The 51245-nt window shown below is 40.2% G+C and overlaps 4 protein-coding genes across 7 annotated transcripts; 1 reads left to right on the forward strand and 3 right to left on the reverse strand.

Annotated features, from left to right (window-relative positions):
- Positions 1–13304: 13304 nt before the first annotated feature.
- Positions 13305–17161, reverse strand: LOC115684248 (uncharacterized). Of its 2 annotated transcripts, none has more exons than XM_030608987.2 (2): positions 16976–17161; positions 13305–15104 (listed from the first exon to the last, which is right to left on the reverse strand). In XM_030608987.2, the coding sequence occupies exon 2, from the start codon at positions 14963–14965 to the stop codon at positions 13859–13861; it is 1107 nt and encodes a 368-aa protein (XP_030464847.1). In that variant the 5' UTR covers positions 14966–15104; positions 16976–17161; the 3' UTR covers positions 13305–13858. The 2 variants fall into 2 exon arrangements, with proteins under 2 accessions (XP_030464847.1, XP_056162483.1); XM_056306508.1 differs by lacking the exon at positions 16976–17161 and adding an exon at positions 15436–15550.
- A 7007-nt stretch (positions 17162–24168) lies between these two features.
- LOC115684224 (auxin-responsive protein IAA10-like) lies at positions 24169–26070 on the reverse strand. Its single transcript, XM_030608945.2, has 4 exons — positions 25526–26070; positions 25311–25429; positions 25098–25179; positions 24169–24381 (listed from the first exon to the last, which is right to left on the reverse strand). Exons 1-4 carry the CDS (start codon positions 25900–25902, stop codon positions 24330–24332), a joined length of 630 nt encoding a protein of 209 aa, XP_030464805.2. The 5' UTR covers positions 25903–26070; the 3' UTR covers positions 24169–24329.
- An 11985-nt stretch (positions 26071–38055) lies between these two features.
- On the forward strand, positions 38056–39627 carry LOC115684228 (transcription factor MYB82). 2 transcript variants are annotated; one of them, XM_056306523.1, is made up of 3 exons: positions 38056–38518; positions 38717–38850; positions 38984–39627. In XM_056306523.1, exons 1-3 carry the CDS (start codon positions 38480–38482, stop codon positions 39384–39386), a joined length of 576 nt encoding a protein of 191 aa, XP_056162498.1. In that variant the 5' UTR covers positions 38056–38479; the 3' UTR covers positions 39387–39627. The 2 variants fall into 2 exon arrangements, with proteins under 2 accessions (XP_056162498.1, XP_030464810.1); XM_030608950.2 differs by having other exon boundaries at positions 38092–38518; positions 38721–38850.
- A 1463-nt stretch (positions 39628–41090) lies between these two features.
- LOC115684227 (uncharacterized) lies at positions 41091–50701 on the reverse strand. Of its 2 annotated transcripts, XM_056306476.1 has the most exons (16): positions 50515–50701; positions 50179–50352; positions 50012–50063; positions 49810–49917; positions 48948–49032; positions 47578–47632; positions 46996–47225; positions 46830–46929; positions 46182–46241; positions 45909–46007; positions 45666–45776; positions 43836–43907; positions 43628–43744; positions 42603–42752; positions 42107–42207; positions 41091–41565 (listed from the first exon to the last, which is right to left on the reverse strand). In XM_056306476.1, exons 1-16 carry the CDS (start codon positions 50581–50583, stop codon positions 41238–41240), a joined length of 1911 nt encoding a protein of 636 aa, XP_056162451.1. In that variant the 5' UTR covers positions 50584–50701; the 3' UTR covers positions 41091–41237. The 2 variants fall into 2 exon arrangements, with proteins under 2 accessions (XP_056162451.1, XP_030464809.1); XM_030608949.2 differs by having other exon boundaries at positions 46830–47225; positions 50515–50700.
- Positions 50702–51245: the final 544 nt, after the last annotated feature.

A 51245-nucleotide genomic window follows, 5' to 3' on the forward strand; every position in this document is an offset into this window, starting at 1 on the left:
GCGCGTGTCGGCCACGCCCCCCACTCGAGGCCCCCCGATAAATAGATAAATAGACGAATAAATAAAATAAATAAAAACAGACGTGTGATGGACGTTTTATTAAATGGATAAAGTTAGGGGAGGGGGGGAAAGGAAGGGACTGAACAGTAGTGAGCAGTCAGTCATGCAAAACGTGAGAAAGTCTGACCCCCCGCGCGCGCGAGTTCCCGTCCGCCGGCGGGCCCCGCCACCCCGACCCGCGATTTATCGCGCGGCGAGACGGGCGGGTCCCGTCTCGTCTCGTCTCGTCTCGTATCGTCAAGCGCGAGGAGCCCGCGAGCGAGAGGAGGAGACAGGCTCACGTCAATTCGCCGTGACGCAAGACATTTTTAAACGGTTCTAATCAGGGAGTGGGGTTTTGGTCTTACATTAGAAGAGCGGCGATCGGGTGCGGCCGCGCCCACCGTGAGCGCGGCGGGGACCGCCAATCGGAGCGCCTCTCGGGCCCGGATGGCCACGTGGGCGAATCGGGGTTGACTTTGGGGATGGGTTCTCCACGTAGGCACGTCCCTGTCGGTTTCGCACCATTTCATTGAATTTCTCCGTTTTTGCGTGTAAGGAAGTTTTTGTTGCCGAAGTAATGTAAGAAGTGACAAATCCCCAATAAATGAACCCGCCGGATAAAAATTCAATTTGCCACTTTGAAAATTATAATCGATATTTCTAACGCTATTTTTGATTAGGTACGATGAAATAATGTCGGCACGCATTTTGACCGAGATTCCACGGCCTTTACTATATATGACTCGTTTGTTTCGTTACCCGATATTCCAAGGTACCTGCCGAACATCGAAATAGGAAATTTTTTTTTTACTATTTTCAATGTATCGTCTCTTTGGTGTTATAGGTGATTAGCTCGGTGAAAATTAGAACGTTTTTCTTTATAGAGCAAGTGGCGGCACTCGTTAAAAAGTCCCTTTTTTTGGTCATGACCCGTTAAAAAGTCTCATTTGCCGAAAACTTGAATTTTATATACATTTTCAGGTGTTTTTTATGTTAAAAAAAAGATATGAGTCGGAGAGTCGAAAGATTTTTTTTTGTTAAGAAAAAATATTTAAAAGAGAGTAAGGGATGATTCGGATAGACTGCTATTGTCTTTGCACAAAATAAGTTTAACAACCTTAGTAGAAACGTCATCGTGGTAAGTTACCGTCCAATACCGACGTCACATTCTATGAGCTCGTGTCGATTTGAGCATTCCGATGTCCTTATTCTATGTAGTCTTCGATATGCATGCGTCGAAGATCATATCGATATATGACAGACTTAATTGCACATAAAAGCTAAGAGGTCCGAAATATTTTTATCGGACCGTGAACATTGTCATCCTAGATCTTCAACTGAAGCACATTTGTGGGGGATAGAATGGCTAGAAAGTCGTGATTCTTCTCTTGAATTAACTTAAAATTCACAAATCCACATTTGAAAGATTCGCATTTGCCCTAAGATTTATGTTATGTTGCTTTGGGGGGATAAGGTAGGAAAAAGTTGACTTTAGATATCTATGATTAGCCTTTGACCATTTTTCTTACCAAACCAAAAACGGCCTCGATGGCATGATGATGTCAGCACGATGCCAAAATATATCTATATATAATGATCCTAAAGTTTGAGAATTCTAGAGAAGTATCTGAAAGATGTGTTTATTTAATTGTGTCATTGGTAATTTTGGTAGGGAAAAAAAAAGGAAATGTCTTTATAAATAACCATAACGACAATAGTTTCGGTAATAAAAGTGTGAAATTGAAAGTAAAGAGACTGATTGTCGATTAGGGCAGCAATATACTATCGATATATTGTTGGCTCATTTTCTAACAGCTTAATTGTTTTTTTTTGGGAGGAAATGGCTACGGGAAAGCGTTATGTATATCGTTGACTTATATTTTACCAGTTTTAATTTTCAAAAAACGGTTTGGATTAACAACAAAATAAAAACTCAAATTACGCCCACCGCAACACAAATACACGAAGGTTCATTCCACTTACCAAAAAAAAAAAACACAAATACACGATATTTTTTTGTGCCTCTACAAACCCTAAGCTTCTTCATTGTGATACAAATTAATCAAACTTTTTTTGTGTCGTAAAAAAATCCAAACTTATATAGATATGACAAATTATACACCATTGATGGATCTGAAATAGATGTTATATATGTTATTCATGTATAAGTTTGGGTTTTTTCGTAGCACAAAAAAAAAGTCGAGGGTATTGGTGCCACGGTAGGCAAGTTTAGGGTTTTTGATGGCACTAAAAAAGTTGGGGGTATTTTTATCACAATGGGATAGTTCGAAGTTTTTCGTGGTATTTGCCCTAACGGTGACAATTCTTAGAATCGTACCCGCAGTTTTCCATCATTTTTAGTCTTATTTTTCCGACCTTACAAACGGCATAGATGTTCATAGAAGGCTGGCTAATACGTACACGCTAATGCACGTGTACTTAACACGACTCGACCTTCGATTTTGGTGAACCCCACTCGAGACACACACCTCCGGTCCACGAGAATTATACTTCTGTTTTTTGTACCCGCACGTAACGATATTCGGAGTCCATCACAGCCGTCCATCCCGCGACCCTCGCGATACGGGCGGTCACGATTGGGACACGGTCTATTCGAACTCGGATCCTATAAGAAATTCCCTTTTGCGCTGACACTGTATACGCGTAGGAGACACTTGCATGTGGTAAAAGATGTCGCCTTTTTCACTTTCCCTCCTCTCTTTTTCCTTCTTTCAGCAGGCACAATTTCTCCTTTCGCTCGCTCTTTTGCAAGTTGTTATCAACGTACCGCACGAAATTTCATGTGGCAAAACCCTTTATTCTTTTCTTTCTCATGCCCAATAAGAAAGCTGAACCTTTTTGCGCCAGCTAGATCCTGTCCTATATGATCTTTACTTATTACAATTTCTAGAACTTTATCGTTCCTTCTATGGTAGCCCTAGAGATGGTGTTTGGTCTCCGCTCTAGCTAAATATAGTTAGTGTTAACGTTATTAAAAATCCCGAACTGATATCGCATGTCAAATATATCCTAAACTAATTTTCGTACCACAAAATATTTCAGAATGGTACCTCATGACATATTTACCCCAAATTAATTCTGGTTTCACAACAAAAAAAAATTCAATTTGGTCAAACCCAAATCTACCATATATAAGATGGATCTGACATGGAGAATGACAGATCTGGCATGAAAAGTCCACGTATACTGACATATATGCATTTTAATGGTAAATTATTTGGATCGTGGGTATTGATTTGGAATTTTTGTGTGAGATGAAAATTAGTTTGAAATAAATGTATCAATGGTGCCGATTAAAGATTTTTAATAAAGCTTATAATTGCAACTGTGTAGTAAATCTATAATTACGATAATTTACAATATACCAGAGATATTCTAGCCATTTTGGGTACTTAAATAGTCCATCTATACTCTTACCCTAATTCATTGTGAATCACAAAAAATTTATATTTTCTCACCACATACTTCAGCTCCCATTAAATTGCTGGTATAACGTTAATTCAAAGAGATTAGCTTAGGATAGTTTAAAATGGGCATAAACCAATATTTAATTGATGGGCTGAGTTGTTATATAGGTTAGTTATATTCAGCAAATGAATCATAAATGAGTTTAGAATGGTAAAATCGAAAATAATATGCGTGTTAAGTGAATTCACAATTTACTTATACTCAATCCATCTCTATGACTTCCTCTCGTGCTCGCTCACTCTATGCTCACATTTTAGTTTGAGTATGAGTTTTCCTAATTGGGTTAAATATAAAAGTATTTAGCAACACGAGTCTGGTCGGGTATGTGTTGGGTATGAGTTGGGTTGGGCATATGTCACAAAATTTAATTTGTATGAAAATTGGTCAAAACATGTTAAATGGTCAATTTGGATCAGACCCTTTTCAACCCAACCCACTCATTTGATAGGTCTAGCTTTGTATGAGCTATAACGATATGCAGAATGCTTATGAATGGAAAACGCATTTCACTCTGCAATTCTTGATGATTTTATTTTTGCTATCAATTTTCTAAATTACCTTTTAATTATTTACCCGGATCGTAATTCATTCCACATTTACATATCAATTATTTTTCTCTTACTGAAAAAGCCGTCATAAGATCGTGACACGTGTAAATGAATGGGTGATTATTTATAATGAAAATGGCACGACCTAATCCCTTGGATTACGAAAAAAAGATTCCACCAACTATTTGCTTCTTATCCAAAAGCTAATTAAGAGCAATTTCTTTACTAATTCCACTTTAAACATATAAACTTATGCATATACAAAATTATAGAAGATTTATTTCACAATTCGCACTAAAATAAAATCTTTTCTCTTCTATCTTCTATGTTCGAAGACATAAGTTCCAGCATAGGCACCCCCATTCACATTAGTTGAGTGCTCGTTAGATTCAGGTTCTAAATAGGTTCGAAATCGATATCAAACGGGGTCGGACGAATCCAAAGTAGCATATATATGAGTTCCATTAAAAAAGTTCAAACACCCTTTCTCTCGAAACGCAAGGCAATGTGAAACCAAATTCCGCTGTTTTAAACACGACAAGCGTACCATCCCCGCTTTGGAAACTCGCCAAGACATACCCGGTGCACCATATCACGCTTTTCTTCACGATTCTTTCACGTTCGGTCGTGATAAACAGTCGTGGCATCCGTAAATATTTCCACGCTCAATCATAACCGACACGTCGTAACGCTACGCGCCGTGCTCCGTGGTGCGGCGGCGGGGTGGCCCCTTTGGTTTCGGGACTTCGGTGCATTCGTCGTCGGCGACTACTGACCTTTCCTCTACATATAAAAGATACAAACAAGACGACAAAAAAAAGGGAAAGGAAAGGAAAGAAAAGAAAAGAAAAGGAGGAAAATTTTGGGCAGGAGAAAGTGACGTGGGGGCTGGTGGGCGAGTGCAGAATCCGAGGTGAGCGAGCGAGCGAGATGAGATGAGATGAGATGAACATGAGATGAGATGGATCCCTTTCCAACGGGGACATCTGCACTACGACAAAAAAGTTATAATTTAAAAGTAATAATTGCCTTTTGTTTCATTCATTCTTGTAATTAAAACGGAAATAGAAAGGAGGAAATATAATAATGATAATAAAAAGATGGGGGAAAATCCCGTTCAAGCAAACAGATGTCGCGATCAGAAAGGGAAGGGGGGCGCGTTTTCTTGGATGCTTCACTGGCAAAAACCATTCCACGCCATAACAACATCGCTACCTCTCTTCTTTCCGTCCGTCCTTCCTTCCTTCAGCCCAATCTTGTCATCTACTTTGGGGATACGTCCACACAGTTAAGTTCCACCCACAACGGAACACATTCGTGCCTCGTCGTTTCCTTTGAAAGCGACGCGCCAAGAAAGGCTTAAAAAAAAAAAAGGGTAAAGGGGGGGTTGGAGGTGGAGAGTATATACGTTTGCCTCCAAGGTTTTAGGGTTGTGACGAGGTGTGCCGACGTTTCGGTTTTCGCGGTTTTCGCCTCTTGAATTTTGGGAACATGGGTGGTGATGTGTCCCCGATGTCGGGCTCCGGCCGGGTTTCGGGATGGAGCCCCGAGCACGTGATGGCCCGTGACCGATTATTGAGGGGAGATTTCGTTTTATATGGGTATGTGCGAATAGAAAAAGTAGAAGGATAATTTGGAAGTATGTTGTATGTGTGACTAAAGTTTTGAGGAGAATTTGTCTGAAGCTTATGCCAGATGCACATCTGTACATAGTGGGGGCGTACATTGGTTCCAGTCCAACTCAGAAACCGAATTAGACTAGACCGAATTGATCGGTTTTGGGTGGTTCTCGGGGGGATTGATTCTTGATTCCACATAAGGACCGGACCAAACTAGAACGATAAATCGGCCCATATCTCTTTGTTCTTTTATTTTTTTTTTAAATTCTGAGGCAAAACAAACTTTAATTTCTAAATTAGGTTCAATTCTCATCCCTCCTTTTTCCCACTCTCTCGATCTCATCTCATACCATCACGCTCATGCTCTCACTCTTTGTCCACTCCTCCCTCTCTTGCGCATCCTGCCAGCCACCAGCCCACCGCCGCAGTCTCGCCGGTCCGTTGCCATCCACCACCACAAGGTGCCACGCTCGAGGTATGTTTGTCTCTCTCTCATTCGGCTATTGACTCGCTATTTCTCCTTTGCGTCTTTTTCGCGCTCTCAATCGTCCCTGTTTCTTGCAACCAACACCATGGTCTCGCGTCTCGTTGTCTTGTCACCATCCGCCGCCCCAACTTCGTGCTCAAGGTACTACTCTTGTTTTGCATTCTTTGTGGGTTTGCCTCACCATACTACTCCTATTCTCGTTCTAAGGTCTCGATTACGAGACTATTCATTCTTTGGAAGTATTATAAACCACACAAAAAAAAAGTAATCAATTGGTTCGGAGACCAACTCTGAAAGCGAATCGGACCAGTTTCAAGACTAGGTGGGTTGGTTCCTGGTTTCAAAGGGTAGGAATCAATCCTACCCGGTCCGATTTCAGGTTTCAAGGTGGGAATTGACCTACCCTATAACCGATCACCTCCAATACGTAGTTCGGAAACATATTTTGGAGTAGTTCCTATTTTTCCCTTCCATATTTTAGATGATATGCGATCAATTTGGCCTCCTCCATAACTAAACACATGTGATTGCGCGATCAAATACGTCACAAAAATTTGGCCAAAATCAATGCTAGCGGGCACATTACCACCGATTTTAACAAAGGGGGCGAACTGCAAAAACAAAAACATCGATAGGTGACTTGCCACAATCCCAAAAATTGGAGGGCAACATATGATTCTCCCAAAGAAGGACACGAGGTCTAATGAAGAGGCCAAGGAGGGCTTGGTGCGATGAAGCTGATTGATGATCTCATGAAGCACCATTCGAATTCAAAAGTAGAGTGTCATATTGCAACATGGTAGACACTTTTTTTTCTTTTATCTATCATATTTCTAACTCTCTTCATTCTCTGACTTTTGCTTTACCACTTACAGAGCACTGGAGTCGAACCCTGTACCTGTGATACTAACGTCCCCACCCCCTCAATACCTTTATGTGCAAGGCCGCATGCCTATTGATAAAAAAAAAGAAATAAAAGTGATTCAACTGTCATTTTCTTTGTTTTGTTAGAATACTTATCCGTTAGTCATGGTCCTAATCAGCTACTCAAATTAAAGTATCAAGAAATCCAAGTTGGCTTTTTATTCATACTATAAGGGAAACTCAAATCACAACTTGTCCGCTCGATCTAACTTTGAACGAGCTGCTCGATTCGGGTATGACCACATTGTTGTATGTTGAGAGGCTGGCACCGACCAAAATCTTGAAACTTTTTGAAACGAGTGGCAACTTTTCTAACCTTTAAAGTGGGGCACCACGTATATTGGTTACATTCACATACGCTTCTCCAATTACTTAGAGTTAAAGAAAATAAGAAAAAAGAAAGCTAACAATTTTTCTTGTTGAGTTATGTGGGCCCATCGTCCAATATTAGATCGATCCGTCAGAAACGTAAAGGTATGTAAATTTGAGAAAATTCCTCAATCAATTCTAAATCACGTCAGCAATTTTCGGTGAAAAATTTGATCGGAAGAGTTCCATTAGAATTTCGCGCAAAAGTTTAGAACCAAATTGGAAAAATTGTAAAATTTATGATTAAATTTGGCATTCGTACAATAAGTTTAGGATAGATCCGTCAAAATAGGTCATAAACTCATTTCTTAACTCATATTTGATAGATTGAGTTATTATATGGTTAGTTACTTAGTAAATGGGTCACAAATGGGTTTAGAATGGTAAAACAAAAAATAATATGAGTGTTAAATGGGTTTATAACTTATTTAGACACAACCCACATTTATAACTCTTTCTTTACTCTCTCTCGCGCTCACTCGATTTTGCGTTCGCTCACTCCGCACCGTGAGTATGAATTTTTTTAGATTTGACTAAATATGGAAGTGTTCTAACAATATGGGCCAGGTCGGGTATGGGTCAATCGATTTCTATTGCATGAAAAATTGATCAAAACGGGTTAAATGGGTCAATTTGGATCGGACCATTTTCGACCCGACCAATCCATTTTTTTTTTTCGTCAGAAATATAAACTGCTCATTAATAACTTGTAAATAAAGAACCCACAAGCGGGGTCTCAAAACAGAGCAAATCTCTAAGGACCTGCGGAGGGCGGGTCAACCAATTTTCGGTGAGTGCCTTTTTTATGTGGGTTTTAGCTACCCAGTCAGCTACACTATTTTTAGCCCTATTACAAAAAATAAGCTTAATATTAGAAAAGCTGGAAATCAGGTCACGGGCTTCACTTATCAGTACGTGCTGTTCCCACGGCAGTTTTTCTACAGAATTGACACTTCTCACTAAACCTAGACAATCAGACTCCAGAATAAGTCTTTCCCCTGCACGTGGAGAGAGGAATTTCAGCGTTTCCACAATAGCTTCGCTTTCTGCTTGTTCGGCGGAGGCGGCGAGGACGCTCTTGGCGAAACCATCAATCAGAATTCCAGAAGAGTTGCGGCACACGCAGGCAATTGATCCTTCAAACGATCCAGGTTCGTGCAAATCAATCCATTTGAGGGGTCTAATTTAGGACTAATCGGACAGTTTCCCACTTGCAAATTGAGTTTATAAGGCAAAGGGAAGTGGAAAGCTCAAATGCTCCAGCTTTCGGTCGACAAATAATTGGAAGACACACAAGTCTCTTTCCGGAAAACTCAAGGCCCTTCGAAGTCAATAAGGAAAAGATGCACGAAAACGACAACATGGATTCGTTGAACCGAGGGCTACAACTCAGACAAAGACAAAGAAATGTCTCGTCTTCAAATTTACGAGGTTGGCCGTAATTGAAATTTAAAAAAATTCGCAAAAAAAAAATAGGAAAAGAAAAAAGGAAAAAGAAAAAGAGAAAGGAAATTAAAAAGGAAAATGAGGTATCCATAATTGACTTCTCCAAGTGCAATGCAAATGTGGGTGAGAGGCCAGGCGCCATCGCTATCGGGGTCGTCCTTTCGTGTTGAATAGCTTTAGGAAGGTGCCGGGGGGGAAGCGTGAAATGACGGTTTGAGCCCTTGGGGTTGACCGGAACCGCTCGCAAAGCACGGCACATTCTTTAGGCGCGACTGGTGTCGCGACGAATCAATCTCTCCATTCTACGTCAACCTCTCTCTCTCTTTCTCTCTCTTTTCTTCCCCTCTTTTCAAATCGATTTTTTTATCATGGTGATCTTTGATGATTCTCGTTCGCATTTTACCTTCAGCCCATCGAACATTCAAAGGGCACGAGACCCATTTGATTTTTGATCCTTCTAGAAGACCGCCCGTGCCTTTCGTTTCCCTTCGCGACGATCGGCGACTGGCCGGTTCCTTATTGAACGTGACAATCGCTCGTCTGTCGTTTGTGCCCCCGCCCGACAGTTTGTAGAGTCGGGGTGGGCACGTGGCGCTCGGGAGTGGGGTCCGAGATAATTAGCGACAGGCGGGGCTGGAAATCTATCGGTAGACGGGCAGTTATGTCGGAACGTGGGTTCATTGCGCCTTGGATCGACTTGCTCCGATACCACTTTTCGACCCCCGCGTGGGTAGGGGGAGAACGTAGGTGATAGAATAGTTAAATATTAAACTGCGTATTTGTCTAATAGTTTAAGTTTTTAAAATAGTTGGCAGTAATTCTATAAAATCTCACAGCGAGTACGAGAGAAATCGGAACTTGACGTTCTCCCTTACAAAGGAAGAAGCAGAACAAAGAGTCCGTTTGTTTCTCGGAAAATGAATGATTTTGAAATTTCTTTTCCTTAAAAACGATTGCTTATATTGCTTGAATAATTAATTAATAAAAAATGTTTTGATTGTCGATAACAATTTATGTCTAAACATTGTCCTTAACGATGAAAATATTTTTCGTTCATTCATTTTTATAAGTGATACGAGCGATCATTTTTAGGAAAATATTTTTCAAAAATTATTAATTTTTCGCAAAACAGACGAAACTTAAGTGAAAAAATGCATATTCGTCGATACCATATGTAAAGTCAAATGGAAACTAACAAGGCAAAGCACTCAATTCTTAATTTTCTTTCCCCTAATTACTTAACTTTTGTCGCGACCGACCTCCGATCCTTAAATTTTGTATAATTAATTTTGGGCAATTAAAAAGTAGGTGTCAACAACTTTGATTACTCCTTTTGTTTCTATGTGCAAATTTCCCTTCTCACCCAAAGTCTCACCACTTTAATAATAATTGTATCTTGACCAAATGCAATTTTTTTCCTACATCTCTCGTTCCATGGCATTATCTATTGGTGTTTATTTCATGCAAGAAAGTCAGTCCGTACCTTTTCTTCTTTCTACTTTTGGGGTTTTTAATTGAAGATCTTGTGGAATTTTTGGGTCCGGGAGATGGTCAAATTCGGCCATTTAGCATCTGTGTCCTTTCTAGCGTCTCTGGAGGAGCTGACTGAGCAATTTTGGTTAGGCCACTTTTGATAGAGTTTTTCCGTCAAACACTCTTTAATAGCTGTATGGCTTCTAAACTTGGGATAACTAGACTCGTCAAACGGGTGGATTGGGTCCGATCGAGAATGATTCGACCCAAATTGATCAATCTCCACACAATACGAATCTAGTGGCTCATACCCGACTGATATCCGACCCGACTCATATTGCTAGAATGCTTCCATATTTAGCATAATTAAATTAAGGTGAGAGTGCGGAGCAAGCACAAGATAGGGTGAGGGTGAGGGCGAGAGAGAGAGTGAAGAGAGAGTTGTAGAGGTGAGTTGAGTCTATAAGTAAATTGTAGACTCATTTAATACCCATATTATTATTGGGTTTTACCATTTTGAACCCATTATTAAATATAATTAACTCATGTAAGAACTTCAGCCTATCAAATATGAGTTAATAAATGTATCTGTATCCCATTTTGACAAGTCCTGCAAAAACTGGCTCACTTAATTTTAACTAACTGCAGTTTTAAAACATGTATTATCGAACATATAATAGAGCTACACTTCACATCATACAACAGTACAATTGCAATTACGGTTCGATTAAACTATAATACGGACAAGCTTTAAGTCTTAGATGCACTTGATTTCGAGTTCAAATCACCACACCTCTCCCTCACAGAGCAAACCGCAACCATCAGGCATAACCTTATGCAATAACAAGGAAAGACAGTTTTGCGTGCATTGAGAGCTATTGGTTGAAAGAACATCGTTTTTTTTAGACTACCTTTTCGAAAGAACATTGTTTTCTTTTTTCTCCCGAGGGCAAGAATCCCAATTTATTCTCTCAAATAACTTATTTTGTCGATATCTTCATTGTCATTGTCGATACCTAAATTTTGGTTACCTCATTACATCACACATCACATACAAAATTAGGAATCGACCCTGACGTGTAAACAAATATATCAGTAACATGGTTCGCATTTACATTTTCATTTAATAACGGCAAGTCCACATAAATTGCATTTAAGTTTGTCCGGTCATAAATTGCCTTGGGATTAGCCCAGAGTGCTGCAAGGGATTAAGGAGGGATGCCCTAATCTCATTTGAATTTCAAGATCGATCCCCTCGGCCACAAAGGGACATGGCCGGAGAACGGAATGCAGATGGAGGCCATACATGCAGCAGAGTTCGATCAGGCAGGAGAGCAAGAGAGCCCCACGTCCAACGAAAGGAAAGCTGCGTGCGAGACTCAAAGATGGGAAGGCAGAGATACTGTCTCCGTTCGTTCTACAGTAACGTATGAAACCGCCAAGGCATGAGAGAGAAGATTTGGCCAAGGAAGAAGAGGATGATCTGGTGCACGTGTGCTGAGATGAAGAAGGAAACAAAAGGGACGAATTCATGGGGACTTTCCCATTATTGCATGGAGACGTTCATAGAGAATCCTCGCGCGGAGGAGCCAAGAAAGGAAAGGGAACGCTCGGCAGGCGTAAACATGGGGAGAAGATCTGGCGAAAAATCTTCACAAATCAAGAGGGAATCGTGGCTAATAGGAATAAAAGTATATTTCCTTGCCTTTCGAACTCAAGACCAACGCCTCTTTCGTGAAGCCCTCTCTCTCCCTCTTCGGCATTCTCGCGGAAGTCCATGGCGTCCCCCGAGCAGCATCACCACCGTCCGTCCGCCGCCACCACTGCCCGTGAACGCCGTCATTCGGCAAGCTTCCAGTGCCTTCGGCTCTACCACCCGGCGTTCGTTCTTGGTGAAGAACACGGACCAAAGCATCGACGAGCGCACATATTTTCACGTGCCCCCACGTTCTCTATTCACAGGAGAATTGGTGCATGTACGAGACAGAAAGGACTCAGGCACCATTCAAGCACCTTTCCAACATTCTCCTGGTAAGAATTAGTTGATATTGCCTGGCCGTTTCAAGCGGCTGTAGTTTCTCGGTTATTTGCTCACTGGTTTCCGACTGATAACATCATCTGTCCCCAAGTCTAGATCTCGATTCGTCGCTGCGATCCGCGTTGGAATTGGTTATCATTTGGTCTTGCGATTAGCATTTACTCTAAATCCTTTGATCACGTGAACGTGGCCTCTAAACCGAGTGCTCATAGTCCTTGAACTGAAGTAGGTCCGAATAGCCGTCTTAATCTGTGATCGCAATGTTCCGCATTAACCCTTTTGGATATGATCGATTTGGTTTGCTATGCCTATGCCAGAATTTGATTGCACACATGTGATGAGTACTCTTTAAGTATCAATTTTCGACATGATGTGGCTAAATTATGCTGCACATGTTTGGTAAGGTCCCATGCACAGGGTGGGTCCCCAACCTAGTTAAGAGATAGCACAGCTTGAAACTTATTCATCTCAATCATCATATCAATCTTGGAGCACGCAACGGTGATAATTGAAATTTGGCCATTTCCTCTCCTCTGATGTCTCTGTCATTCATCTAACATGATAGAAAAGGGAAAGAAGAAAAAGAAGAGAAACATGATATAAAGGGAGAACAAAGACACCTCCTTTCTATGGATGTGACTAGAGATTGTATGTAGCTAAGGATGGAGCTTAAGCTTATCTCATCTTCTTATGTCAGAATCCATGCATGTAAAAGCAAAAGCTAAGATGCTTACTCTAAGAAGAAGAGTAGACACTAAGCCACCTGCTCCTAACATCACCGGTGTGCACTTCAGACCTTGACTAGTTCTGATAGAGACACAGCACATCATCAGAAGTTAAGGCAGCTTGAATCCGATACTATTTCAGACTGACAAAAAACCGGATACTTTAACCTTGGATATCGACAACAATTGAAACATTTGATCCAGATGAGGGCACCAGTGTGCTGCTGCCATGGATGAAATCCCTGGCAAGATGGCACCTATCATGAAACTTTCAGAGGCCCTTTCTATTAGCTAAACATTTCTTTTGAAGACATGACATATGGAATGCTTTCAGCTGTTTCGCTTCTTGACGAATTGTGGGTATCACTCGATCTAAATTGGCCATCAACATTCCTGTCTATTGAGAAACAAGTCTTAAACTCAAGCTGAACTCGACCTGAACTCACTACAAAAGGGAAATGCTAGGGACAGTCTGCATTGCTCCGTATTCGTTGGACCAACAGTGGGTTCCGTGGCAATTGATGGACCAGATCGACAGCCATGTCACTGTGCGACTGTCCATAGCACTTCTCTTGCTATCAATGCTAAAAATCTACACAGTCTATATCCTCGCAGGAAAATCTCGAGCCAGTCCAATTTAAATATGAAATCGACATTGCTCATGCATTGACGACGTTGCTAAATCAGCTTGAAAGATTTCAGTCTGGACTTCTTTCACATCCCCCAGGAAGAAGGAACTTGAATTTTTCTGCATTCGCTATAACATATGCGGGAAGGTGAACTGCAGAAGCTGAATGGGGGATTGGACCCAACTTCTTGATCAACTCCTGGAACGTGTACTCTTCAGGAAGCATGTCGAAAAGATCCTCTCCATGACAAATGAGCCTTTGAATCCTCGGATTGCTCAGATAATCTTTCCTTTTGACTCGGTCTGCATGGCTATAAGCAGTCATCTTAAAAATAAACTCTCGGATTCTCCGGAAGCAAAAGCTGCAATGCCATCCTGCATCAGAAAATATAAGATCGGTTTGGCGTGAGTGCCGATATTGGGTCTTTGCGCCATAAATATGAGCAGTGGCTCGCCAACTGCTGTAGTCCACTGGGAACTCAAAAGAATACATGTAATGCCTTAGTTCCAGATGCATTACAGGTGGGATCCCATCACACCACTGCAACAGTTTCAAAGTATGTGGGCTCGGAATCTCATCAGTGTCAGACATTATCAATAAGTCACCATATGAAATTCCAGACCGGCGAAGTAAACCATTCATAGCCACCCGTTGCTCGGACTCGAGCTTAAATGGGTCGTCATGTGATCCACGATTTGCAACTCGACCAGAAATTGTATCATGGACAATCTTCCCTTCAGCAAAAGCATATTGAGCACGGTTTGAAGCGAAAAAAAGAGGCTTTGGAATGCCTGTGAATGTGGTACCAGACTCAAGGATCACAAATTTAGTGACATAGGGGTAGAGCTCACGCCACCTTATTTCGAGCATATCTAGCTCATTGCTGAAAATTACAGCATCATACACCCGCCGAGGCTGGGGGAGAATGGACCAGCCATGAAGGCGACACAGATGCTCCATCGACACATTCTCTGCATAGTAGTGAGGTATGCGTTGGAAAGGGGGTGGTGGATGGTCCCAAAGTGGACGGAGAAAGTATGATATTTTCTGGCCATAAGTGAATACCCCAAGTAGACAGATGGGAACAATGATCAGAAGAAGGATAAAGAGGATCTTCGGTGGTGCTCGTCTAGACGTGAGGCGTTGGGGTCGTGTGGCCATTCTTCGAAGGGTCATGAAAAGAATCTAACAGTAACATCTTCAGTACGATCAATTACGATACTTGGGCAGTGCAGGAGACCGGGGAATGAGTCGAGTTAACTCCCCTGGGCCGGAAAAATAACAGACGAAGCTCCATGGGAAGGTACTAGATAACCTGAAAAAATTTGTTTAGTCAATATTTAAATGGCCAGAACGTACATTTTACTCTGAACATGACAAACGAAAAAAGAACTGGAGCTGGGAGATCAGGTTTCCAAACACCAGGATAAGGCAAGCTACATCGACAACAGCAATTCCATAAATATATTTTGGATTGAGGAATTAAGGGTGGACTATTTGGACATTGAAAATCAAGTTATTTCAGACCCATTAGAGTATGAGATCTTGTTTTAGGGCTCACTGGATCATAAAATTAATAGAAAACATGCCAGTTTGTGCCCTAAAATATTTTTGCCATCACTTTAGCTCTTGATCTTGAGACTTACCTAGCCAATTTGTGATCTTACATAAAGTCTGATAATTTAACAGCAAGACAAGCTCATCAAAGACCAAAAATGGTGCAGAAGAGAGGCATCTACCGATTAAAGTGAAAATTCACAAATTGTCAGTCTCAAACAACACTGATTCATGGTCAGTCAACTTATGATGAAAAATCCCAATTAAGCCTTTACAAAATGTAGGAGTTTTATCTGCTTATAATCAGTGTTAATTGTCAGGCGAACAACTTAGAATGTTGGACTTTTGGAGCATGATAACCAAAGAAACATCCCTGAGTTATGGAATCTTCTTATCCAACTTTCAGTCCAAACCAATTCACTAGGTTTGGGGAATCAACTTTTCTCTCCACTAGACAAACGCACACCCTTGACGTGATCATCATATGCTTAGATAACTATTCAGTGGACGTGAAAGTCAATTAGTCCTAAAACTAGCAAGGGCCCACGAAGCAGTTTATGGCTAAGCTTAGTTGCTCATCCGCTCAAACGAAAAAACATCAATCGGACCTCTCATTGACTAAGAGCTCATTCTTGTAGTCCCCAGATTGCCGCTCGGGCCAGCCTAATTGGGACATACTCCGTGCAGTTTTGGATGAGGAGTTCAAGGAGTACATGACATTCCTCAAGAAATCTTCAAGGTTTGGGATAGACCACACTGTTGATTTTAGGCCACCCAGTTTCTCTCCAAATAAATCACACAACGACGAAAGCTCTTGTAGAATGCTGTCTTGATATGCTTCTTCTTTTAGTAAGCATGAACAAGAAGCATGAAACCCGAGTTGTATCGAAGCTAGCATGCACCTCAAACAGGGTAATCCCATTAGGAATGATCACAATCAATTTACCCATCAACCAAGCACTCCTAACGTAACACAAAATAGAACCCAAATCAGAACACGTGAATGAAGGGGAAAAAGGAAGAAGCGGTCAAATAACAGCTGTATTTGGCATTACTCTGAGATGGGTACCATCTCGGAGGCTTTCAGAAATCCACCAACTGCAACAGGAGCCAATTGCAGCCATAAATGGTGACATTCTCAATGCTGCGGAAAAAGCTTAATTCTCAAGGAACACCAATCTAAGCGAGAGCTTCCAGGGGAAACAAAAGCTTCGAAAAATAAAAAATAGCAGTTCACTGAAAAGAAATTCACATACAGACCTGCCCTGCATCTGAGGATCATCAAAACATTAACCAGAACCATCCAAGAACGTCGAAACTGGGTCCAAGCCCATCTTTATACACGGGAAAATCAAGACGAGCAAAAAAAGAAACAGCAGCGACGACAACAAAACCAATCGCAATCGGCAATCAATGCGCCCGAGCTCCTTCCACAAAGAGTCGAATGACCAACGACCAAGAACCCACGAACCCACGAACGACACAAAACCCATCATGCATGCACCAACAATCATTCTTCCGGAGCAAAAAGAACAAAACATTCGATCCCCAGAAAGAAAAAAAACAGAAGACAACAGAAATTACCAAAAAAAAAAAGCAACGAAGAAGAAGAAGAAGGACAGAACTCACCAATTCATGGCTGCGAGCTCCGACCGAAGCCCTGCGGAGACGAGAACCGCGCGCCCATAATCTCTCCATCGTGGACATGTCGATGCCGATCAGCACAAGGCCATTGGCGATATCTACAACCCAAAAGCGTACGTATATATCTACGTAGAGGTAGGTATACGTCAGAAAGAGAAAGAGAGAGAGAGAGAGAGAGAGTGGGAGGGAGGGAGGGAGGATGTGGTGGAGGGGATGCGAGGGTCACGTGAGCCACGTGCGTGGGAGCTCGTGGGGTCGCGTGCGGCCATATCCCCATCCCGCACCGCGCGCCACGCAACGAGGGCCGTCCCTTTCGGAGACTCCGAGGCGGGGAGACCGGACCTGCCGAGGGACCGGGCCCACGTGTCGGCGCGCCATTGGCCAGCCTCACCAGCCTCACCAGCCTCACTGTGGAACGGGATGTAGGGGGAAACGATCGATGGCTCGTCGGCGCCTTTTGTCCACGTGCTCTTGTCTCGGGGCGTTGACCCATTCTTCTTCTTCTTTTGGGTGAAGGCCGGCGTCTTCTTCCGTAAAATGAATTTTCATTTTGTTTTTTTTTTCCTTATTTTGTTTTTTTTTATTTTCCACCTATATTTTGAGAAATTAATTTTTTTTTTGACCACTTTCGAGTTCTCTTCAGTTTTTGTCTCCACGTGAATTTTTCCAAAGGGGTCTTTGGCCGTTTGGAATTTGGAACCTCGGAGTGATGTTTTTCCGTGACTTGTGGAATGATGACTTGACGCTGCGGAAGAAGAACAAAGCCTGTCGGTCCGAGGTACAGCAAAAGCAAGGAAAAGCGCTAGAAAAACCCTAAATAGTGGCAGTTTAGTCGTAAATATTGGCCTAATTCCAAAAAAAAGCACCAACTTTAGGTTGGGTGATAATTTTGGCCCGAACATTTTTTTGTCCCATTAAAAAGCACCAACTTTAGGTTGAAGGACAATTCTGGGCCGAACTTTTTGTTGTCCAGTAAAAAAACACTAACTTTAGGTCAAGTGACAATTCTGGCCCGATTTTTTTTTGTCTCATAAAAAATCACCAACTTTCACCATGATCCCAAATTTGGCCCCCTGTTGACTTTTTGTCTAAAGTCACCATTGTTTGAGAAAAAAGGTTACGGTGGTGAGCTTGACGAATCTCGTCCATAGCGTCTGTCGACAGGCGGTGGTCAGCTTCATATTACGTTTGGCCAGAGAGATTCAATCCGGAGATATTTTTGACTTGCCGGTGAAGTGAAGGAGACGAACAGTTTCACCGTTATTCTTCAAATTGTGGCTCAGAGAATAAGACAATAAATATTGCTTTAAATCCAGTCAGCAAATCACGTGGATTTATTGCTAAGGTGGAATAGTTAAGTTAGATAATTAATGGTTCTAAGTTAATGGGAGCCAGATTTGAAATTTAAATGAAAGTTGGTGCATTTTTACTAGACAAAAAAAAGTTGAGGCCAGAATTGTCACTGAACCTAAAGTTGGTGCTTTTTTACAGGACAAAAAAAAGTTCGGGCCAAAATTATCCCTTTACCTAAAGTTGGTGTTTTTTTACTGGACAAAAAAAAGTTCGGACAAGAATTGTCCCTCGACCTAAAGTTGGTGCTTTTTTTTTTAATTAACCCCCTAAATATTTTGATAGTGTCAATTTAGCCCTTTTGACCTAATGCCTGTTGGTTGGCCTTGTCAAGCCTCGCCCTGGCCCAGGCAATGGTCAGCGAAGCCAGGCATCCCCCGGGCGAGCGCCAACGCTTGCCACAGGAGGTAGAGGAGGAAAAAGAGAAGAAAAAAAAAGAATAAAATTCGAAAATCAGTAAAAAAGTCCACGTCTATGCTGGCCGGCATCCATGTTAGCAACGTTTGGCCAAAATTAGCGGGGCTGAATTAACTCTAGGTCAAAAGGATTATCATTGAGTTGGCACCATTAAAAGGTCTAAGACTGAATTGGTACCAATGCAATACGTTTAGGACTTTTCTGATACTTTTCCGTAAAAGCATACATTAGTTCTCTTTTTATTTTTTTGTTTTGCTTGAATTTATGCGTCGATATTTGGATTTCATGAAAATTTGCATGTGTCGTAAAGTTTTAAGTAAAATGTGCAAGAAAAGAAAGTTTTGAGTAAAAAAGATTAGGGTTAATACCACGAAAAATCCCAAATCGGTACGTCTATGATAATTTTACCTTGAACTATTTTTTTACCACAAAAAACCCCAAACTGGTATACTTTGACAAATTTACCCCCAACTATTTTTTTAACCACAAAAAATCCCAAATTGGTACACTTGTGATAATTTTACTCTAAACTAATTTTTGACCACAAAAAACCACAAGCCGGTACACCTATGACTATTTTACCCCGAACTAATTTTTTGACTACTAAAAACCCCAAATTGGTACATTTGTGACAAATTTACCTTCCGTTAATGTTCGTTAAATTGGATTAATATTACGAAAAATCACAAATTGGTAAACATGTGACAAACAGAGGGGTAAAACCCAAAATCGGTACACCTGTCAATTACCACGTGTCATTAAACTTAACAATTTGATAGTAAAATTTAACGGAAACTAATTGAGGGTAAATTTGTCACAGATGTACCAGTTTAGGATTTTTGGTGATCAAAAAATTAATTCGGAGGTAAAATTGTCACAGGTGTACAAGTGTAGGGTTTTTGATGGTCAAAAAAAATAAATTCAAGGTAAAATTGTCACAAGTGTACCAATTTTGAGTTTTTTTTTGTGGTAAAAAAAAATAGTTTGGGCTAAGATTAGATTTTTTTTGAGACTGATATGATCACTTACTTACCAAAAAAAAATAGTTTGGGCTAAATTTGTCACATATGTACCAGTTTGGAGTTTTTCGTGATATTAACCCAAAAGATTTAAAGTAAGTCAATCGAGACAGACTCGGTAGAGTGCAAATCAAGGTCAATGTCTCTGCACATGAAGCGCAAATGCGACATACAAAAACGATGTGGTAAATTCTTCGGTCACATCGGTTTATAATTTTGGCACACACTAATCAATATCGTATTACTATTTGCGAACCGATATCTTTTAAGATCAAGAATACTTATACTTTAAGATCGCTGATCTTGCAAAATTTCTCGGTCGGTCTTTGTACGGTGCATCGGCGCACCATAATATGTGCTAAGCACACTTTGTGATGCTGAACGATATTTCCCGGAAAATTATCGAGACTGAACAACACAACACATTTCGCCATGTTTCACTGAGCTGTAAATTTTCGCTTTTCCAAAATAAATCCTTCGTCTTCTGCAATGTTCCCCTTATTATCTTGGAAAATTTAAACCGTTGACAAAAAAGTTGTTCATAAAAATCAATGATTAAGCATTTCCAAAGAATCAAAGAATCAAATAATCACCGGGCGATAGGGGTGTGCAACCGAATCGGGTTTACCCAGAAACTGGACTAGACTACCTGAAAAACAGATTTAGGAACCAGCTCCTGTTTGAACTGATTCGGGAACCGGTTTCATTATTTGGGAACCTATTGAAATTGGTCCGGTTCCCGGTTTCAAGTGAAAACCCACTCGAACTGGTTTTGGAACCGATTTTTAGCTTGTTAAAAAAAAAAAGTTGTAGATCGTACTATTACTATATGTTGGATTGTTGCTTTTGGTGGATAAAATTTTTTATTGCTATCTTAGGAATTGTTGCTTTTGGCGGATAGTGTTCATCTTTTACTTTGAATCGTTTCATTCCTACTCATATTATTTTGTTGGAAAAAATGAAATCGGAAATAAGAACAAAAGAAAAAAGGGTTCTCGGGTAAACCCTGAAACCGGATCGGAAAAATCGGATAGGCTCCAAAACAGGTTTCAAGACAAACATGGTAGGTTCCAGTAGAGGTGAGTAAGATGGACTGCCCGAACCGGGACCGGACTAGACCAGACCAACTGATTTGGTCAAGTTCTAGGGAATATCGGTCCGGTTCCCGGTTTCTAAAAGCGGAACCGGTTTCCGGGCGGTTTGGTTCCCGATTCTAGGATGGGAACCAGACCGATCGGACTGGACAGATAAATATATATTTCTAATTTATATATATTTATTTACTTTTTAAAGTTTGAAAAAAATAGAAAACTTAATCTAATTTCCCCAATTCCCTTTCGCCTTTACCAATAAGTGATTGGTCCCATTGGAACCGGACCGGACCACCGGTCGGGTCCTATCCACAGTCTCGAGACTAGCCGGTCCGGTCACTTGTCCTAGAAACTGGGAATCGGTCCTCCCGATTTAGTTCCCGGTTCTTGGGTCAGACCGGACCGGACCGGACTCGGAACCGATTACCCCTAGTTTCCAAGTTCCAAAATTTGGGAACCGGTTATAACATGGGAGGTTCTAAGTTTCAGATCTAAAACCTACCCATCCTGAAACCGATTACCCTTATCGGGCGAGAAAGACGAATCATTATAGTACGAGAAAAAAAAAACATTAAAAAGCTAAAAGAAGAAATAGAGATAGTTAGTAGGCCCATTTCTTTTTCCATACAGCTCATTTAATTTTCCTATTTTTTGTGCGCTTCTTCCTTGTCTTATTGTTTGACTCCTCTTGCCTTATAACATAATTTAAAAAAGTTGGCTGATAAGAGTCTGCATCAGAGGTACCAAAAGACTAACGTATGTAGTGGTTACACCGACTTCTCCTACCACATGGCCCTCATTATTTTTGTTTTTATTTTTGACTTTTTCGGCGTCGTCGTGCCGGTTTTCTTTTTTGGTCGAAATCAATTTTATTTGTTTCTCAAAGATAAACATCGGAGCTCACTACGGGAGCTCAAAGCAAAGCAAATCTCAAGGGGCTTGTGGTGGGCCGTCTAACCAATTTTGTAGAAATGGCTTTTTTTCTTTTTTTACTTTGGGCTGTAGCTATCCATTCCGCTACTTTATTTGGCCTCTCTATTGCAACGGGTCAAGTTTAAGTTTAAAACCGGAGTAACTGATCACGGCACTCAGAGATAAGTACATGTATTTCCCACGAAAGTTGATTTGCACATTTCAAGGTCCTTTTTAAATTTAGGCTATCATGGCGGAATAACCATACGAAATTGAGCACAATTTTGTAAAGAAATAGCTCACTCATTTCTTGAAAGGAGATGGGAAATACTCTCAATATCATTTAATTGAATAGTTGACCCGGTTCTTTGTTGTTTGAAAAAAACCTCCACTTCAATGGATATTTTTTCACTAAAAACAAATATGGGATAACACATTCAGTCTTTAAGTAAGATTTTGAATAGCCATGGTGAATTCAAGTTAATTATGTTTGGGTTTCAGCTTGAAAGAGTTTAAAGGTGATGAAAAAGTGATGCTTTTAAAACTTTCAATGGAGGCAAGAGACCTTGAAAGAGGTTTTGGTGAAAGCAGATACCATTTGCTGATGTGCTGCGAAATGCTCACTACAAGATAACTTTTAAAAAAAGAAGAACAAATTTGAGAAGAAACAACAGAGAAGTGTAGATGCATCCGACCAACGAGACTCTCCACCACCAGGGGGGGGGGGGGGGGGTTGTGCAACCTCGGCAAGGCGGAGCAAGGGGCAGGTCCACAAATGGCCATTGCACATCTACACAGTTGTCAAAGGGTAATTATCAAAAAAGTCTTAAACTTATTGCATGTACGGCAATTCAGTTATAAACATTTCATTTTAATCAATTTAGTCATCAACCTTTTGATAATTTGTCAATGTCGTTTGTCCGGTCAATTTTGGCCGGAAATCGCTGATGTAGACATGTGCTGTCCTATGTGGCATGGTTAGCACTGATGTAGATAATTTTTTTAAATTTTTTTGAAATCTTTTTATTAATTTTTAAAAAAATTTATTTTCTTTTCTTTTCCTTTTTTCAATGTGGCCGCGTCGGCCACAAAGCCCTTGCTGGCCACTAGCGAGGGTCGCAGCCCTTGCCAAGCCTAGCCTAAATCTGGGCGAGGCGATCGCGATCACGAGCAAGGTTGCTTTGCCTAGATTTGGACGAGGCTAGCCTCACCGATTGCAGGAGAGGTTGCCTTGGCCCACGACCATGATGGTCTCGCCCAGATTTAGGCAAGGCTGGGTGAGGGCCGCAACCCTTGCTCATTGGTCGGCGAGTTCCAGTGATCCTCATTGGCTACAGTGAAAAAAAAAAAGAAAAAAAGAAAAGAGAAGAAAATAAAAAATAAAAAGTAAAAAAAAATGGAAAAAATATTAAAAATTAGAAGAATTGTCCACATTAATGATGACCGTGTCACGTAAGACGGTCGACAAGAGTTTGCATAAGCGATGTCCGGCCAAAATTGGCAAAATAGACTATTTTGGCAAACTATTAACATGTTTACGATTAAATTGAAATGTGTAAAACTGAATTGATACAAATGCAATATATTTAGGATTTTTTTGATAATTTTTTGTTGGCTATAACCCGGGGCTTAAATCCCGTCATTTTCTCTCAATCTTGAATTACAAATCAAACAACTTTTTGTTTCACAGACCAAAAAAATAACTTTTTATTTTTATTTACAGAACTTACAATTGTCAATACTTAAAATTTAGTATTTGAATTTCCAGCGCTTATTTTTCGATTTTATCAAATGAAAAATGTTTTTGAAAGCTATAATTATCATCGTACAAAAACCATATTAGTCTTTCAAAAACCTAGTATTATATATGGAATGAAAGGATGAAATATTCAATTAAAATAGGCCAAATAATAACATGATACTGTCATTTTTAAAATTATATTCATGCATCATCGGATATCATGGAATTTACTTGACTGCTCATGCTTACTTGTCAAACCTGTGACTCATATTGCCACGTCATTGTGCATATTATGGTATAAAATAGAAACACATTTGACACACGGAGTCATGTCGAGCGCAAAAGATCTAACTTTTTCACCTCATTACGTTTCCGAAAAAGAACCCTCGTATTGAGAAATTTAGAAAATTATTTTGATGATTACATTTAGAGATTCAATTGAAAAGTAAGTTACTGAAAGGGTGTCTTGAGGTTGCTAACCCCTCCCCATGGGTAACGGACCTCTCGGGATTGCCATCTTTGCTTTCCTCACGAATTGACTAGCACTCTCACGCGTGTGCTACATCTCCGATCATCCTTTGCCACTAAAAATGATTAACGGCAACTCTATCGCATCGAGATTCTCAGGCAAAGGTGGCGCAATTCAAATGTCACGAAATTCTAATATAATCTTTGTTGCATCTAATTAGAGGGCAAGCAGACAACAAGATCTGTGTTGTTTTATACATTGCTCGATAAGCTCTCTCCTCTCATGGACAAGCTATACATGTTTCAAAACTCTGCTCCTCTTCCAACCGCTGCAATCTCAGTCAACCACTCATCCTTAGCAGCTTCAATCGCTGTGCAGACCGCACAAAAGACCTGCAAAATGGAAGAAAACCATCCACAAAATCAGTACATTCATCGTTGAGCAGACTCTGTCCAAATCGTGCATCAGCTTCCAATTCCATACTGATCGGTGCCTAACAACATGGGTCTTTTTTAGCAGGATTGAGGATGATGATGATGATGATGAATCTAGTTCGCTAAATCGATTTCGTTACCTACTCTTACACAGTGGGGGCCATGGCCAGAGGCTTCTGTTAGACTTAGGATTCTACGAAATTTCCCAAATTTGGTGTTTCGTCCGCCTTTAATGTGGTCAATTTGATGTGAACTTTGTGGGGCCCGACGGTTGAATCGGGCCTAAATAGGCAAATGCCGAAATCCCACCAAAAAGAAAAGTGAAATGCTTCTTCTGGTTAGGTTGCTTGTCTACATGCCCATCTTGATGAGTTACCTTAACGTGTTAGGTCGGTCGCCTTTACACGAGCCGAAAAGACCGTCACCTAGATTTTGCTCGGAATGATGAATGAGCCACATGGGCATACCAGAGACTAGATCAGATCAAAAGGAAGAGCTAGACCCTGCGTCGAGCTGAACTTGTCGTTCGAGCCGAGGCCGTTTTCAATTTCCCGAACCCGCTGTTTACGGGTCGTAGACCGGAGGCCCGGATCAGCTGTCGGGTCGATGATCAGGTCTAGCGTTCATAGTTACGAGATTACTGAGTGCAAGGTAACACGAGACACATGACGCACCTCCAAGTCACGTTTTCGGCGAGCACCCAATCTCCGTCCCTGTCCTGGTAAGCGAGCTTCAGGTTTTCGGATTCTTCATAGCCTGTTCCAACGAGAGCCCAGCAAAATTGAGGAATGTTTTCGGCTTTTGGTTGTTTCGTCTTCTTTGAATTTTTGTGGTATAACTCGTGAAGAGAAATGTAAATGTTTGAATAGAGATGTCGTGAAGCTTACACAAGCCAAACATGTTGATGAGGGTGTACATGAGGGAGGGAAGAGAGCGATGGAGGCTGAGATCGATCTTCCTCCCGATCCCTACGCCTTCCATTGTCACCTTCAAGTACGTGGACTCCCTGCAACATCGCCAAGAACCATTTTTCAACATCAATTTGCATTCTTCGATCGTCATTTGCTTCTAGATGACAGAGAGATAGAGTGAGAGAACGTACTTATTGCCTGAAAAGTGGCGATGGCGCCCGCCGTCGTCGTCGTCTCCGACCTCGTCGTCGTTTCGAGTCCCGAACAGGAGCGAGAGTGTTCGGGGCACGCTCCTCTCGCAATTCCCTTGCTCATCGTACTCGCACTCCTCCTCGCTTCTGTTGCAGTACCCCGGCTCGAGGCTCGGCCCGGGGTCGAACCGGTTCGATCCCACGGCCTCCACCATGGCCTCGTCGTCATCGTCGCAGCCGCCGTGACCGAACCCGTTCACGTTGAGGTCCAGGTCAAGCCCGTGACGATGTCGACGCTGCTGCTGGTGGTGCTGCTGCTGCGCTCGATCGTAGCCGCCGCCGCCGCTGGGGAGGGCAAGACCCAGTTGGAGCTCCATAACACCATCCAACAGCAGCAGCAACAACCAAACAAAGAGAACTCCAAAATAAAATAAGCAAAGATCTCTCTCTGGGCGTCTTGTGAGCCTCTTTCTTTCTCGTTTCTTGGGGCGATTGGCAACTGTGTTTGGGGACGATGTGGTTGGCGTGTTTGGCGTTTATATAGAGAAGGATAGAGAGAGGGGAGAGGAGTGAATGAAGGAGGGGAGGGGGGGGGGGGCGGGGAAGTGTTTGGCAGCGAGGGGGAGGGACAGCAGATTTGAGAATAGAGTCCCGGTCTGGGCGGGTCGCCCGACAAGGTGTTGAAACAAGGTTTGATCTGTCCGCTTCGCTGCTCCACTTTTTGCCGACCCGCTTTCCTCTCCTTCTCTCTCTCCCTTCTCTCTCTCTCTCTCTCTCTCTCTCTATATCAAACACACGTTGGTTCATGAAACACATGTCCCGAACAATAAGTACACACTTCGCCTCAGATTCTGTTCATAAGCTGCTGCTGCTGCCGCCGCTGCTGCAGCGAGTCCTTGCTTGCTTGCATGCTCACTTCCTTCTGAGCGTCGAACACATCGAGGGAAGAATAGGATTATGTTTCTGATGCTTCCGGAGCTGTTCAGATTCGGTTCGGTTGACCCTTTTTTTAGTCGGGCATAAGATGCGGAGAGCGCGCTTGCGACATCCTTTATTTCGAGTGATGCCTTGCTAGTCACGTTCGTTGTGACTAAAATGACTCTATGGTGGGGGGACTCGGCGTGAATTCGAATCCACTCAATTTACCATACTAAGATAAGAGAAATTAGGTTACATCGGCTACGGAATAAATATCGTTCGCCTATTCTTTCTTGGCCGATGACGTCCCGTGATTTTTACAGAATAAACCGTTTCGATCTACCTCTTTCACGATCGAGATCTCCCGAGAACTTTGTCGGTGTCGTTGATTCTCTTTCGTGGAAGCATACTTTATCAGATCGTACGAAACTTTCGCGCAATTTCCAATCCGTTTGTCAATCGTCAAAGCTATCTCGGATTGCTTTGTGACGCGCTTTTCTCGATATGTATAAGCCCTCCGTCACATAACAACTTAAACTCTTTCTTAGTGACTTACATTCTTTTTTTTCTCCCGATATAGTATGAAACCTAAGCTTTCGCTACTTCATTTTCCATTTCATAGGTTTCACCTTTTTGTGCGCGTTCTTCCTCAATGTGTTGGTGTGCATGGGCACCTCCACTTAATGGGTTTTTCCCCTCTTTTGTTTGACAACAAAAAACACGCAATGGGAGTCATTTTCCTATCATTTTCTCGACATGAGTTTAGGAATAGCCTCAAAAGTCAAGTGGTTTAGCACAAGCCGCTCGTCTCTTTCGACCAACGACGGTGGAATCGAAAAAATCTTGCCACTTCGAGAGATAAAACTTATAGAAAAAGATACAAAACCCAACATCTAAAAAATGGACCATCTCTCCAATGCGAATCCCACGACATTCGTTCTTGTGTACAAGGCACGTCGTCGTTGTTTCAATTTCTTTTGTCCCAAAAGCAAGCTACATATGTCTCTAAAGTGAAACGACACATCCCATTTGGGTGCACAACTTTTTTCTTTAGTCTCTATCCTCTCTTTCCTCTTATTGAATTAATTTGATTTTTTATTAGTCCAACCTAGTATCGAGGTGGGTCCAACCAAACTTGTAACGAAAGATTAAACAAAAAAGAAAAGAGGGCTTCTTTCTCTTTGTTCTCGAAGGGGGTCATTAGCAATTACCATTAAATTATGACGTAGTTTAGCCCCTTCCACGAGGAATATCTAAGATACAAATGATTAGTAAATAATGACCCCGCAAAGAGAATATATATATTATATATATACCGGAGAAACGAAACGGTAATGCATTAACATTTTAGTAATAAAATGTAAATATTTGGAAAATTAGAATTTTCTTTATGTAATATGCTAATAAGTATCTCGAAAATATTCGTTAACAAAACCCCGCACGGACAAAACATAAGTATTTTAATTCCTAGATGCCATGTTGTCGTCGAGATTAGGAGGACTGAATACATATAAATGGATAATTATTTGGCGGGTGTTCTATGAAAAGAAAAGGTACTTGGGAATTCCAAAATCGATACTATTTTAAGCCAAGGACAAAAAAAATCAAATATTATTTATTTGTTTCTATCCTATGCAGAGTCTACATGGAATGGAAACTCAATAAACAACATTAGCAAATATTTTTATTCAAATCGAGCAGACAGAATCTGGAGAAACAATAAAGAGTTGTCCCACTTCAGTTAGGAGGAGGAGGAGGAAGATTTGGACACTTCGACCGACAACGAATATTGTTGCCCACAACCTTCGAAATCGCCAATACAATACAAGAAAAATCAAGTGAAGAAGGGTTCTTGCTCCCTTGCTATGTCCCTTGTTTTGGCTCATGTTTCATCCGTTGTTGATAGAATAGATAAAGCAACAGAAAGGCTGCATGCCCTCCTATCTATAAAATTTCCTGGCTTACATACATTAAATCACACCTAACTTAGTGAGGCTCGAAGAGAAACCATCGCTCACTAGTCACTCCAACTGAACTAAACCTTGCTTCATCAATATACATTGTATATGAACATGGTGAATCTAGAAGGTAACAATTCGACGGCATCGCTGGAATTAAGAAAATTCAACCGTCAGATTCTCTTTGAGAGATGATCTGTCGTCATCCGGAAGATGAACACGTATGGGCGCGGTCAGTTTCACTATTCAAGTGGAGAGAATCTCGACTCGGCGATCGACCGGTGGCGGTACTCAACAAGCCCACGAGGGGTATGGACCAGCAATCACGTATGAGTCACCCAGAATTGCCGTCGATATTTGAACAAGCCCTACAGTGCCTACACGATAAGTCCCAATCCTGTAGCCCATATCAGCTGCTTGCTAGGGGGGGAGCGCATGCAATGCACGAGGGTGGTCAGGCTTCAGGACCACGGGGACCCTGAGAATTTAATTGGAAGGGCCTAACTTTGGTGCTATATGGTCAATGGTGTTTGGCAAGGATGTTTAACTCCTTGGGTGCTCAATAGGAGCCCAGATTGGAAGGGCTTGGATGTGTATGAGCGAGAGAGTACACGGGAATTTAGATAGTTCAGTAAATGGTGAACTATGAAAGTCTACGAGAGAAGCTCAACCACTCATGTAGTGCGTGAGATTCAGTGGGGTGTTTGGTTGGGGCTATTCTCGATGGGTGACACTGAATTCTAGGGAGGGGAGGGGCTATGTCTAGATGAATTGGCTAGTTGAAAATTGTGACAACATTGTCTCCCTTCGAGGTCCCATAAAGTTAGGGTTTCTTTCGTCTTGGGTTGGACGAAAAATTGGAGAGAGAGGATGGCGATATTAACGTGCGTGTAGGAGGTCTTGTCTAAATATGAGGAGCAAGAAAAATTTAACCGGACCAATCTATGTGAACGAGCACGAATTGCTCCGTATCTGTCTCGAAGAAGGCTTCACACATAGTGTGATAGACGTGGCTTCGAAAATTACTCCGAGTGAAGAATGCCATGATTTAAATACATATAGGACTTGCGACCCGATCAAGCCAAATGCTTCGCCACTCAATAAATCCCTAAATTTATGTCAAGTTAAAGATATATAATTTTTTTTACAATTTTCAGTGGGTCGTTTTTTAGGTGTCAAGGGTACTTGCTATTTTAAAACAACTGTATATTGACAAATAGAATCTATGTATGCTTTCAATTTTACTTCCAATTGGAAATTCATCTAGCTAGGTAACCTTTTTACCCCTAACAATGTTTGCATGCGCAGACCTAGGTGCTTTTCATATAGCATCGAATCTGGATCTCTCCCCCATCCCTCTCCCTACCCCCCTCAAAAAGTAGCTATCCATTATTCAATTTCTCAACATTCTCAAGACGAATTATTTGAATCACATCCTTCTCCTTTCCACTGATCATAGCTTGCATAAATGAATGAAGAAAACCCTGCTGCGGGTGGGTTTGCAATGTCTGGGCAGTGTCACTGTCGGGTCCTTGGGGTCTCCTCGAAGTTGCCCTCGAAGACATGCAACTACGGGAGATGGGGACAACACCCACACTTTGTCTCTCTCATTCTCTCAATGTCTTCGGGTGTCACTCTCTCGCCCTAATTGAAATCTCACGACCTGCGCACGTGGGTTTAGCGGGTGGGATTTGGGTGGTACCTCTGATATTGGGCTCAATGGTCTTCGGGGACCATTCACTAAGTGTCGCGCAGCTGGTTTCGCCATCATAACGTATTTCTCGGACGGAAAATAAGAGATTTGGAGGTATGCATTCAGTTAATTACGACCGTTGATCTTGTGAATTCTGCATCGTCCCTACACGTGTGGACACGCACCGGCTACGGATGAGATCGCGCACGATTCTTGAATCCGGATCCGGATGAGTCTGCCCCTATCTCGATGTGATAGATTTTCGACTGAAAGAGGTAATCAAATGATGTTTACAAAATGTTTCAATCATATCCCTCTATTTTCAAGTGAAATGCCGCGGAGTTTGTGCTAAGAATACTATTTTAGTCATCAGTTATGCCCGTTGACTGCCTTTGATCATTAGGCAGATCGAGGCCAGGCAGGGCCCTGAGCATCGGCTCAACTTGCTGCCTAGCCTCGATTTGTTGTCTAGGCCCAATTAAACCAGATTTCATTGGGAAGATTGTTTAAAAAGTCCTAAATTTATTGCACTAATTAAGTCTTAAGCCTTTTTACGTTTTGTCAATTGAGTCCATCCGGTCAATTTTAACTAAAAATTGCTGATGTTGATGCCGATAGTGCCACATAGGACGGCCAGCATTGATGTGGACAATTTATTTTATGATTTATTTTATAAAATTTTTATTGTTCATTTATTTTATATTTTCTTTTTTGTTCTTTCTTTTCCTTTCTTTTTATCAAGTCTAACGAGGGTCACCGGCCGACCCTCGCCAGTCACGGGCGAGAGCCGGCCGACCCCCTCGTCGACCACAAGCAAGGGCCGGTGACCCTCGTTGGCCACTGGGCAAGAGCCGCGAAGCCCTCGCCGATCGTGGGCGAGGCTCCCGGCACTCGTTGGGGCTTGGAAGAAATAAAGTTATAATATTATTAAAAATTATTTAGGTTAACACTGGCCGTGTCTTGTAGGATAATTAGCATCCACGTTAGCAATTTTCGGCTAAAATTGATCAGATGGACTCAATTGGCAAAACGTGAAAATGTTTAGGACTCAATTGGCAAAATTGAAAGGTTTAGGATCAAATTGGCAAAAGCGCAATAAGTTTAGGACTTTTTGAATAGTTTTTCCGGATTTCATTACTAAATGTCATTTTCCAAGACGGTGTAAATTAGCCCATTTGGCCAGGAAAGCTTGTGTATAGATAGGTCCATGATCAGGTCTAATCTACAAACTAGCTTGTAATCGTTTAAGCCATCCACTCAGAATAAATTTATTTGTGTGCATAATGGATTTGCAATAGAGAGATATACTTTGGTATGATTTTAAAACTATGAAGGAAACCGAGAATGTAATACCTATTTTGAATAAAAACTTATCAATTAGATAACTTTTATTTAAAATGTATGACAATTTTTAATTAGAAGAGAAGACGCTCTAAAAATCATCTAAACAACACCTTAATGGGGATATTTTAGATAAAGATGGGCCTTGGGCTGTTTTGTTTGAATTTGTGGCCCTCCAATTGCCAAGCCCACTAATCACAGCCCAAGCTTCTTAATATTTTATGGTCCGCACGATATTAATGATGCTCGATAGTTTTGGATTAAATTGGGGCTAATGTCCTAAAAGACCTCCAACTTTAGGACCAACCCCAATTCTGCTCTGAACTTTTTAATCTCTAAAAAAATCATAAACTTTCACTCTAATCTCAAATTTTCCCAGACGTTCAAAAATCACAACTATTTTCTTCAAGATTATTAACATCGGGAGGTTGCTGTTGTTCCACACAAAGGCGAGAGTGTTGATGAAGATGTAGGTTCTAATAATGAATCTCTAATTTGGCCCGATGCTGATAATCTTGAAGATACTAATGGCTATTTTTGACGCATGGCAAATTTGAGACTAGAGTGAAAGTTGGGTTTTTTTAAGACAAAAAAAAGTTTGGAGCAATATTGAAATTGAACCTAAAGTTGGAAGATTTTTTAGGAAATTAGGCCGATTAAATTGTTGGATGATAGGGTGATGGGGACATTTTTTACATTCTTTTTGACTAGAGATCTTTGAAAAAGTTTGACGAGAATCAACAGAGTCATGTAACATTTTATGGAATTACTGACAACGGTTCTAAAAGCTGAAATTTGGCATAAGACTAACCGTTGAAATATAAAATTAATGAGGCATATAATGGCCATAGAAGAATTTTAACTCCAACTGTTCTAAAAGCTTAATTTGATAGATTAAAGTGTGGTTGAATATTTAATTATTTTGATAGATTCCTCCTAAAATTTTTAAGCTATATGCAAAAAACTGATTCTACTCAAGAATTTCCATCTATACCTATATTACCGTAGTTTTATTACAATATCAGCTTTTAACGTCTTGTTGACGTAAACTTTTTCTGTTCGTGTATTTTGTTAGTATATATGGACTGGTTAATTTAAAATTTAATTTTTAAATTTAACTTCGCGTCGGACATTGTGTCTGCTTGATAAGTCTATTTATGAAAGTTTAGCAATCTTATTAGATTTTTCGGTACAACACAGTCTGAAGGATGAACTGCAGTTAAGGGTATTTAAATGTATTTGAACGGATATAGGGTGATTCAAAAATACATTTCGAAAGAATTTGTTTTTCACTTTCGGCATGGCAATAAATGCATCCATAATGCCCCTCTAGTTCTAGCCGATCTTGATATGTCTTGTATAAGAAAAAAGATAATGCACTATGGCTGCTACATGTCAATGTGTCGAAGGTAAGGATCAGGCATTGCGTGAGAGAATTTCCCTGTTTTATGAGACAAGATGTTGCTTTCACCTTTTATGGGAGCGAATATTCATGCGATTGTGTGCAATGGGTATGCGAAATCATTGTGGAAATAATTGAAAAAGTGAAGGGTGGGAATCGCAAACTAAAAGCTCCAAACATTGCCAGCTTAAAAGAGTGTTGCGCAGCACATGATATTGGGGTAAAGCACATGAACTTCGAGAGGTGTGCCCAGTGGGAACACCGCCTTTCACTATCTTGCTTTACCATTTCAGAACTCTGGTAACATCAGTTTCGACAAAGGCTCCAATTAGCTCCTTCTGTTTGTGCCTGTGCACTTGTGATTCCATGAGGATCGGGGCATATTATTTTGCACTGGTATCTACTGTAGTTTGCCGACGTTAGACACCCATTTGATGAGCAAAAAAGATGAGCAAATTTTCATTGACAACGATTTCAATCGACCAATGTACCGAGCTCTGATTTCTTCTATAGTCACTGAACTACCTTTATTTTTCCTTTTTTCAATTAGTGGACTTTGATTGAAATCAGACTAGTTTTTCATATGATGCTAACATGGCGACCACATGGAGATAACATGCTGTCCAAGTAGATGTTACGTTAGCCCTAAGGGCGCATGGCTTGCACTTAGACTCCGCGTCCATGATATGTGGCAGCCGTGTTAGAACCGAGTCGATGGTTTGAATTCTAATCAAAGTGCATCACTTAAATGGAAATTAAAGTCTTGTGTATTGAGCGATTGAAATGAAAGTTCAGTAACTAAATTGCAAAATGCACGAAAGTTTAGTGTTCACCGACATACACGTGTGTGACGCAATCATTAGGTTTTCTTGTTTGTCAGAATGTGTGCAATTATCGTCATCTAATATGCGACAAATAGGCAAAAAGATTTGGTGGATTGGTGTAAGTGACGATACTTCCGCATGCCAAGTATATTCCCATCTTGTGGGTTGCATATATGTCAAGTAGAGGGGAGGTTTCAAGTGCTCCCCCAAAAGGACGACATTTTTATTCATTCAAGTCAATTATCACTTGCAAATGTGCTATTATTTCGCAAGAAAAAATTCATAATAATTGACACTCTGGTGATTTACTTAGATGGCCGATGAAGTTGTGATCTGAAATCACCTGAGAATTTCTCGATAGAGAGAACTCTGACTTTTGCCATCTGTAAAGAAAAAGAAAATCCACCAAGTGGCATGGGGAGGTAACCCAAGATAATATGGCAGCTTTGGTCATGGCACAAAATAAAGGAAACCCACCAAGCATATCCAAGAACTCAGTTAGAAAAGTAAGGATGGATTGTAGTCGATCCACAGGGAACACTTTGTCATCTTGTTATGCTATTCACCTAAAATTCATACTTTTCAAGTACGGGAGACATGAAGTATTGGGTGACTTTACAAGGCGATAATGACTGATAAAGCAACGACAGGACAGGAGAATAATAATGCATTTGAATCCTGCCAAAGTTGTAGGGCATCAATGTACAACGCTTAAATAGGAATCACTTTTCAAGTTTTGTAGCAGGAGGTGATCTTTTTCTTTTCGCAAATAGGAAGTTCAACTTGAATTTTAAGCTATATCTATCATGCGAAAACCCAAGTACCTTTTAGGCTTGCCTCAATTGGTATTGGGAGTTTTGGAATTCATCCTCAATATCAGATGTCAGTTCACATGATATGCTTATTTCAACGATCCATTGGGGCACAAACATAGACTTGGTTATGTGAAAGTTCATGAAATACCATGCAAGGCTCGTAGTCACAAACTACTTAATTCTAGACCTTTGATCTTTGTAAGTAGATTTGTCAAATTGATAGGTCACGTCGAGTTTGGGTAAGATTAAAATTGATCTGACCTAAATTGATCAATTTTCATGCAATACAAATCTAGTGACTCATATCTGGCTCAATATATACCTGACCTGACCCATGCTGCTAAAATACTTTTATATTTAGCATAATCTAAGAAAATTCATAACCAAACTAAAATGAGAGCATGAACGAGCGAGCGCAAGATCGAGTAAGAGCGAGAGAGAGTGAAAAGAGAGTCATAAGAGGTGGATTGGGTCCAAGTAAATTGTGAACCCATTTAACATTCACATTATTTTGGTCTTTACTATTCTAAACCCATTTATGACCCATATACTGAATATAAGTAACCCATATAACAATCCAACCTATTAAATATGAGTTAAGAAATGGGTTTATAACCCATTTGACAGGCTTGCAAGTGACTTTACCAAGAGCAGTTTATATGATTTGACATTTTCTTTGTCACACACTCGCGCCATGTAGAAATACCGAGGCTACGTCTAGTAGTGACGATAAAATTTGGGATATGATAAATTTATGATATTCTGTATTTAGTTCTTGCCCAAGATATGATAAAGTTGAATATAAGAGGAATATAACATGGATAAAATTATCCAATGGGGTAGTTGTGATAAAAGGTTGATAAAATTTCTAATATCCATAATATAAATGTTATTTTTCTTGCAAAAAAACTTCTTAAATTATTAAAATTAAAATAATATTTGAATATAAATAATATTTGAATTCTAATATAAAAATTGAAAATAACAAAAAATAACAACAATTTTATTTTTAGGGATGATGACACAAACAGTCCCTGAACTTTCGCCCAATTTGCAATTTGGTCCCTGAATATTTAATTTGTTTAATATAGTCCCTGAACTTTAGGCTAATCTTCAATGTGGTCTCTGAACTTTTAGTTTGTTTAATGTCATCCATGAACTTTTGATACATGTTCAATTTACTCCCTGAGCTATATGAAAATATTCAATATAGTCTCTGAACTTGAATTAATGGAAAGGACTACATTGAATATTTTCATATAGTTCAGGGATTGAATTGAACATGTATTAAAAGTTCAGGGATGACATTGAATAAATTAAAAGTTCAGGGACCACATTGCACATTGGGTTAAAGTTTAGGGATTGTTTGTGTCATTTTCCCTTATTTTTATTTATTCATATTTTTATTTGTAAATTCAAATTTCTTTCTATCTTATAATATAAATTCAATATATATGACATATTTTAGCTATTATAGTATTTTAGGTATATCAATGTAGTTTACTATGTAATTAAATTTTATTAGAGAATGATGGAAGGGGAAAAAAGAATTAAAAAAATGAGAGGAAAAAATAATAAAGAATAAGCAAACAAAAATGAAGCAAGCAAGAGTGTCGTGAGAGATTTTTAACATCTCTGTTTGTGCAATTTTTAGGTTCATTTACACTGATATACCATTCATACCAAACAATGGATATGATAGGATGTAAAAATATCCGGTTTTATTATTGCGATTCATCAAACAGTGGATATGATATAGCAACATTCTTGAATTTTATATTTTATCATATTCAATCCTATTCTAATTAGAAATCCAGACAATTAGATGCAGTTCGAGAGATTAACGATGGTGGAGTATTTTGAGAGATTCGAGAGATGGTGGTGGCGAAGGCCAAATGAAAAAGAGCAATTGGTGGTCAACTCTCTGAAGATGATAAGTAGGATAATGATTTTGCCAACGACTAATAGTGATGAGAGAGAGAGAGAGAGAGAGAGAGAGAGAGAGAGAGAGAGAGAGAGAGAGAGAGAGAGAGAGAGAGAGAGAGAGAGAGAGGTATTATGGTGATTAGGGTTAAATACATTTTGGATGTGTGGTCAGCTACAATTGAATGGACCATGCCCATTTCTTAATCAAAGGCTCATGTATAACTAGGTAGTCTCTATTAGCGCACTTAATGACGATATGGTGGTACAAATGGCACTTGGATAGCAAATTCAAAGATGTTTGGTCCTAGCATATATTCTAGTTTATGTTTGGGGAAGGTTGTATGCAGCAATTGATCAGTCCAGTTCTAATCTTTTCAATTTTGCCAATTTAGTCCTAAATTCTTATGCGAAATTCCAACGTGATCATTTTAGTTAATTTTCGTCGAAAATCGTTGACGTGACAATGTGCCACATAGGACGGCCGGCTATGATTGGACTGCCATATCAGCGAATTTCGGCGAAAATTGAGCCGAAATACTACATTGGAATTTCACGCACAGATTTAGGACTCAATTAACAAATTTAAAATGTTTATGATTAAATTGATATATACACGATATGTTTAGGACTGATTGGATAATTTTTCTAAGGTTTTACTATTGTTGAAAAGCAACATCAACGTTTCTGCCTAGACACATGGTTGTCATCGGCGTTTCCCTAATTTCCCCACCTGCAACTTCATATTACATGAGAAAACCCTAACAAAAAACACATCTTCAGGAAGCAAACCTTAACATTTTAGTTCTCTGTCTCTCTCCACTCCCTTAACTACCGAGCCCGGTTTCCATTGCCGCCGTTGCGTCATCCTTTGACGTTGCTACCTCCAAAACCACCGTCGTGCCTTCAAATTCGAGCTACCACCGTCGGTGTCATTGTTTGCAAGTTTTTGGCCAAGTTTGTCCAGCCTCTGTTGTGCGTGTGTGTGATCGTCCATGGCGATAAAGTACGTTGCCTGTGTTGTCATCAGCGAAGCCAGGCCTACAACGGAGGCAGCCCCTTCTCGAATTCTCGAACGAGCCATGTCTGGCTCTATTGAGTAGCAAGGAACCAAGATATCTTTGTAAACTCATAACGAAGCCAAGACCAAATGGATGACTGCAGATTAAGTTAAATTACACTTCATAAGCAAAACTCTTTGGACACGAATGTTGTGGATTGTAGATATATTATATTATGTTATACACATGCTGGATGACTTGAAACTTGGAAAATGTTGTGCATTGAATATGCTATGGACTTCAAATGTATTGAAAGAGCGCAGTACTACTCGTAACTAGAATATCAAATTCTACGAAGTTGTTTTCTTGAAGTCAAGCGGATCATTCTCTCCTAAAAGCAACCCTTTCTAATCATGATTTCTGGGATTTAGCTTTCTGAAGGATTTTTAGCTTAATATGACTTGATGATAAAGCTAAAGTTTTCAAAACAAACGAGTCTTTCTCTAAAGTGAGATTGAAAAATTGGAACGTGAAACACGCAAGGGTTTGCAACATTAAATGTCGCCTTAAATCTGCATATGGGTGATGTGTTTTGCCTTCTTCTCCCACAAGGTATAGGCTTCCAGCAAATGGAAGTGGAAGGATAGATTTTGCTTTTCCTTTAAGGGGAAATGCCACACACAAAAACAGAAAAGAAAAGAAAAGAAAAGAAGAAGCACGAGAGTGATTAAACAGAAGAAGAGGGGGTCCCTCTCACTTCCACATTCACAAGCAATTGGAAATCTGGCAAATGGTGTGATCCATGGCATGCACGAGTGCCTCTTCTCACTTTTCCTCAGGATCACTTTCAGTTCCACCCACGCACACAAAACACACTTTCTCTATCTATAAAATCCTTTCACATTTTACCTCTTTCTAACAGCACACTTATTCCCACGAGAGAGAGAGAGAGAGAGAGAGAGAGAGAGAGAGAGAGAGAGAGAGAGAGAGAGAGAGAGAGAGTATGAAGGCAAGAGTGATCAAGAAGGGCTTGTGGAGACCAGAAGAGGATATGATGCTGAAACAGTACGTCGAGACGCATGGTGAAGGCAACTGGGCAGTTGTCTCTCAAAGATCCGGTACAATTACACTCCAATTATAGTCGGTCGTATAGCTCTCATCACGCGAAAAATTTCGTATGTAACTTCGATTTTGAACATCATAGGGAACCCAAATGGTATAAACAAGTGATGAATGATTCTATTGGGACGTGAACAGTGATGATTAGATAAATCACAGAAGGACTCGGCCTTGAGACTCACTACATATCTCTCTAGTCAGGTTTAAAGAGGGGAGGCAAGAGCTGTAGATTGAGATGGAAGAATTACTTGAGACCAAACATAAAACGAGGTGGGATGTCCCCAGAAGAAGAAGATCTCATCATCCGCATGCATAAGCTTCTCGGCAATCGGTAATTACGACTATTCTTTAGCTTACCTTCCTATATATCTTGAATCCAAAAATAAGAGAAAAGTAGAGAAATTTTTTTTCTAGACTTGTTTAGAGCTTAACGAGTTCGTGTTGCTACTTTTGCTGTGATGAAGATGGTCACTAATTGCTGGGCGGCTTCCCGGTCGTACGGACAACGAAGTGAAGAACTACTGGAACACCCATTTGACCAAGAGACAAAGGAAAAACATCGTCTCTAATGGACGCCGCGAGGACGAGAACATCCGCACCGCATTGGCCGCCGATGCAACCAAGGACGTACCGTGTCCACAGTCCATTACTCCTCCACCACTAGTTCACAACGGAAGCAATGACCTCGACGTAACAGAATCGACGACGACGGGAAGGAAAGAAGAGAGACTGGAAGACGGAGAGAGATTCGTGTACGGCTGCGACATGGGATCGCCGCTGTCGATGCCGGTGAGCAATTATTCCGCGCCACTTGTCTTTGATGACGAGCAGCTTGTGCCCTGGTTGGATTCCTTTGTTTTTGTCTGAAGCGTTTGGATTGCAAAGATATGAAGAGATTCAGGTGTGATGTGATACCTGTGCTGTTGTTCAAACGGTACATCATCAACCCTCGACTAGACTAAGAGATTTGTGGCCCGGATGACTGAAATGTGAGCTTCAATTTAGGAAATCGAGCATCACTTTTTCGCTGGCCCTATGATAGCAAGGACGTTTTTTCTTTGTTATGATTGGACTTATTGATGCACCTTTAGCATATGCAATATTCCAGGACCTTCTGCAGAAAGCTCTCTCTCTCTCCTGTGCTCGCACATGTGACCAACAAACTAAAGAAAGAGGAAAAAAATTGGGGGATAATTATCCACAAAATCCTAAACCCATTGTACGGCGGCCAACTTAGTTCTGAACCTTTCAATTGTGTCAATTTAGTCCTAAACATTTTTGACGATATGCCGATTTAGTCTTAAACCTTTTAAATATGTCAATTTAGTCCTAAACCTTTTGAAAATTTGTCAATTCAGTCATAAACCAATAATCAACTATTGAGATAATTAGCTGGAAGGATTATATTAGCAAATCTTCAAAAGATTTAGGACTAAATTGGCAACTCGTCAAAAGTTTTATGTCTAAATTGGTTCAATTGAAAAGTTTATGATTAAATTGGCCGCTGTATAATAGGTTTAGAACTTTTTGGACAATTTTTCCAAAAAAAAAAAAAGACTAGATCAAATTAAAGTCTTGGAGGCTTAATTCTATTGATTCAAACATGGGCAGTTTTATGGTACACCGGGTGTAACTTATAACATCACGAAGTGGTGTCGTAACTCAATAATGATTCGTCGTAATCAAATATAAGAGTCATAAAAAAAAAAATTGCGGAAACTCTACACCATCGTACCTCAGAAATTCCCAACAAACACAGGATGCATTAATACTTAAAGCCTGCACTGGCCTCTTGGTTATCCACAAACAAAGAGGAACAAAAAGCCTAAGCAACATCTCCAAGTTCAGCCCTTTTAGAGACACGATTAACATCAAGCAAAGCGCATCCCTTTTGGCTCGATTCGAGAATATGAATCCCGAAGGTACAACCTTATTAATAAAAGACAGTTGCCACCATAAGATACACCATTCATTACTACTAATACGGGGAAATGAGAGGACGCCCAAGCCTAAAGTACCGTTGGATGAAAAAACTCTAATCGTACACCAATATGCATGCACATCGACACAGACCTCTCGGCATGACTACTCATGTCTAGTTCCCGCTCCCACCGGATACAAACATCTTCACCGGGTGTGCATCATAAACTAGGAACGTGCACACACTCGAGATTCTCGTCTTTAAAGTCATTGCAAGAAAAGCCGCGCATATGCAGGACTGTACCATTGAAATTATCTGTGTGACGGGAACAAGAGAACTTCTCACCCGCCACGGCGGAGTCCAAAGTCTTAAGTACCGAAATATGCTAAAGCTCGAGTAACCTTTGAAATTTGCAGGCCGAGGGTCCATAAAAAATGAGAGTTTACTGAGTCTGACATTTCATCAAGTGCATTCCCCATCAAATCAGGATGAAAGGTTTTACTGGGCAAGGACTGCTCTGAGATGATTTATGCACAGACTAAAGTGCTCATGGTAAGCAAGAAGGTTCGTCATCGCATCATCTCAGACTCGTAATCAGGCTCAGAGATGATCATGCATTTGCACTTTAACCTCACTACAGACAGGAAAGCTGAAAGAGTGAATTGCTAGTCCGCTTTATACAATCTGCTATTTTTGTACAGGCTTCGACAATTAAATCACTTAAAGGAAATATAGGTCCCCTTCATAATACGAGAAAACAAATCTAATTAGTAATCGGCAAAGGCAGCATAGCCCATCTACAAGACGTCGTCATCCTGCTGAGGGTATAATAAGCTACTTTCGATAGGCAACGAAGGTGGGGTTCCAGGTGGGATGCAAGCAGCGCCGTTCTCACCTGCACATATGCACAATGCCTCTGCATCCCTAAGGATTGCATCAGGATCAATGTGGCCACTCAACTCGTTGATGAACTTCAGGAGCGTATCAAAGTCCATCTGCTCGCCCATTATCTTGTTGCGGTACCGCTTCAAGATTGCGACGCAAGCATACAGGTGTAAATGCTCTGACAGGTGGTGTGTCCAGAAAACCTCCCATAGGCGCATTACCTTTTCATACTCAAATTCCCTGAAAGTGCAAAAAGTAATCAGGAGGAAAGAAAAGAGAGCAGGTACAAAAGAAATGAACATAGATCAGCATATTTTGTTCCTCAACTCGCGAAAAACAAACATTTTCAGATGTGCAACATGATTCTACCAAAACAGCAACAAATTGTTATGCAGCTGGTAAGAATGATTCTATCGATAAGCATATAGAAACAGAATTGCACTGATAAAACAGAATTGCACTGATAAAACCAATGGATGCTGAAAAAGCTTGGAATCTTCTTAAAAAACTAGCAAAAAGTAGGTCCCAGAATTTTGTAAGTCCAGTCTTCATTGATCAAACATTAAGAAAGTGACAACACAAACCACCAAATCATTTTATTGGTCAAGAGAAAAATATTGACATTTGGAAGTATCTGAGGTAAGGGGAAAAAAACTGAAATGCACACTCGCAGAAACATTACTTGAAGGATGAAGAGAGGATTATAATTTAGCCTACACTGCAGCTGTCAATAGAATCGACATGTTTCTTGGACTAAGCAACAATCTTCTAGATAAATTACCTTTTGAACTGTATCAGAACCCAGCGGAAGCAAAAGAAATAATTCAAGCAATCATTCTGCTTAAAATAGTTGTGCAGTGGACGGTCCAACAACTCCACCAGCTGCAAAAATTACAGCAGCATTTTCAGTCCCCAAGTTTCACGTATGTCATCCAGAAGCAAAATTTACAAGAGTATATACAATCAGCAAGCAGAATAAAATTTCAACGTTGTAATCCTTATTTTACGAGAAGCAATGCTCAGTATCAGACACTTTACTTGAAAGGGAGATGATCAGTGATGCATTAATGGGCATGGTTAATTTCAGGCACCAAACTAATTTGCATATAAAACATAATAAATTCGCTCAAGAAGCATATTCTGCATATATTATCAGATAAAAACTTTAATCAACATCGATAACTGTTCATTCTCTGGGTTTTTTTTTTTATTGAGAGAGAGAGAGAGAGAGAGAGAGAGAGAGAGAGAGAGAGAGAGAGAGAGAGAGAGAGAGAGACCTTGCATAATGCAAATAGTTGAGAGTGCATGCCATTTTGATCTCGATTAAAATTGGGTCCAAGTCGTTCCATCAGAGCAACAAAACACCAAAAAGATTCGGATTCGTCCTCCATAACGTACAATATGGGAGAAAGAAGATCACTCATACCCTGCATATTTAAAGAACAAACAATTTGTATCGAAACAAGCAAATGTCATAAACACTTGATACGGTGAACAGGGGATTAAAAAGCTTAATTAAATCTCAACTCTAGCCCGGATTGTTTAGCAAGCAAGAAAAACAAAAAACTCTACCCAGGATTTTAAGTACTTTTATTTTAATCATACCCCTATTTAAGTTTGTTTCAATTCTATCGAAGTGTTACTTCACGTATAAGACTACATAACATCAGGGTTGATTGAATCTAGCTCCTATGAATGTTGGTAACCGGATCCGTGACTACTCTCTCTCTCTCTCTCTCTGATTCAAATGTCTTCAATGCATCACATGGTTAATTTCCATCTATTCAAAGAAGGCTGATCCACCTCATGCCACTACTACTTGTTGGCCAGTGCATCAACAGTTAACGGTCACACTGACTAAGTTACTAGAATAGGCTAGAAGGACATTGAAGTTCATTATTAAATTCAAATTTTCTAAAGTTTAAGTTCTAAAGGAAAACCCTCTGAAGGACAGGGTTTTTAGGTAATGACGCAAAAAAGCACCCCCCTTGTCAGGCAAACATGATAAGGGAGGTTGAACCAAAAGACCATCCTTTATGCACCCAAACCTACACCAAGACATTTTGATGACCACTGTAAATTCAATACAGCGATTGGCAATCATGAAAGAAAAACGAGTGAAGCCCAGATGCTTGAATAGTAAAGTGTTACTATCGAAATTACCATTCAAACACCAGAGGCTTTAGCCTTCTGGAGCGAGGACACACAAGATTACTGCCACCACAAAATAACTGCCAAATAAAGCTTTAAGACATTCAAACACAGGCTGTTTCGCCAGACAGCAGTAAGTGAGAACTATTACCTGACAATAACCAAGATCGAAATTGTAAAATGAGTAGGTCAATAAAATATCTCGAAGAAGATTCACATTTGGGTTGTCATCTCCTTCGTAGAATGAGAGTGACCTATCAGTCCTAACCTTCAATATGGAAGATGGATAAAAAGTCAAACACATCAAATTCCACAAGCAGCAGCAAATATACAGGAAAATCACACCAAACTTCAATTACCACATCTTTATCTGTAAGACCTTTCCTCTCCCTGAACTTAGCGAACCTCTTTGCTTGTTCTGCAGATATACTCTGTCATACAGAAAGAAATCATTTTGCTATTGCTTTCACATGACCATACTTAGCATGCAACAATTGAGAAATGCACCTTTTATAATGCTCATGCAAAGGAAACAATTACCCACCAATTATTAGACTTCACTCTTTAAAGGTTTCATCATTTACAATTGCCATTCAGTGAATACACCCTCTACTCTTGAAAAAGTAAGGACAACGATTAAAGTGTTTGGTCCTGATTCTCATCAAAGATAGAATTAACAGTACTTTGATTCTTTGCCAAGTGAATAAATATGCATTAATCTCATTTCCCCTACATAATAGGAGACATGCTGGCCTTGGCCTACAAACCAGAACAAAGGTTTGTAATTCCTGAATTTATTGGTTGATAGCAGCTCTTAACACACATGTTCACTGTTATTTGTTAAGCCATTATGCAATATAATTATTAAAAGAAGACAGTATAACAACTGCCTCTTCTCTACTTCTCACTCAGTTACTTTAAAAGAGAAGAATATCAGAAACCAGTGTAGTTCAAATTGGGCGATTTTCTGTTCAGCTCACCAACAAGACGGATCAACTCAATAGGTATGAAAAGCAAGAACTGTGAGATTCAAAATGATAAGGGCGTGTCTAGATTTACTTTTACTCTTTAATTTTTGCTTAATCGAAATCTTGTGGCTCCATGTGTTTCAACTTTTTGTCATCCAAAACACCTAAAACTTTCATACTAAATACATGTTGCATAGATTGACATGTAACTTTTTGACAATCTTTTTGAAATTTAGACTATATTAAATATTGCCGAGAAAGCAAAAAATATCTTTTCACTTTTAATTATTGGCAAACAAATAAGCACTAAATGAATTTGATTTAATTCGCAATTAGATCACAAATCACTAAATCAATGCAATTTGCTAAAAGGTGATGGTCAAATGTGCTTTCTATGATTCATATAGAATCTGTCCGAAGAGACTATAACTGAAATATGGATATGTTCCTAGGATGATTAGGATATTCAAATGGCCGAGCAACTAGATCAAAAAGGCTAACTAATGTTGGATGTAGTAACCCATTTAGACACATGGGATATTCCCATAGCCATACTGAAGCCCAAAAGAAGGTTTGATATCCTTCTCTTTCATTTTCTTCTCTATGAAATAGTTCAACAAATGGAGGCACTGCTAACTAGCTATTATTTGTAACTACATTTTATTATACCTAGATCATTTTTTATTTATTTATGAGGAAAAATGAATCTGTAATTTATAAAAGAACTAGGTGACAGCGTTTTGTTGTCAAATGTTGTCCATAGAATGTTCTTACCATTAAGTAATTTCACATGGGATTACTGAAGTAAATGTCATTAGATTACTTGTATTATCCACTTTTCTGTCATCCCACTGGAAAAATGGAAAAAAAACCCCAAATAGATCCAGAAGGCTTTGACCAAAAAAAAAAAAAAAAGATCCAGAAGGCAGTGACGAAAGTGAACCAGCTCCTGCTGGAAAGAAATTACCACAGATAAAAACCTATTGAAGAGCCATGATATCAGTAGGATGGGGAGCAAAAGTAACAATAGGATGACACTACAAGAAAACACAAATGAAACCCCAGAAATATTGGAAATTTTTAAAGTTTAACACAGTATCACAGACACAAGCCTAGCCAAGCAGAAATATGCATGAAGGGCACTAAAGAGCATGCAGCACCAGGAGGTGTTTTATACGAAGTGCACAAAAAGCATGAAGTTATGCGGAAATTAATGCATGCCTGCCATTGGTGTTTTATGGCTTCATACTCTGACTTTTTCATCGACCTAAGATATTCTCTCTCCGCATACGTTGAATCAAAGGCATGGTATCCCAACAAGAGCGCCCAGACCTGCAAACATTAACGTTACTATAACAACATCAACACATGATCCAGCAAAATGCTAAAATGGAGAAAACCAAAAAGCACTCTGTATAGACAACTAGGATACTAATAATCCATCCAAACCAAAAAAATACACACCTCTCTCCTCAATCTGTGTTCTACTCCTCCGTAAAATATTCTCTTTTTCAGTGCTTTTGAATCAATCACCCGTCCTTCAGAATCCAAGAAAGTAGCCCACTGAAAATACAATAGAAAATAACAAGGCTAAGAGGCATGGCATTCATCTATCTCTAATATGTGAAAAGACAGGACGACAAGTACCATTTACATCATAGAATGAAAAAAAATCGTCATCAATGGATTCCTTTTAAACAATTGACAGAACTTATACTAGAAGGGCAATGTTCATACCTCTTCTGACCCTAACGGCGACTGTCGTGGTTTTCCCCATACCAATGATAATTTATCAAACTGCCAAAAAGCAACATAAGAATTTGTGCAGAAAATAATAAGTGAAGAGTAACTCAAGTTTCCAAGGTAGACAGGAAATACAAGACGGCAAGTGAAAAAAAACAAATTGCAAATGAGACAACTACAAAAGTACATATGCCAAGAAATGGATTACAGCAGCAAGGAAAGCAACAGAAGAGGTACAACCGATAGTTCAGCGGTAAACAATGTAAATGAGGTAGTTACATGACATTTATCAACAGGACCGCATAAAAAAAAAAAAAACGAGTTCCCTATCGGCGAAGATGATCATGACCGACTTTTTTGCCTCTACAGTCAGAAGAGCCTTTAGAAAGCTTTGTCAAATTATCAACACAGTAGTAATCCATTCAAGATGATGCCAATTAATCACCTGAGACTCATTTAAGAAAGGCGCTAACTTGCAATCTGGTGCTGTAAGGGACCATATACTTCATTAGTGAAAGGGGAGACTATAATGAAGCACTCAGATTTCACTAAATCTCTAAAGAAATACAAAGGACACAGCAGTTCCACAATTTGAAGTTTTATAGCATGTGATATCATTATTCATAGGTTGCAGAAAATTACCTCCAGAGGATCTGGCACAACAGGAACATCCTCAGGAGCTTTCTCTGGTTCAGTGGATGGCTTGTAAGAGTAATCATGATGGTGCAGGCTATGGTCTCTCCTATCATTACCATACCCATTGTTTAGACTTTCGCGAAGGAGTTGTGAAGTCGTTTCACGAGCAAACCTTGTCACAAGAGAGAACTTCTCCAGTACTTGAATTGAAAGATCCCGAGCAGGATCATGAACCTTTGGTCTTGGCCTCCCATTGTACAAAGACAAACTTGCAACTTCACCACTAACACTACCATCATCAATTGGCTGTTTTTCAGCAGAATGTGGAGCTGAAATTGATGTGGATGCAGAGAGTCCATTTGCAACAACAGCCCTGGGCAGCTCCAAGGAAGATAAAGTTCTCTGACAAGCCAACATAGCCTCTTTCAAAAGTCAAGCAACAAAGAAGAATGACAGTTACTTAAGTTGCCACTATCGCTCTAGCCATTGAAAAGATTCCATTAGTGAAAGTACTATTCCCTAATTGAAATTTATTGCCTGACCAAGAACAAAGGAAACACTAATAAGGATCCTTGCATCTCCATAATCTCTAATCCAATCAGTAGGTTATCTGTTATCTGTTATAAATGGCATCATCCTTGACCAGTACTCATGAACAGGTACCTTCATAAGGCGCACATGGATGGCTAAATGCCTAAAAGTACTTTCCAAAACAAAACCAAATAAAAGCAAGAGAATGCAAAGTGACCCACACCTGAAGAGGATTTTGAAAATCGTTCACAAGAAATGCGTTGGCATCGTCAGCTGACCTGAAATAGGATCACTTACTTAGAGAAACTAACAAGCAACAGGGAAAAGAAGGGCTATATTTGTGACGCAGGAGATATTCATCAGCAATTCTAAGTCTATCGGTATTAGTAGTAAACGGTCAAATCACTAATTTCTCTCTATGTTGCCCACTAGGTTCCTAGATCTATAAAAACAAAGGTGACATATTTTCAAGATCCGAAAATAAAAATGAACTTAAAGTAATGCCCGCAAGCACCAAATGGGCCGTCAAAAAATTTGATCTTTGTCCTTTCTTAAACTTTGTATGATTTTACTACCATGTTTACTCCAAGTCTTAGGCTCCTACGAGCACGGCTACAATACTACAGGGAGAAAATACATGTCACTGAAAATTCATGAAATATACCAGCCTGCTTTCTTTAATCCTAGACTTCCTTCTTAAAAGAGACCACCTTTGAAAGGTTATTACATGATGGGATTAGTATATTTCAGTCAACATAACAAAAGAAAACCCAACAGAGATATAGAGAAAGTCAGATTGCATGAACGGGTACTTGCTCAACATCCCAACTGGCTTCTTTCTCAAGAAAGAAGACGATATAACTGATGATTATCAATTGAGATGTAAAATCTATGGATTAAGTCATGATAATCTCCAAAACAATCAGAAATACATGGAAAAGGATGATATTTATGTGCCAGACTCTAGTCTGAAACATCATTTGATGTTATAATCATCAAAACAATGTCAATCTTGTTGCACTAAGCGCATTCTTTTACAGAATATACAGAAAAACTTCATTAAACCTTCAAAATTTTCCTCTTGTAGTGTGTTTATAGTACTTTCATAAGCACAGCAACATTTGAATTGAATTATACGACTGAATGTAGCAAATATAACTCCACTCCACCATCATGATGACTTCTCTCTCTCTCTCTCTCTCTCTCTCTCTCTCTCTCTCTCTCTCTCTCTCTCTCTCTCTCTCTCTCTCTCTCTCTCTCTCTCTCTCCTTTAGAAAGTTAAAAAAATAACATAAATCAGAATTTGGGTGTTAACACTAAACAGCATATATAGACTCCAAGGCCCTTACAGCATATCATATTTAATATCTACGTCAACAGCAGACCTCTCCAACAAATAGAAGTTATTAACACCATTAGTCTCTTTCCCCAAAAAATCAGACTCAAGAAGATGCGCATACTCTATCGACTATTACATCAATTTGTTTTCAAGTATAACATATTACCGCTTCTTTGCGTACCTTATACAGAGATTAAACAAGTATTATTTGAGAACTCGAGTTACCAACAAAAGGAAATCAAGGACTAATGTACCTCACAATAAAAACATGTTGCTTTATTGTCGCAAGAAACTCCTTGACTCCTCCACTATAGAAGTAAAGAGGAGGATATGCAAGTCCTGCAGATTACTGTCAATCACACAATGCATACCAAGAAGAGTCTGATTTTGCTGGACAAGGTCATTTGTTGGAAAGAAATAGAACATCATCAGGTTTGTTGAGACCAATTTCTCCAAAACTGAATACTGCTTTACAGAGTTAAAATTAAGATATTCATGTCAAAATCGAAGATCATCTTGAAGAAGCAGAGTCTCTCCTCCTACATCGAACAACAGCATGCTTTCTTTACTAGCTTAAACGAGCGAACATAATTTTCAGACAGCAAAAACCCTCTCAAGCTGTCTTATTGCTTTGACATCCTCTCTGTGTCATGCTCAGCTTATAAGGAATGCTCAACAAGGACATACTATTTGGAACCAAAAGATGACCTCAAGAGAATGAGTGAATCATTGAACAGCTCTCAACTTCAGATTTCTAATAATAAAAGACGACGTCTATGGACAAGCTGAAAAATAGTCGACAAACTGTGCAAAGCCACAAATATACACTATCCGCATTCTTTGCAGAAAACAATTTTGGTAGATTTGAAGATCATACTTTCCTTGACATTTTCGTCTTCACAATGAAATTTCACCAATAAAACAGACAGGAAAACCAGTTATTCAATTGCTTTCCATGGATTTTCCCCCAAGACAGAAATTACGACGCATCAGGTCAATCAGATACCAAAGCTCCCTAATGTCGTCAATAGAGCGTTTCCTGGCGTGGCAATTACATTAGCCGATCCGCGAATAAGAAATTTAAGGCAGACACTGCATACTTGCACGGTTCTTTACCTGAGGACATAACGACGATGATGTATTGCCACCCGAGCGTCGGGTTGTGGCGACGGATGGACCTGATATCGGAGAAAGAAATCCCCTTGATCGTATAAAGATTCCTATCTGCACAACAATCGACAAGGAAACGGTCTCAGAAACTACATCCCCATGCATAATGAGATCACGAAGACCCAAAAAAAGGGAAGTTGCACAGTACCTTTCTCAGACAGCCTAGCGTTCGAGTCCTGACCTTTGTAGGGTATCCAGGTCTACAGCGCACAGATTAAGAAAAAAAAAAAAAGACAAGGAATCAACCGCCCGCAACAAGAAAACGATCATTCCCGACGATCGACACGACAAGCGAGACCGATCGACCGAGCTCACCAGCAAAAGAGACGGCCCTTGCTTAATCAACTTCAACCTCCCGCTGATCCTCTCGGAGGCCAGCTGCGACGGGTGAATCGACACGTAATCCTTCGCATAGACCACCTCCGCGCCCTCCGGCTCGGCGGACGAGCTCGTCTTGGCGCTGTCGCTCCGCTCCATGCTCACCGATCCCTGGGAAACCGCAAAAGCAGACCGAGAATCATTCAAAAGACCAACCGACGATCCGTCCCGATTGGCAGAGCACGGCGATCGCGACGCCATATGCGGGCGGCGATCGAGCGACGGCCGTCGAGAAAACGGAAAACGGGAGGAGGAGGGGGATGGATTGATTGCCTGGAGCTGCGAGGCGGCCGAGGCGTAATCGGCGTCGTCGGAGAGGTCGTGGAGCTCCGTCTCGTGCATCGCGCTTAGGGTTTTCTTGGCAGAAGGTTCTTGTAGAAGGGAGACCGATGGATGGATCGGGGGGCGGGGGAAGAAGAAGATGATGAGGAGGGAGGGAGGGAGCGCGGTTGCTTAGCGAGGGAGAGAATAATGGTGACGCGGACGATTTGTTTTTTTTCTTCTTTTTTTTTTTTCAATTTTTTTATTTATATATATGTTTTTATTTTTTTTTCCTCCGGTAATTGAGCGAGTCGAGAGAGGAAAATGATTCCTTGGTACCGTTTTTCCCCCCCCCCAATTTGATTATTGTTCTCGATTATTATTTGTCCTCGTCGTCTTTGAGAGAGTGAACCCGTGTGCTATCTTAGCATACAAGTTGATGACACGCGGCGGCGGCGGCGTCCGTGTCACGACTTTTGTAAAGTGCCTATTTTGGTGATAAATTATTAAAAAAAATTATAAATCTATTATACTTTTTGGCAATTCAGTGTTAAGCATTTTAATTATACCGATTGACTCTTAAATCTTTTCGCATTATATCTATTGAGTCCATTTGGCCAATTTTGAACGTCGGTCATCCTACGTGGTACGGACGACGCTAATATAGATAATTTTTAATAATATTTTAATATTTTATAGAATTATATTTTTTATTTTTTATTTTTTTTCTTGTAACTCTCACC

This window comes from Syzygium oleosum, unplaced genomic scaffold (assembly GCF_021117445.2).
Source record: "Syzygium oleosum isolate NSW1041296 unplaced genomic scaffold, Sole_v2.1 Sole_v2.44, whole genome shotgun sequence".
Classification (NCBI taxonomy): Eukaryota; Viridiplantae; Streptophyta; class Magnoliopsida; order Myrtales; family Myrtaceae; genus Syzygium; species Syzygium oleosum.

What these genes read in the sequence shown, in the direction of transcription:
- LOC115684228 (XM_030608950.2), top strand. Translation starts at nt 38,404, where the DNA reads ATGAAGGCAAGAGTGATCAAGAAGGGCTTGTGGAGACCAGAAGAGGAT. An exon ending in AGTTGTCTCTCAAAGATCCG is followed by an intron (nt 38,519 to 38,720) that starts GTACAATTACAC and finishes CTCTCTAGTCAG; the next exon opens with GTTTAAAGAGGGGAGGCAAG. An exon ending in CATAAGCTTCTCGGCAATCG is followed by an intron (nt 38,851 to 38,983) that starts GTAATTACGACT and finishes GCTGTGATGAAG; the next exon opens with ATGGTCACTAATTGCTGGGC.
- LOC115684224 (XM_030608945.2), bottom strand. Translation starts at nt 25,902, where the DNA reads ATGGAGCTCCAACTGGGTCTTGCCCTCCCCAGCGGCGGCGGCGGCTAC. An exon ending in CATCAACATGTTTGGCTTGT is followed by an intron (nt 25,180 to 25,310) that starts GTAAGCTTCACG and finishes TCGTTGGAACAG; the next exon opens with GCTATGAAGAATCCGAAAAC. An exon ending in GCCGAAAACGTGACTTGGAG is followed by an intron (nt 24,382 to 25,097) that starts GTGCGTCATGTG and finishes TCCATTTTGCAG; the next exon opens with GTCTTTTGTGCGGTCTGCAC.
- LOC115684227 (XM_030608949.2), bottom strand. Translation starts at nt 50,583, where the DNA reads ATGCACGAGACGGAGCTCCACGACCTCTCCGACGACGCCGATTACGCC. An exon ending in CATCGTCGTTATGTCCTCAG is followed by an intron (nt 49,033 to 49,809) that starts GTAAAGAACCGT and finishes AGTAATCTGCAG; the next exon opens with GACTTGCATATCCTCCTCTT. An exon ending in AACACAGATTGAGGAGAGAG is followed by an intron (nt 45,777 to 45,908) that starts GTGTGTATTTTT and finishes TAATGTTTGCAG; the next exon opens with GTCTGGGCGCTCTTGTTGGG.
- LOC115684248 (XM_030608987.2), bottom strand. Translation starts at nt 14,965, where the DNA reads ATGACCCTTCGAAGAATGGCCACACGACCCCAACGCCTCACGTCTAGA.